Source organism: Hordeum vulgare, chromosome 7H, assembly GCF_904849725.1.
Source record: "Hordeum vulgare subsp. vulgare chromosome 7H, MorexV3_pseudomolecules_assembly, whole genome shotgun sequence".
In the NCBI taxonomy this organism is placed as follows: domain Eukaryota; kingdom Viridiplantae; phylum Streptophyta; class Magnoliopsida; order Poales; family Poaceae; genus Hordeum; species Hordeum vulgare.
Window position 1 is genome coordinate 9,281,323 of NC_058524.1, and position 71,573 is coordinate 9,352,895.

General features: G+C 44.7%; 3 protein-coding genes and 3 non-coding genes across 6 annotated transcripts; 1 reads left to right on the forward strand and 5 right to left on the reverse strand.

Annotated features, from left to right (window-relative positions):
• Nucleotides 1-22,600: 22,600 nt before the first annotated feature.
• Nucleotides 22,601-27,587, reverse strand: LOC123413142 (ruBisCO large subunit-binding protein subunit beta, chloroplastic). The gene is made up of 15 exons (XM_045106095.1): nt 27,473-27,587; nt 26,449-26,664; nt 26,222-26,347; nt 25,844-25,981; nt 25,658-25,753; nt 25,259-25,501; nt 24,922-25,156; nt 24,674-24,843; nt 24,333-24,410; nt 24,162-24,233; nt 23,920-24,024; nt 23,695-23,787; nt 23,518-23,610; nt 22,941-23,064; nt 22,601-22,847 (listed from the first exon to the last, which is right to left on the reverse strand). The coding sequence occupies exons 2-15, from the start codon at nt 26,656-26,658 to the stop codon at nt 22,834-22,836; spliced, it is 1,797 nt and encodes a 598-aa protein (XP_044962030.1). The 5' UTR covers nt 26,659-26,664; nt 27,473-27,587; the 3' UTR covers nt 22,601-22,833.
• A 4,806-nt stretch (nt 27,588-32,393) lies between these two features.
• TRNAD-GUC lies at nt 32,394-32,465 on the reverse strand. Its single transcript has one exon. It is a non-coding gene; the product is annotated as a tRNA-Asp (tRNA).
• Nucleotides 32,466-32,761: 296 nt separating this feature from the next.
• TRNAD-GUC lies at nt 32,762-32,833 on the reverse strand. The gene has a single exon. It is a non-coding gene; the product is annotated as a tRNA-Asp (tRNA).
• Nucleotides 32,834-37,086: 4,253 nt separating this feature from the next.
• On the reverse strand, nt 37,087-37,158 carry TRNAD-GUC. The gene has a single exon. It is a non-coding gene; the product is annotated as a tRNA-Asp (tRNA).
• Nucleotides 37,159-39,724: 2,566 nt separating this feature from the next.
• Nucleotides 39,725-48,212, forward strand: LOC123413143. The gene is made up of 2 exons (XM_045106096.1): nt 39,725-40,109; nt 46,837-48,212. Exons 1-2 carry the CDS (start codon nt 39,986-39,988, stop codon nt 47,946-47,948), a joined length of 1,236 nt encoding a protein of 411 aa, XP_044962031.1. The 5' UTR covers nt 39,725-39,985; the 3' UTR covers nt 47,949-48,212.
• A 587-nt stretch (nt 48,213-48,799) lies between these two features.
• Nucleotides 48,800-51,297, reverse strand: LOC123413144. The gene is made up of 2 exons (XM_045106097.1): nt 51,203-51,297; nt 48,800-50,231 (listed from the first exon to the last, which is right to left on the reverse strand). Exons 1-2 carry the CDS (start codon nt 51,274-51,276, stop codon nt 48,986-48,988), a joined length of 1,320 nt encoding a protein of 439 aa, XP_044962032.1. The 5' UTR covers nt 51,277-51,297; the 3' UTR covers nt 48,800-48,985.
• Nucleotides 51,298-71,573: the final 20,276 nt, after the last annotated feature.

Genomic DNA, 71,573 nt, shown 5'->3' on the forward strand with positions numbered 1-71,573 from the left:
CTCTATGTTATACTTATCCAGTCTATTCAATTCTTCATATGCGTTCTACTTGAAACTTTGTTCAAAATCCTCACTGCATCCTTGTCAGCTGATGATTTTGTAACGAAAATCCTCAAATCTTCAAAAATTGTTTCTTTAAAGACACAGTAACTGAACCCCCACTTCCCACGATCGGATAACCACGATCTCCACTATCTCCACCGCATCGTATGGGAGCTACACGTGTCCTGCGGAGACATAGAGGCAGGGGCTATTTGGTCCGACATTCTCGCGCCAACAGTAACTTTTGGCTATAAATATGTTCTTACCCCCCTCGGCATCCTCTTCTTCGCCTCATCGCTCTCCTGCCACAGCACACTCCACCGAACCCTAGCGCCACCGCTGGTAGTCTCGTCGCCGGAGAGAAAGAGCTTCACTGCCTCGACTTCTTCATCGCCAGAACCACGCCGGAGTCGGACCATCTTTGTCCGCCGCCGCCGTAGACGTCCTCTGTCGCCGAGTTAGGGTGCATTGGACACTCGAACGAAGAGCCTCTCCACACACAACTTTCTGTGTTCTTTGTGCGCACCTTCCAGGGTAAATACATCCCATTTTTACAGCAAGTTAGATCTAAAATTTTACATCCTCTATGTGAAATCTGTTTCTCCTCAAGATACGATGCGCACTTGATTCCTCAAACACTACCTATCACCACAATCATTGATGAACTATACTAAGCATCTAAGATCATCACGAGATTCCTCAATTGTGCGAATTTTCGGATCTGTACAACTCTGGAACCCAAGAACAGTATGCTTAGGCAAATTCCTCAATCACTGGTTATATTCGTCAAACTGTCAAACTTTTCCATTTTCTTCAAATCTGAGAACGCATATGACCTCTCCAAATTCCTCGCAACCATACTCTGTTCACAGGTACACACATGTCAGCTGATGAATCTCTCGGTTCTCATCACATTAACTCATTTGCAGCGTTTCTGGAAGAAACTCTTCAAGGCTCATCAGAATCCTCAAGAGTTCAAAATCATCAGCAAAATTCTCAACTGGAGAAAATGGAGGAAGACAGAAAACAGAAGGGAGGAAAGAAACTTGAGCAAAACACAGTTGCTGATATCCCTGAGGACATTTACTTGGACTATTGCACACCTGATGAAAATGAGGCAATGGCCAAGAGAAAGATACGGCTGCAGAAGATTGAACGCCGATGGGCGAAGGAATGGAAAGAGTACAGGTTCGTGACTCCCAAATATGCGAAGAAATTCGCTTTGAAGCCTCCTGGCAGAAGGGCCCCACTTGAGGATCATCAAGTAGCACATCCCTCAAGCCTCAAGACCATTGATGACTATCCAGATGAAAAGGAAAAGCATCTGGCTAAGCTCAAGAAGCAGGCAGCAGCTGCAGTGAGGAAATTTAATGAATCCTCAGCTGCTGCCTCAGGTGCTGATAATTCCTCAGCTGCAGAAACCTCGGGCTCAGAAATTTCTCAAATGCAGTATGTGCCATCAAAGCCAAGGGCTACAAAGCCTCAAGAGAAGTCTGCTCAGGCGTCTGTCACAAAACCCTCATTACCAAAACCCTCAACACCAAAACCATCAGCGCCAAAACCCTGAGTTACAATCTCCTCAGCACCAAAATCCTCAGCTCCACCTCCAAAGCCTCAAGAGAGACCAGTACAGAAGCAAGTCGTCAAGCCTACGACCGCCAGCTCCAACTCCTCACTCCGAGCTGCAACTAGCTCAGAGACAAAGTCTTCAACACCTCCTGCGAAGACTTTGGCAACTGCTGAACGTGCACCTCTGCCCAGCCCCAGCAAAATCATCACAGTCCCGTCTCCATCAGAGGGAAGTGATGAATATGATGATGAAACCCTGCAAGCCATCATCAGAAACAAGCAAGAAAGAGTAGCTCAAGCATCAGGCAGTACTATTCCTCTGGCCATGGACCCCAAAGTCCTCCTTGACTACATCAATATCTGGTATGAGGACCCAAACACTCCTATTGATGACTTGAAGCTTCCGCCTGGCATCAGTCACATGGTGACCACTTTCATCAATGAAGCCAAGTGGAAAGAACAGCAGGCCAGGCAGGCCAAAGTTGCAAAGATCAAAAAGGAGAAATTCCTCAGGCAGAATCTCCTCAAACTGACTCTTGATGCACTGGTGACTACACAGGCCGAGCTACAAAAATTGACTGACAAGTACACCAAGCTGTCAGATCGCAAAAACCTCAAGAGCAATTTCATCAAGCTGGCCACTGGTGTTGTTGATGACTACAACAAGAGAACCGCACCCCCAGCACCAACTCCTCAGCCCTTGATCAAGGAGCCAGCAGATGAATCTCCTCATGAGGACAAAACTCCTCAAGCTGAGGAAGAACACCAAGAGCACCGTGTTGATGAACCGTCCATTGAAGAAATCATCATGGAAACTCCAACTGATGAACTTGCTGCCACTAACGAGACTGCTGCTGTTCCAGCTGCTTCATCAAAGCAGGCTGATGACTCTGTTCCAGCTGGTTCCTCAATACCAGCTGAAGAAACTGTAGAGAGAACACCTTCACCAAAAGCTTCAATGGTGAAGAAGATAATTCCGTCTATATCAGACGTGAAGAAAACAAAGGCTGCTGAAAAGGAAGCCAAGAAGAGAAAAGCCTCCTCAGCAGTAGAAGAAACCGAGGCAAAGCGCCTCAAAGAAATTGAAGAAACTGCTCCTCTGGACCCGGTACCTCTCAATGTCGCCCCTTCCTATGAGATGGTCGTCATTGATGACCCAGCTACAAAGGCAGATGAGGAAATGAAGGATGTCGCCCCTGAGGAACACACTGACGAGGAAATTCAGATAGACGACAGTCCTCAACCTCTCATTCCTCAGATAGAAAATGTTCAAGCATCAGCTGCACCAGCTGATGAAACTGCCTCTGCCACAAAGCCAGCTGAGGAAAAACAAGCCGAAAATCCTCATACTGACGAAATTCAACACTCTGAGCAGACTCCTCAAGATGAGGAACAGACTGATCCAACTCCTTCAACTGAGAAAGAAGCAGAAATTCCTCAGCATGAAGCTCAGCCAGAGCAAGCATCATCTCCTCAGTCTGAAGTACCAGCTGCTGAAATTCCTCACCCTGAGGAAAATGCTGAAGAAAATGCACCCACCCAAGACAATGCATTCGTTGTGCTCAACCCAGAGACTGCTATTGTTGTCTCCCCCCCTATTCCTCAGCAAAATCTTCAGTCAGTTCAACGTCAGCCTTTCTCCAAGTGTCCAAAGTTTCAGAAAGAAAATTTCTTTGAAGAACGCATGTACTTCATCGGAGAGAACCCTTATGACAAGCCTCAAATGAGGCACCTGAAGTTTTGGACAAGGACTTGGATGAACTACTACGCCTCTGTGATCTGTGGATGAAACAAGATATTCCGGCACAAGCATATTCCTCATGTTGAACTTGAAGCAATACCATGCCTGGAGCCAGTCCTCAGTGTACTCAACGATGCAGGTTTGCTCCCAATGTGCTCAGACATATCAGATTGGAACAGCGAGCTTATTCTTCAGTTCTATGCCACTCTTCAAATATCTGGCAACCCTGAAGACATCAACACTTGGGTGTTTGACTGGACGTCACAAAACACTCACTACAAGGCTCCTGCTTGTGAACTCCTCAGAGAACTGCCCGTACCAATTCCCTCAGATGGGGTTGTGAAGCTTTATGGTGAGCGTGAACTGCCAAATGGAATGATGGAAGTCCTCATGAAGCCTTTGGTTGAAGGCAAATCTTCAAGAACAACCTTCCTCGTCCACGAGCTCAAGTACACACCCCGGTCTGTCTACAGAATCCTCTGCAGTGTGCTCGCACCGATCAAAGGCCATGACGATGAAGAAGACGTTGTAGGCCTCATGAAGAATATACTCTTCAACATCATTCACGGTATTTCTATCAATATCCATGATTTCTTCTTGAGGACTTTGGCCGACAATGCCATGTGCCCCTTTGATCACAAGATATATGCCCCGTGCATCATGAGATTTTTCAGGACAAGGACAAGCATCAACTTCCACGCTGATTTTTCCAAAACCACATGGGTTATATGCCTCCTATCCGGGTCAACAAGAAGACTTTCGAGCCCATTGAAGGAAAAGGAAAATCTGTGATTGAAGAAGACAGCAGGCCCCTTGATGGCCAGTTCAAAGAGCCAGAAGCTTATTCTTCATGGGACGATACTGAGACTCGTCCAGCAAGCCCCATTCCTCCTCGCGTGCTGAATACCAGAGAGCTCCTCCTCAGTCTTCACTAGAAGGTGGATCGCAACCACAAATCGGTCAAACGCCAGTTTGGTGCCATTGTGAAAACCCTCACTGAAACACATAACTCTGTGAAGATTAACCATCACTATCTGCATGAGGTTTTTGATCGCACCTGGGCTACTCTTGCACATCTGAAGACTCAGACTGAGCTTGAAGAAATGGACTTTGAGCGAGACTTTGACTGGTCGTAGCCTCCCAAGAAGAAGTTCAAGCCCATTCCAGTGCCAGACCTTGAAGACAGCTCCTTTTCTTCATTCTGCACTACTGAATCTGATGAAGAACAGCTCGATACTGCAGCCGGCCCAAGGAAGAAGACTACTCCCAAGAAGCATCATGGCTCTTCCTCAACCGCCAAGAAATGAAGTCTTCACGGGCGTTAGTCCTCAGTTTGTCCCTTTTTGTCACTTGATGACAAAGGGGGAGAAACTCGAGAGTTAGTCTTCAAGCGGGATATTTTTGGGGCTTATAAACTATATTTAAGTTACAAACTCTTGGCTCTTCTGAAGTTTTTATGTAATGAGTTGTAACTTAAGCCCGATGGTACTCTCACGCTTTTGAACGTTTTTCTTCGCATGCTTATTCCTCAAGTTTTAATGCACGCATGCTGGAATTCGTCAGATACCATTTGTCATCATGCATCTTCATTTTCTTCATATGATATGTTATATGTATGCATGATTTACAAGACTCAGGGGGAGATCTCCATGATATAAATCATCAATGTGCGTTTGCTGTGAAAAGCAAAATTCTCAAGATATGCACATCTTCAGGGGGAGTCTCTCTGAATCTTGTTTTCAAATTCCTCAAATGAGTATTTACACTTCATATTTTTAATCCCTGTTGAAGACTTAACCTAATTGTCATCAACCACCAAAAAGGGGGAGATTGTAAGTGCATCTAGTGCCCCTTAGTGATTTTGGTGGTTTGAAGACTTATAGGTTAAGTATCTAATGTGTTTGTGAGTGTACACAGGATCTATAAGTCATTGAGGAGTTTGAGATATTTGAAGAATATCGACCCCTAAAAATATATGTCTTCAGTTGAAGAAATTGGTCTGAAGCTGAAGAAATGAATCGCGAGGAATCTGCGATGAAATTGATATTCCTCATGAAGATACTAATATTGAGAAGTCCGGTGGTTCCTGAAGAAAATCATTTTGAAGAATTTGAAGCATGAAGATTTCCTCATGATGCTCAACCCAAGCCTAATCCTATCAAAAGCCTCAAGTGAGGAATATGAGTGACATGAGGACTCTCACAGTTGAGGGTTCCGACCGTTTCGATAACACGCCAAGTCACTAGTCTTATCCACTCCAACGGTCATATTATTCAAGGGCATTAGTGTCAAATCATGTCGGGGTTCTCCCAGGCTATAAATAGTCACCCCCCACAACCACTAGCTGGTTAGCTGCTCCGTTAGAAACTGACACTTGTCATAAGAGCAACCCAAATTCCTCAGAGCCTTCGAGAGTAAATCATCAGTGAGGAAATACACCACCCACCGAAACCACAAACCAAACCTAGTGATTGAGCATCACTGAAGAAGTTGTTCCTGTGTGGGACTGAAGCCTTTTACTTTTGAGGATTGTGCATCCTCCAGACGGTTAGGCGTCATGGTCTACAGCTTTCCAGCAGTCAATTGTGGATCGCCGGGTGACCTAGTTTGTGAGGGTTTGGAAGTCTGCCCTGAAGACTTACCACAAGTGTTGGGCGAGGACTGTGTGTCCTTAGCTCAAGGAGAGTACGGTAGGGACTGTGTGTCCCGGGACTGGGTGTCCTTTGATTTCGATACCAAACCGCTCCAAACCAGATGTACGACTGTCACAGCAATTGGAACTGGGTCATCAACGACTGTCTTCACTGAGAAACGGGTTCTAATTCCTCAACTCTTTACTTTCCCGTATTATGTGTTGATGACTTTCACTGTGACTGTTTGAAGAATTTGCTGAAGACTTTCTCCGAATTTCCTCAACCCCAAATTCTTCACGTTAGTCATTTCTCATCTGTATTCTGCGTGCCTGCTCACTGTGCAATCTGTTTTCACATTCTTCACTCTGAAAAACTGCTGTTGTGAAACTTTGCACTTCTGATCCTTTACTGCTTCCGCTGTAAGTTAGTCATCAGTGAGGAATTTCCTCAAAAGGAATTTCCTCAGTGATGAAATTCTAAAAATCTCCTATTCACCCCCCCCCCCTCTAGTCGATATAACGCACTTCACATTCCGCGGCAATGAAACTCGAAGAATGTTGTTGATGGCCCACCAGCGCGTGGTTTAGCAGCAGTTTTCGAGGGTAGAGTATTCGAGCCAATTTATAGGTTTGCACGTCACGAGGTGAGAGTATACTCTCAAGTATCAGCAGCTGAATTTGTCAGATTCAACCACAATTGAAAGATTAGTATCTGCAAGCACAGTAGTAACAACAAAGTAACGAGTAACGACAGTGTAACGAGCAATAGCAGCGGCAAGGAACAGCAGTAGTGACAGCAGTAGCAAGTAGCAACCGTAGCAAGCGACAGTAGTAGCAACAGTAGCAGCAAAGCAAGACAAGTAACGGCAGTAGCAACAGTAGTAGCAACAGCAAAGCAAGACAAGTAACAGCAATAGCAATAGTAGTAGCAGCAGCAGACCAAAACAAGTAACAACAGTAGTAGCAACAGTAGGACAAACTCGTAGGCAATGGGTCGGTGATTTGTTTGGTGCAACAGTAGGACAAACTCGTAGGCAATGGGTCGGTGATTTGTTTGGTGCAACAGTAGGACAAACTCGTAGTCAATGGGTCGGTGATTTGTTTGGATGATATTCATCATGCAACAGCTATAACACGGAGAGATAAGTGGTTAGCTCCCGTTCGTCGATGTGATGTAGGCATGCAGTCCTTGTGTTGTCATACGTGCTTAGGGAAAATAACTTGCATGACATCTATTGTCCATCCCTCCCGTGGCAGCGGGGTCCAAAAGGAAACTACGGGATATTAAGGTTCTCCTTTTAATAAAGAACCGGACCAACGCATTAGCACTTGGTGAACACATGAACTCCTCAAATTATGGTCATCACCGGGAGTGGTTCCGGTTATTGTCACTCCGGGGTTGCCGAATCATAACACATAGTAGGTAACTACAACTTGCAAGATCGGATCGAAAACACACATATATTGGTGACAACATAATAATTTCATATCTGAAATCATAGCACTCGGGCCCTAGTGACAAGCATTAAGCATGGCAAAGTACTAGCAACATCAAATCTCAGAACATAGTGGATACTAGGGATCAATCCCATCAAAACTAACTCGGTTACATGATAGATCTCATCCTACTCATCACCGCCCAGCGAGCCTATGAATAGATTACTCACGAACGGCGAATCACTTCATGGAATTGGAGAGGGAAGAAGGTTGATGATGACGATGGTGATGATTTCCCCTCTCCGGAGCCCAAGACAGACTCCAGATCTGCGCTCCAGATGAAGAACAGGTGGTGGCGGCGCCTCCGTATCGAAAATGCGATGAAAACTTCTCTTTTTATTTTTTTGGGACGAAAGACAACTTATAGAGCTGGAGTTGGGGCGGCAGGTGCCTGTGGGGCCCACAAGCCTGCCCACCGCCACCAGGGGGTGGTGGCGGAGCAGGGGCTTGTGGCCCACTGGCCCACCCCCTCAGGTGGATCCCGACGCAGGTATTTTTGATATTTTCCAAAACTGCTCCCCGTAAATTTTCAGGATGTTTGGAGAACTTTGATTTCTGCACAAAAATAACACCAAGGCAATTCTGCTGAAAACAACATCAGTCCAAGTTAGTTCCATTCAAATCATGCAAATTATAGTCCAAAACAAGGGCAAAAGAGTTTGGAAAAGTAGATACGATGGAGACGTATCAACTCCCCAAAGCTTAAAACCTTGCTTGTCCTCAAGCAACTCAGTTGACAAACTGAGAGAGAAAGAAAAACTTTAACAAACTCTGTTTGATCTTGTTGTTGCAACTATGTCTAACTCATAATCAGAATTTCAGCAAGATCACAAGTTAACCACATAAGCAAATGACACAAATGTCTCACGGTAAACTAATATCAATGGCATAATCAGCTAACGAGCAAGTAATAATGAGTTTCAAATACCAACACTTCAATCAAAGCAAGCATGAAGCAATATGAATAGGTGGTATCTCGCTAGCTCTTTCTGAGACCGCAAAACATAAATGCACAACACTTTCAAATATCAAGGGCTGACTAAACATTGTAATTCATAGCAATGAAGATCCAATCATAGTCATACTCAATATCAATCAAAAGCAAAGCATAAAAATGACAGAGGTGCTCTCTAATTGGTGCTTGTATAAGAGGAGGATGACTCGACAGGAAAATAAATAGACAGCCCCTTCGTAGAGGGAAGCATTGATTTGTAGAGGTGCTAGAGCTCAAGCTTTGAAAACAGAGATAATAATTTTGGGTGGCATGCTTTCATTGTCAACGCAATGACCAAGAGTTCTCACTATCTTCCATGCTACTCATGCTATAGGCGGTTCCCAAACAGAAAAGTAAAGTTTTAACTCCCCACCACCAATCAATCACACTCCACGGCTAGCCGAATCCTCGGGTACCGTCCATACTAACATCAATCCGGGGGGAGTCTTGTTTTACAGTTCTGTTTTCGATTTAAGCATGGAACTGGGCATCCCAAATACCGGCCCCTTTCTCGTGAAGGACTGTGAATAAACACATGTCGAGCATAAGACTCCTAGCATGGAAGATACCAATAGCCCTCTGTCACCACATGAGCGGTTCGGGCATGCAAAACAGATTATTTCTTGAAGGTTTAGAGAATGGCACATGCAAATTTACTTGGAACGGCAGGTAGATACCGCAAATAGGTAGGTATGGTGGACTTTCATGGAAGAACTTTTGGGTTTATGGAAGTGGATGCACAAGCAGTATTCCCGCTTAGTACAAGTGAAGGCTAGCAAAAGACTGGGAAGCAACCAACTAGAGAGCGACAACAGTCATCAAGATGCAATGAGTTTGACTAACATTGAATGCAAGCATCAACAGGATATAAATCACCATGAACACGAACATCATAGAGGCTATGTTGATTTTGTTTCAACTACGTGCATGAACATGCGCCAAGTCAAGCCACTTGAAACATTCAAAGGAGAATACCATCCTATCATACTACATCACAGTCATCTCAAAATCTATGTTGGCAATCAAGACAAACCATTATAAGCTCTCAGCTAAATAAGCATGGCATCAGCAACTATGATTTCTAAGTTGTTATTGCAAACATGGTTCTCTCACAACAAAGCTAAATCTAGGTCGACAAGCTAGTCATATTTACAAAAACAAAATAGATAGAGTTCATATCAGCTTTTCAGTCTTAGTCACTTCATCATATACCATCATTGTTGCCTTTCATTTGCACGATCGAACGATGAAAACGATAATAAGCGCATTGGACTAAACTGAATCTGCAGGCAAACACAAAGGAGAAGACAAAATAATATGGCTCTTTGAAAGCTAAACAGGTAAGCAAGTAAGAACCACTAAGCATTGTAACCAATATCTTCTACCTTGACACAAAGAAAAAGAAAGCTATTCACACGGGAAAGCTCCCAACAAGCAAAAGAAGAAAGAAAATTCTTTTTGGGTTTTCTCAAAAGGACACAAAACAAGAAAACAAGAAAACGAAAAGAAACTAGCATGGATAATACAGTGGCAAAGTGTAAACACCGGCTAACAAAGTGAAAGCATAAGCATGAATAAATAGTCGGTGAGAACACGTACTCCCCCAACCTTAGGCTTTTGGCCTAGCTTGGTCTACTCCCATGGATGATCCTGGCGAAACCCAATGTCATAATGGGTGTTATACGGGAGTGCTGCAGCCACTGCCTGAATAGCTGTCTCGCGAAGTCGAGCAGCCGTCGCCTCCCTCTCATACTCCTCTGCCTCTCCTATGGTTATGTAGTATCTTCGTTTAACCTGACAGTCAAAGAAAGCAGGAGCAGGAAGGGTAATATGGAAAACACGCTGTCGGTTAAATATCAAGCGGTATAGAAGAGATCCATGATCTCTCTCAAGGAACTGGTAGCGTGTTAGAGTGACACGATCAAGGTAGGCTGTACGGAGAGGAGGGTCTTTTGGACGGATGGATACCCCAAGAAAATTTTCTAAGCGTGTAGCATAAACTCCACCAAAGAAATCCCCCTCACTAGCATTTTTATTCAACCTCCTTGCTATAATGGCTCCCATATTGAAGCTCCTGTCACCTGTTACTGCGCTCTTAAGGATACTAAGGTCGGAAGCGCATAGGTGACAATATGCACCCTTGCCGTTAATGCACCTACCTATGAAGAGGGCAAGGTAGTGCAAGGCAGGGAAATGGATGCTTCCTATGGTGGCTTGCGTGATATCTCTGGTTTCTCCAACAGTTATACTGGAGACAAAGTCTCTGACCGAAGACTTAGGAGGATCTATAACACTACCTCCATCGGGTATCTTGCAAATCCTACTGAAATCCTCCACACCCACGGTATAGGATTTATCGTACAGATCAAACAGTATGGATGACTCATGGCCAGCTAAAAATTTAAATCTACGCACGAAAGAGGCAGTGAGCATAGCATACTGTTCACATTTATCTGAGAGGAATTCTTCTATCCCGGCATTGCGGACAAGTGCATCAAACTCATCCTTGAAGCCTGCTTCGATCATGAACTCATCGGAAGGCCATTCACATGGTTGCACCGGTGCGTCCCTTAGTTGAAAAGGTTCGGGCTCCCGAAAGGAGAGACGAGGACCCTTCTTACTTGAGGAACCACCATGAAACTTCCTCGTGAACATAATTTCCTTTTGCTGAAATTTTTGGAAGTTCAAGAGAAAAGTGAATGAGGACCAACCATGCCTTGTAGCAACTACTCATACTAGTGCCTAGAGACCGTATCACGCGCTAAAACTACTTGGGACCAGTTAAAACCAACTTTTATAGCTCAAGAACAGGGTCACCAAGGTAGCAAGAATTCGCGAAGGATAAAGCACTAGAGAAAAAACTAATTGGACCAATAGAGGAGTCACTTACCAAGGAGCAATTTCCCCAAAACAGTTTGGAGAATGGTGCTTTGAGCAAGGAGATCGAAAATCACAGCCAAATGAGCAAGAACACGGGTTTGAGCTGCGAAACAATTTTTTCTCGAGGTGGAAGAAGAGGCTGGGAGCTGGAATGAGTGGAGGGGATGCCTGTGGGCCCCACAAGCTTGCACCCCGCCACCGGGGGGTAGGTGGCGGTGGGGGGCTTGTGGCCCACTGGTTAGGCCCCCTGACCAGCTCTTAGGCCCAGAATTTTTCAAAAATTCCAGAAAAAATCATACTAAATTTCCAGGACCATGAGAGAACTTTTATTTTCGAGGTATTTTTCTCCGGGACGCTAAAACAGAAAACAGGAAAAGCTAAACTAATTCTATCATTTTTCTTCTAAGCAAAAGAAAAGGAAAACTCAAAACAGAGGTATGTGGCTCTTTGATTCATCCGTTGCATGGTCATCGGAAGAAATCCGTCAATGGGGTTGATCAAGTCCTTATGACAAAACCTTCTCGAATCGCAAGAGAGAACGGAGAATTTTTGAATAGCCACTAAGTCACCTCAATGGGGATATGAGTCTCCCCAACAAGCAAATCATACTTCATGTTGACACGAGGAATAGGGCATTCAAAGCTCCCAATGAGAATCGGTGAAGCCTTTTCAATAGCATTGATGCAATGTACTGGATATCGTTTCTTAGGAAAGTGCACTGTGTGCTCATTACTGTTGACGTGGAAGGTGACATTGCCTTTGTTGCAATCTATAACAGCCCCTGCAGTGTTTAAAAGGGTCTTCCAAGGATGATAGGCATGGCATCGTCCTCGGGAATATCCAAGATAACAAAGTCTGTTAAGATAGTGGTATTAGCAACCACAACAGGCACATCCTCGCAAATGCCGATAGGGAAAGCAGTTGATTTGTCGGCCATTTGCAGAGAAATTTCAGTGGTGTCAACTTATCCAACTCAAGTCTACGATAAAGAGAGAGCAGCATAACACTAACACCGGCTCCAAGGTCACATAAGGTAGTTCTTACGTAGTTTCCTTTAATGGAGCAAGGTATAGTGGGCACTCCGGGATCACCAAGTTTCTTAGGAGTTCCACCTTTGAAAGTGTAATTGGCGAGCATGGTGGAGATCTCAAGATCTGATATCTTCCGTTTATTAGTCACGATATCTTTCATGTACTTGGCATACGGAGACAGCTTGAGCATATCAGTTAACCGCATCTGCAAAAAGACGGGTCTTATCATCTCAACGAACCGCTCAAAATCCTCATCATCCTTTTTCTTGGATGGCTTAGGAGGAAAGGGCATAGGTCTCTGAACCCATGGTTTTCTTTCTTTACCATGCTTCCTAGCAATGAAGTCATTCTTGTCGTATCTCTTAGGTTGTGGATTATCAGGATTAACCGTCGGTTCAATCTCCACATCCTCATCATTGCTAGGTTGAGCATTATTATGAACATCAGTGTCCATATTGTCACCAGGTTTATGTTCATCACCTGATTGTGTTTCTGCATGAGACGCAGAAATATCATTAGGTTCTTCAGGTGTGATAGTATTTGGTGAACTGGCGTGCAGATTCCTATCGTCCTTCTTCTTCTCCTTAGGATGACTAGGTGTATCAGCATTGACTCCTTGAGAATCTTGATCAATTCTCTTAGGATGACCTTCAGGATACAAAGGTTCATCAGTCATTTTCCCTCCTCTAGTAATGACTCTGACAGAGTTGTCATTTAATTCATTGAGAAGGTCATTCTGAGCTTTAAGTACTTGTTCTACTTGAGTAGTAATCATAGAGGCATGTTTACTCAAAAGCTTCAGAGCATTGACATTTCTGTCTACACAAGCACTTAGATGGCTGAGCATACGAGCACTTTGTTCCAAATGTCTGCTAACATAATCATTGAAACTCTGTTGTTTGGCAACAAAGTTGTCAAATTCATCAAAGCATAGGCTAGCAGGTTTATCAAAAGGAATATCACTCTCGTCAAACCTACGCAGAGAATTCACTTCTACTACCTGTATCGGGTTATCGAGACCTTGGATCTCTTCGATAGGTGGTAGCTTCTTGACATCTTCAGATCTATTGCCTTTCTTTTGCATGGATTTATTAGCTTCTTGCATATCTTCGGGACTGAGGAATAGAATACCTATTTTCTTAGGAGTTGGCATAGGAGGTGGTTCGGGAATAGTCCAAGCATTATCGTTGATCAGGAGGTTATTCGGTAAGGTCTCAGCTTGTTCTACAGTTCGTTCCCTAAAAACACAACCGACACAACTATCTAGGTGGTCTCTAGAGGCATCGGTAAGTCCGTTATAGAGGATATCAAGTATCTCGTTCTTCTTAAGAGGGTGATCAGGCAAAGCATTCTGTAGCTGGAAGAGCCTCCCCCAAACTTGTGGAAGACTCTCTTCTTGGAGTTGAGCAAAGTTGTATATTTCCTGCAAGGCAGCTTGCTTCTTATGGGCAGGGAAATATTTCTCGCAGAAGTAATAGACCATCTCCTGGGGACTACGCACACATCCAGGAGCAAGAGAGGTGAACCAGGCTTTAGCATCATCCTTTAGAGAGAAAGGAAACAGCTTAAGGATATATTAGTGGCGGATCTTCTCCTCATTAGTGAAAAGGTTGGCTATTTCGGATAGTTTGGCAAGATGGGCTATGACCGTCTCAGACTCATAACCGTGAAAAGGATCAGATTCGACTAGAGAGATTATCTCAGGGTCGACAGAGAATTCATAATCCTTATCGGTGACAAAGATAGGCGAAGTGGCAAACTTCGGATCATTTTTCATCCTAACTTCCCGAGATTTTTCCTTCCACTTGAGAACTAATTTATCAGCGTCATAGGCATCCTTACATGCAAGAAAATCCTCAGCTATCTCTCCCTCCATAATGTAACCCTCAGGTATATCAGGTAATTCATATCTAGGAGAGCTAGATCTAGCAGGAGCAAACGCAGGTTCTATCTCAATAGCATCGGCAGTTTCAGAAGCATCACGAGCATTGGCAGTAACTCTAGCAATATGAGCATCAAGGAACGCTCCCAGTGGAACATCAGGCAAAGGAGTATCTCTAGCAGTATCAAGCATAGCATCATCAGGAATAGTAGCATCTCTAGCATCATCGGGCAAAGTAGTATCAAGCATAGCATCTCTAGCAGTATCAAGCATATCATCTCTAGCAGTAGTGTCAAGCATAGCATCATCAGGCATAGTATCAAGCATAGCATCATCAGGCACAGTATCAAGCATAGCATCTCTAGTAGTAGTATCACAAGCATCATCAAGCACAGGCGACATATCAAGATTTCTAGTAGGAGGTGATGTCGCAAACTTACTCATAACTGAAGGTGAATCAAGTGCAGAGCTAGATGGCAATTCCTTACCTCCCCTCATAGTTGAGGGCAAGACTTTGGTCTTCGGATCCTTCAGATTCTTCATAGTGATCAGCAGATACAAATCCCAAGTAACTCAGAGAATATAGCAATACCTCCCCGGCAACGGCGCCAGAAAAATGATGACGTCAGCTGTGCTTCCGTAGCAGTGTCTCCAGAAAAGTGTTGATCCTGCAATCTCTAGTGTTAGCTAGACGAATGCTTATAACAACTAACCTTCTCCTGCAACGGCACCAGAAGAATGCTGATAGCACTCCCCGGCAATGAAACAGGAAGAATGTTGTTGATGGCCCACCAACGCGTGGGTTCGCAGCATTTTTCGAGGGTAGAGTATTCGACCCAATTTGTAGGTTTGCACGTCAGGAGGTGAGAGTATACTCTCAAGTATTAGCAGCTGAATTTGTCATATTCAACCACACCTGAAAGATTAGTATCTGCAAGCACAGTAGTAACAGCAAAGTAACGAGTAACGGCAGTGTAACGAGCAATAGCAGTGGCAAGGAACAACAGTAGTGACAGCAGTAGCAAGTAGCAACAATAGCAAGCGACAGTAGTAGCAACAGTAGCAGCAGAGCAAGACAAGTAACGGCAGTAGCAACAGTAGTAGCATCAACAAAGCAAGATAAGTAACAGCAGTAGCAACAATAGTAGCAGCAGCAGAGCAAAACAAGTAACAGCAGTAGTAGCAACAATAGGACAAACTCGTAGGCAATGGGTCGGTGATTTGTTTGGTGCAACAGTAGGACAAACTCGTAGGCAATGGGTCGGTGATTTGTTTGGTGCAACAGTAGGACAAACTCGTAGGCAATGGGTCGGTGATTTGTTTGGATGATATTCATCATGCAACAGCTATAACACGCAGAGATAAGTGGCTAGCTCCCGTTCGTCAATGTGATGTAGGCATGCATTTCATGTGTCAGTCATACGTGCTTAGGGAAAAGAACTTGCATGCCATTTATTGTCCATCCCTCCCGTGGTAGCGGGGTCCAAAAGGAAACTACGGGATATTAAGGTTCTCCTTTTAATAAAGAACCGGACCAACGCATTAGCACTTGGTGAACACATGAACTCCTCAAACTATGGTCATCACCGGGAGTGGTTCCGCTTATTGTCACTCCAGGGTTGCGGATCATAACACATAGTAGGTAACTACAACTTGCAAGGTCGAATCTAAAACACACATATATTGGTGACAACATAATAATTTCAGATCTGAAATCATGGCACTCGGGCCCTAGTGACAAGCATTAAGCATGGCAAAGTGGTAGCAACATCAAATCTCAGAACATAGTGGATACTAGGGATCAATCCCCATCAAAACTAACTCGATTACATGATAGATCTCATCCTACTCATCACCGCCCAGCGAGCCTACGAATAGATTACTCACGAACGACGAAGAGCTTCATGGAATTGGAGAGGGAAGAAGGTTGATGATGACGATGGCGACGATTTCCCCTCTCCGGAGCCCAAGACGGACTCCAGATCTGCCCTCCAGATGAAGAACAGGTGGTGGCGGCGCCTCCGTATCGAAAACGCGACGAAAACTTCTCTTTTTATTTTTTCTGGGACGAAAGACAACTTATAGAGCTGGAGTTGGTGGCGGCAGGTGCCTGTGGGCCCCACAAGCCTGCCCACCGCCACCAGGGGGGTGGTGGCGGAGCAGGGGCTTGTGGCCCACTGGCCCACCCCTGAGGTAGATCCTGGCGCAGGTATTTTTGATATTTTCCAAAACTGCTCCCCGTAAATTTTGAGGACGTTTGGAGAACTTTGATTTCTGCACAAAAATAACACCAAGGCAATTCTGCTGAAAACATCGTTAGTCCAGGTTAGTTCCATTCAAATCATGCAAATTATAGTCCAAAACAAGGGCAAAAGAGTTTGGAAAAGTAGATACGATGGAGACGTATCAATGGCAGTCTGTCTCATCACTACAAGTGGGCCCCGCATCATGCTCGCATGTTCTAGTCAGCAACACATACGCATTTATACGTGATTCCAACTGTATTTGAACAATACTGTCAAGTTTTAAAACCCGATTGGTGTATTTTTCAAGTTCAAGCACCAAAATAAACATCGATGGCAAGTTAAAGCAACATTGTTGCTATTACCTCTATAAGAAACATAACATTTCACCCTCCTACCTCACCCAGCCATCTGATCGGCATCCAACGATGATTTACTACTTCGCCGAGGAGCTACACCTCACCGCTATCGCATGTCATCAATCCAACAGCTCGCTTCCCTTGGATGATATTGCATCCATTCTTTGTAGACGATGTAACCGTTATATTTGCAATTAATAAAGCTGGTTATTTTTTGAAGAAGCCATGGGTATGAGAAGAGAGACCATTATCTCATACTATAGAGAGTACATGAGTAAAACCCCTAAACGTCATTATATTATCTAGAATTCGCCTTGAATCTCTCACAATTGTCCTTCAAATTTGAATTTTTTTTCAAAAGTACTACCTATTTTCTACCAAATTCGAAAAGCATATGTCGAAATTGAAAAAAACCAAACATAGCACCCCGTCGGCCTCTGGTGGCCCGAAGGGAGTCCTGTCAGCCCGCGGGAGGCTGAAGAGGGCTCATCGGCCCGCGGGTGGCCGAAGAGCGTGTTGTCGGCCCACGGCTGGCCGAAGAGGACCCGTCGGCCTCCACGAGGTCGAAGAGCCCCTGATAAGGTCGACCGAGCCCTTCTTCCTCCTCAGTCGCTGGCTCCTCGTCTCTCTCTTGTTTTTCTACCCTCATTTTGCCCCCCCCCCCTCCGATCTCCTCCATCCTCCACCCATTTTCCTATTCAATCTGCTGAAACAATAGATCATACCCATCTCCACCAGCCTACGGTCTCATTTTGTGCCATGGTGGTGGGGTGGTGGAGGTGTGGATGGTGAGGAGGTGGTGTGGTGGAGAGTAAGAAGAAGGTGGAGAGGAGTGAAGAAGGGGACACGCGTGGTGGTGGTGGTGCTGGTGGTTGATGCGTGGGTAAAGGTGGTGGTCGTTCATCGTTCGTCGGTCGTCGGTCGTCGTTTCTTCGCACGCTTCAAGGGTAAAATTCAACACTTGTTCCCGTATGCTCGGGTAGATTTGGATATACTTAGGTGACTCAATTAAGTAGTTTAAATATTTTTAGGTTCGTAGATTTGGATATTTAAATATTTTTAGGTTGTCCGGTAGATTTGGATATATTTAGGTCTGCTAATTAAATAGTTTAAATATTTTTAGGTTGTCTCATAGATTTGGATATATTTAGGTATACCAATTAATTTGTTCAAATATTTTTAGGTTGTCCAATAGATTTGGATATATTTAGGTCTGCCAATTAATTAGTTTAAATATATTTTAGGTTCTTCAGTAGATTTTGATAGATTTAGTTCTGCCAATTAATTAATTTAAATATATTTCGATTCCTCCGGTAGATGTATATATATTTAAGTCTGACATTTAACTTGTTTAAATATTTTTAGGTTCTCCGGTAAATTTAGTTCTTCCAATTAATCTGACATGGTTTCTTGGAGCGAGGGATCAAGCTCTTCTTGGGATGACGAGAGTGTGACCAACCACGTACGTTAATTTCGGGATCCCATCATTTACGGTTAGGTTTAGGGTTCTTCATTTCGGAATTTCATAACACTTCAGTGTTTTCTGTTTTTAGTTTCCTAGGACTATCCCATGCTATGAATGGAGTGGCATTGCTCATGAACTATCTTCTCGTTGTATGCATCTAGAGCCTTGATATGTCTCCGTCGTATCTACTTTTCCAAACTCTTTTGCCCTTGTTTTGGACTCTAAATTGCATGATTTGAATGGAACTAACCCGGACTAACGTTGTTTTCAACATAATTGTCATGGTGTTGTTTTTGCGCAGAAATAAAAGTTCTCAGAATGACCTGGAAACTTACGAGGATTTTTTGTGGAATATATAAAAATTACTGGCGCAAGAATCAACCGGAGAAGTGGAGCGTGGAGCCCACAAGCCCACCAGGCGCCCCCCCCCCTCCCCCCCCCCCCCCCCGCAGCGCCTAGCAGGCTTGTGGGGCCCACGGAGCTCCACCACCTCCAATTCCAGCTCTATTTAGTCCCTTTCGTACGGAAAAAAAATCAAGGAGAAGAGTTCATCCCGTTTTACGATATGGAGGCGCCGCCACCACCTGTTCTTCCTCTGGAGGGCAGATCTGGAGTCCGTTTTGGGCTCCGGAGAGGGGAGATCGTCGCCATCGTCATCACCTACCTTCCTTCATCGCCAATGCTCTTCAGCGTTCGTGAGTAATCTCATCGTAGGCTTGCTGGACGGTGATGTGTTGGATGAGGTCTATCATGTAATCGAGTTAGTTTTGATGGGGATTGATCCCTAGTATCCACTATGTTTTGAGATTGACGATGCTACTACTTTGCCATGCTTAATGCTTGTCACTAGGGCCCGAGTGCCATGATTTCAGATCTGAACATATTATGTTGTCATCAATATATGTGTGTTCTTGATCCTATCTTGCAAGTTGTAGTCACCTACTACGTGTTATGACCTGGCAACCCCGGAGTGACAATAGCTGGAACCACTCCCGGAGATGACCATAGTATGAGGAGTTCATGTATTCACTAAGTGCTAATGTTTTTTTCCGGTTCTCTATTAAAAGGAGAACCTTAATATCTCGTAGTTTCCATTAGGACCCCGCTGCCACGGGAGGGATGGACAATATATGTCATGCAAGTTATTTTCCATAAGCACGTATGACTATATACGGAATACATGCCTACACTACATTGACGAACTTGAGCTAGTTACATATCTCTCCGTGTTATAACTGTTGCATGATGAATATCATCCGGCATAATTATCCATCACCGATCCAATGCCTATGAGTCTTTTCCTACTAGTCCTTGCTACGTTACTCTATCGCTACTGATGTCATTGCTGCTATTGTTACTCTGTCGCTACTATTGTCACTGCTGCTACTGTTACTCTGTTGCTACTGCTGTCACTGCTGCTACTATCACCGTTGCTACTGTTGCTATCACACCACTTTGTTACTGATACTTTGCTGCAGATACTAAGTCTTTCAGGTGTGCTTGAATTGACAACTCAACTGCTAATACTCGAGAATATTCTTTGGCTTCCCCTTGTGTCGAATCAACAAATTTGGGTTAAATACTCTACCCTCGAAAACTGTTGTGATCCCCTATACTTGTGGGTTATCAAGCCTTGCCTCAGGCAAGTTGCATGTCAATCTACTGACACTGGTCGGCGTTTTCTTGCTTGTGCAAAGGAGAAGGTATGTTGCACTGTAATGAGTTAATCTTAGTTAATTTCTGCTCCACTCAATTTCATGTATGTTGATCACTGGAATTGTTTTGAATTTTAGGCAGAATAGAAGTGATGCTATCTGGAGTGGATAGACCTTGAGTGGTCAGTTGCTATGCAGTTTTGCATAGGTCAATTGTGGAGCATGCATGACAAAGAAAACGAGGACAAAATCAAAGAAAATCTGAAGCTGGGTGAAGAGAATTTCAAAATAATTGGAGAAAAGAGGGAGATGGGGGAAGAGCTTAGACATTTCAAACTTGATTTTGCAAAAATGATGGTTGACAAGGAGGATGCTATTAATCAGCTTGGCAGTGCTAGGTTGGCTATCAGTGATCTGAAAGATGAGATTGAGAAGAAGAAGTCGGCAGACCATTCTTGCACCAATCTACATCAGGTACTTAGGGCGAAGGCAGAGAAGGAGAGGGACCAGCTTGTGCTAGAGAGAGACCAAATGAAGGAAGAGAAGAAAAAGCTGGAGTACATCATTTCTGATATGATGAAACAGAACCATGGCTATAAGGACAGGGTCAAGAAGTTGAAGGAGATCTGTGATGAATTTTAAGTATGTAATGATTGAATTTGTATTCAACTATCCAGTAGTAGAACTGTCCAGTAGTTGAACTATCCAGTACTTGAATTTCTATTGAATTATGCAGCAGAATTGTCTAGTAGTATCAGTAATCATGTTTTTTAACTAAGCTCATGTTCGAAAATTGTTCTCAAATTTGCATATTACAAATATAAACATAGTCCGACATAATACACATTAAAACATAATGCAGACATATTACAAATTAAAACGCAGGTCCACACATTATGTAGCTTCTGAGTTATTTATTCCTCGTCCACCCCTTCGGCCTCAACTGCCACGTCCAGCATGAGTGCCACGACTACCTCCTGCTACTGTTGTAACAGTCGTCGATGTAGAAGCACTCATCGAGGTGGAAGCACCGTCTTTTGTTTGGTCGGGGCAATATTTCATCCTATGTCCATAAGCCGCACAAAGCAAAAATTGTCTGGTTGCTCTATCGTTTCGGATGCGTTTTACCTTACGTGTGCCCCTGCTAGTTCGCGGAAGTCCAGAATCCAGGATGTATACTCTCTCGCTATCGTTTACCTTGTTGAAATTGTCGATGATTCTAAACCCTGTCATCTCACCTGTCCATACATTGAGCACTGCCTTTTTTGAATAGTACGGAGACACGAAGGAGATAGCATTTAACTCAATCTGGCCACACGCAGCCAACACATGTGAGCAAGGCAGGTGCAACAACTAAGGTTTGTTACATGTACACTCACAAGTTGGATAAAATTTCGTTTCAATTTTAACCCCATGCATCTTCACCTCACATGTTGGCTCCTATATATTGGCATCAACTCTCACTTGACATTTTTACAGGATTTGGTCTACAATGCATGAATACTGACGGAACAGACTTCAAGATCCAGCCCAAAACTAGTAGTCAACCAGTGCTTCAACTGCCTAATGTCCAGTCTGTCCGGGTCTGAAAGTGTCATGACGCCTTTTTTAAACTCGTTAAGATACCCCCAACTCATTATATCGAACATTACCAGGGCCATAATAAACAGCGAAATTTACGGATTCAGACATTTTCACCTGTCAGACATTGCCAGCTTGTCATTATTCGCAACGAACAAATTTATACAAAAAACACCTACGTACACTAAATAAATCAACACTAAAAAGAACCTACAGTAAAAAAAATCGATATACCTTCGACGCGTGTGTCCCCTTCTTCTTCTTCTCCACCTTCTTCTTCCTCTCCACCATACCACCTGCTCACCATCCACACCTCCACCACCCCATCATGGCTCCTCCAAACGAACAAAAAACTACCCCATGACACAAAATGAGACCGTAGGTAGGCCGGTGGAGATGGATATGATCTATTGTTTCAGCGGATTGAATAGGAAAATTGATGGAGGATGGAGGAGATCGGAAGGGGGGGGCAAAATAAGGGAAGAAAACGAGAGAGAGAGAGAAGAGGAGCCAACGACCGAGGAGGAAGAAGGGCTCGGTTGGCCTTATCCAGGGGCTCTTCGGCCAGCCGTGGGCCGACAGCAGGCTCTTCGGCCACCCGCGGGCCGACAGGCCCTCTTCGGCCTCCCGCCAGGACCCACTTCGGCCCACTAGAGGCCGACGGGGTGCTATTTTTGACTTTTTTCAATTCCGACAAATGATTTTCGGATTTGGTAGAAAATAGGTAGTACTTTTGAAAAAAAAACTACAAATTTAGTTGTTCTTGACATTTTGTTCGCCATATTCCGCCCGATTCAGTTTGGGAGGAATAGCAATTGGTTTGGCGATAGAGAAGGTTTGAAGAATGGGGACGACAAAGGAAGGCGAGACTCCACGGCAGAGGGAGCTCCCGGGTTATCCAAGTTCCCAGCAACACAGATAGTAAACCGTTGTATGGACTGTCTGTTTCTCTGATGAAAATCAGCCAGAGCGTTTAGTACAACGCTAACATAGTAGCAATAGCAACTCTGAAACAAAAAACAGGACCTGAGACGTGAAATGGCATACATTCCTGCGCGTAAAACGAGAGCCGTAAGCTGTTCCAATTACATCAAGAAATTTCCGCTAAATGTTTCTCTGCTTATTTCGCCGTTCTGGCAGGCACATCACATTGCATTTTTCTTATCTCAAAACTACATCATCATCATCATCAATCTCTCAAAACTTGGTTCATGCTACCAAAAATTAAACCACATCCTCTGGAGAGACTCCACCGTCGCTCATCAGTATCCGAAGCCTGATTCATCATCAAAGCAAGCACAGATCAGCAACATGCTCCATTCGGGGACTGCAACGTTTGCTCACCGGCTAAAAGGGGTTTGAAGCTTACCGGAGTTGTCCATGGGGTTGACGAGGGGCGCGGGCTCAGGCTCCTTGATCTCGACGACCACCACGTCCGACGTCAGGAAGGTCTTGGCCACCGACGCGGCATGCTCCAGGCAACATCTCACCACCTGCATCATCAGGAACATAAAATGAGGATCATCTTCCATCTTTAGTTTTTTATTTTTCAGCAGACAATATGGGGGAAGAGAGAACTAGATAGTATCATCATGGTCTTTATTTCGACCATAGCTGCTTCCTTTTTCCCTTTCCCTTTAATCCTTTCACAGTTCCCCATGTTCTTTTGGCTTTATTATGTTTGCAATTGCAATTATACTAAATTAAAGCTAATGTAGATTAGCTTTCATTATCCAAATCGTTTCCTTTGTCTTTCTTGGACTAGACTCTACAAGCTTAGATCTGGACACTTTATTCCAAAGTAGCAACACTAAATCTCCCAAAAGAAAAAGGGTGGTTTAGCCTAGTTAAAAAAGCGAGAAGCAACCCAACTATCAAGTCTGCACTCTATCCATTTTCAGAATGGTGCAAAGGATGACTGCAGGGGCGGCCATAGGGCTACAGACCTTAGTGGGGTCGATGATACCAGCAGCCATCAAGTCCTCGTACTGCCCAGTGGCTGCGTTGTAGCCGAACTTGAAGTTGTCGTTAGAAAGAACCTGGTACAGCAGCATTTTTCATGTTACTCAGATACAGGCAGGGAAATAAGAAATTTTGTTCTTGTTGTGAAAACTAGCTCTAACCTTCTCGGTAACAACACTGCCATTGACACCAGCATTCTTGGCGATCAACTTGAGTGGGTAGCACAGCGCCCTCCTCACTATCTCAGCTCCGACCTAGAAAAGTTGGTATTACAGCATGTCAAACATGAATGATCAATGATTTGATATGATTGATTGTGACCCACATCCAGCGGACCGCATTGTATGCAAGTATTAGAAGCCTTGGGGAATTTCATTTTTTTTTACCTTCTGCTCGTCGTTCTCCAGGGTGTCCTTGATGGCATCAACCTTAGCAGCCAGCCTCAAAAGAGTGCACCCTCCACCAACAACAATACCTTCCTCAACGGCAGCCTGCAAAAGAAAGAATCGATTTATAGAATGTTTAAGGAAGTAATAACAAAACCAATGGGCTTAACTCTGCTTCTTTGACAAGCAGATACGAAGCTGACAGCTAAAACTATTTAATGACACAACATTGTTTGACTTACCTTGGTTGCGTTTAGAGCATCCTCAACTCGCAACTTCTTCTCCTTAAGTTCAGTTTCTGTTTGTGCTCCCACCTACCAAGTCACAAGCCATGAGTTACTACAGTTACCATTCCAGCAGGGAATGAAGCAAAAGAGCAGCATGCCAAAAATAACAGTGTCCTCCATTAATACCTGAATAACAGCAACACCACCGGCGAGCTTTGCAATCCTCTCATTGAGTTTTTCCTTCTCGTAGTCTTGCTCTGCTACCTGTGAATCAGCAACAACAACTTAGAATCAGACTTAAAGACTGATGCTTCTTAAGTCTTGGATAAACAGAACAACCACACACAGAGCTCAAACAAAGAAAATTATAATATACACCCAGGATGAAGCATGTAAACCAACCAAACTACATTCTACATAATACTAAGAAATTTCCAATCTGCACCCAGTACCAGGCATGATGAAATGGAGCCTTCTAGAACTGGATACCGAGTCAATTCAGGGGTAGAGAAAAGAAAATGGCATACCTCAATGAGATTTTTGATCTGTGCAACCCTCTTAGTCACTTCTTCCTGGGTGCTGCCATCACCAACTATTGTTGTCGACTCTTTTGTAAGGACAACCTTTGCAGCCGTTCCTAGAACTGTGTTATCTGCCTTGTCAAGTGTGAGTCCAACCTCGTCTCTGATAACAGTTCCTGCAAAAAAATGTGCGTCACGAACAAGAAGCATAGCTGATCATGGAAACATTCATCTGAGATGTATTTTCGCCTCACCTCCGGTGAGGATGGCAATGTCGTCCAGGTACTGGGTCTTGCGCTCTCCAAAACCAGGGGCTTTGATAGCACAGATTTTCAAAGAACCTCTTAGCTTGTTGACAACAAGGGTTGCAAGAGCCTCCTGCTCAATATCCTCAGCAATGATCAGGATTGGGTATTGACCCCTAATGGCTTCCTCCAGAACATTGATAAGATCCCGTGCGTTGGTGATTTTCTTGTCAACCAAAAGCAGCTGAAGAAAAAAGATCAGAACACATCAATAATCTGAATCTGAACCGTAAAGACAGTAAGCAGCAGCAAAAACAAACTGATAGATGCTCAGATTCCAGCTTACCTTGCAGTTCTCGTACTCGGTGGTCATTTTCTCGCTGTCGGTAACGAAATAAGGAGAGATATAACCACGCTCAAACTGCATTCCCTCCACAACATAAAGATTGTTCTCGGAACTCCTCCCCTCTTCAAGGGTAACCACTCCCTTCCGGCCAACCTTGCTCATAGCCTCTGCTATCATGTTACCGATTTCGTAGTTGTTGCCAGCACTGACCGCAGCAACATCGGCAAGCTCACTGTCTTCAACCTACAGAGAGAACATGCCTTCGTAAATAGAACTAATAAGCAAGTTACATATAGCAGCCATCTCACTCAAGTTGGGCATTAGTTAAATACTATTAAGGGCCAGACTGCCAAAACTAGGGACACTTCGACAGCATAATAGGCTAATGATTAATTTTACCTCCTTTGACATCTTCTTAAGTTCAAGGACTAGTGCTTTCGCTGTTTTCTCAATACCACGAGTAATTTGAACAGGGTTGGCACCAGCTGCAATAACCTGAATAATAACAGACCCGTTTTTAGATTTACCAAACAGTAACACCACACTCAAATCACAAGTAACAATAAATCTCTTCTAGTGGCATACCTTAACACCCTCAGCAATGAGCCCCTGAGCAAGGACGACAGAAGTAGTTGTTCCATCTCCAGCTAAATCGTTGGTCTTCGCTGCAGCTTGCCTAACCAACTTAGCTCCAATATTTTCAACAGGATCCTCCAGCTCAACCTGCAGTACAACAATTGTTATTGAATATTCTGCTGGGGCTTTAAACTAAAATCATGATCATGCTCGTATTGCCAGAAAGTAATTACACTCGATACATGTATATACGGATACAACATGCAACCTCGTGTGCTTTGAATGATAAAAAATATGTGCGTGATTACTAAAAGCAATCTTCTCAGTACTAGAAATGTAGCAGAAAAACTTGCTGATTGCCTCGTCACGTGGCAATATGCAATGTACCTCTCTTGCAACTGTAACACCATCATTGACAATCTTAGGGGAGCCGTACTTGCTCTCCAAAACAACATTCCTTCCCTTTGGTCCCAATGTAACTCCAACAAGATCTGCCAGCTTGTTGACTCCAACCTAAAATATACAAACAGCTCATCAGCGTCTGTCCAATGCTCACCAGGCACTATCATATAGTGAGAATTCAAAACAGGATATGCACAAAGTGTGAATCTCACCTGGAGCTTCTTGGTGGCTGAGCCATCCTTGTTGAAGTAGAGCTCCTTAGCTGCTTTAACTCTGAAGTTGCATTTCCTCTGAAGGCGCACATGGCGTGGCCTGTCGGCAAGGGAGATAGATGACAATGAAAATGGCTTCTTGTCTGATACAAGGCCAGTTGGAGCTGCCATGAGCCCAACGGTAGAAGTGGCGCCAAATGGTGAAGCCATGTTTTCCTGTGCAGCAATGATAATATCAGAATGACAGACCAATTTAGAGAAACATGTATAAAGCCCAAAATACAGAGATCTTGTAAGCACAAGAGGACACAATGAAGGTTCACTCCAGATAATGGAAGTGGAGGCAACCACATGTAACCAAGGCACTAAATCAGAGTAGACGCTTTAACTTTTTGTTGTCCTACAAATGTACATCAAAACAAGTAGATACAAATAAGCAGGGTGTTCCATGCATAAGTTGGAAACAGAGTTTTGTGTCTGTCCTCCAATTTTGCAGAAACAGCAGTTGACCACTCTACTACCCTAGTTTGTGTTCTAGGAACAACAAGTAGGGCCAACCAATACAGTGCACTGACTTCAAATTTACGCGCTATACGGCGCCCAAGCAGTGTCAGGGATTTAAGATTAGCTATAATCACCGTAACACCGTTCCCCACCAATGTACCCACCACAGCAGGGCACTACGCACGACGCCGGAGACCAGGCCAGCCTCCCGAGCGCCGACAGCCCGTGGCATCTGGGCGGAACGGCTCCAATCCCACTACTACAGTAGCAACTATAGCAAAGCACACACCAACCCAGACCCAGAACCGCGCGCCCGTCGAATTCGCCGGCAGAACCTACTGGAAATTCCTCCCCGCGTCGAGGCCTGTACCAAAACACGGCGCGTCCTGCCCATCTAATCCTCGGAATACCCCGCCCGAATGCGACGGCCCGGCGGCCGAATTCAGCGGGCGAGGGCCGCGCGGCGCCCGGAGGCGGGAGGGGAAGAGGGAGGGGATGGGGGGTAGAGGTTGTAGCTTACCTTGGCGGAGCGGAGGAGGAGCGCGGAGGCGGGGCGGAGAGGATAAGGCTGCGGCCTCGGGAGGGCGGGTGCGGGTGAGGGGTTTGCTTTGGGTGGGTTGGGGGAGGAGGAGGAAGGGGATGAGGTCGCTCTTAAATACACGCCAGGGTTTTACAAAGGGGATTGGTTCTTGGTTGGTGGCATCTTTCCGATCCCACCCTTGGAAAAGTGCGTATTTCCGATAGCACTAATAATAAGATTTGTACAAGGACCCATTATGTTATTACCATGATATATACCACCGGCCTCCCAAGACGGACCGGGCAGACGGCCGGGGCAGTGCTCGATCATAAAAACTGACCTAGCTCGACCCCTCAAACTGGCCACCCCACACCACTCATAGCTCCGTGCCGCTGCTCCTCAGGGGCTTTCGGTGGGTGCTTCTGCCCGTGTCGTTGGCGCCGCAGACGCGGACGCCCAAATTGGAGGTGTGCGTCGCCCGCCGCGAGAGGCAACGTGCTAAGAAGAGGTCGGCGGCGGCTGCATAGTCTTCGCGTTGTCGACGCGGATCGCTGACGGCTCCTGGTAAGGCCGAACAACTCCTCACGGATGTCTACCCCCGCTCGCTGAAGACGGCAAAGACGGACGACCGTCGGGCCTGTCGGAAGAACACCAAGGCGCTTTGGCTTGGTATCGAGCAATCAAACTCGCGAAGTGGCAGAGAAGGCGCCTGCGAAAGGAATAGCGATGAAGCACAAGAGGCAACAAAATCATGGTTGGAAATATGCCCTAGAGGCAATAATAAATTAGTTATTATCATATTTTCTTGTTTATGATAATCGTTTATTATCCATGCTATATAATTGTATTGATTGTAAACTCAAATATATGTGTGCATACATAGACAACAAAGTGTTCCTAGTATGCCTTTACTGGACTAGCCCGTTGGTCAAAGATGGCTAAGGTTTACTAGCCATAGATATGAGTTATCATTTGATAATGGGATCACATCATTAGGAGAATGATGTGATGGACAAGACCCAAACCGTCAGCATAACATTTGATCGTATCAAGTTTACTGCTATTGCTTTCTACGTGTTAATGAATGTGTTCCTATTACCATGAGATCATGTAGCTCACTGACACCAGAGGAATTCCTTGTGTGTATCAAACGTCACAATGTAACTGGGTGACTATAAAGATGCTCTACAGGTGTCTCTGAGGGTGTTTGTGGAGTTGGCATGGATCAAGACTAGGATTTGTCACTTCGTATGACGAAGAGGTATCTCGGGGGCCAGTCGATAATGTAACATCACAATAAGCTTGCAAGCAATGTGGCTAAGGAGTTCGTCACAGTATCTTGTATTACGGAACGAGTAAAGAGACTTGCCAGTAGTGAGATTGAACTAGGTATGAAGATATCGACGATCGAATCGCGGGCAAGTAACATACCGCTGGACAAAGGGAACTGGATACGGGATTGACTACATCCCTGACATCGTGGTTCTACCGACAATGATCTTCGTGAAATATGTGGGAACCAATGTGGGGATTCAGGTCCCGCTATTAGTTATTTACCAGAGAGGTGTCTCGGTCATGTCCACATGATTCTCGAACCCGTAGGGTCCACAAGCTTAACGCTCGATTGACGCTAGAGTAGTATTGGGATATGTATGTTGGTGATCGAATGTTGTTCGGAGTACCTGATGAGATCTCAGACGTCACGAGGAGTTTCAGAATGGTCCGAAGGTAAATATTTTACATATGGGAAGTTCTATTTTGCTACCGATAAAGTTTCAAACATTATCGGTAGTATATCGGGGTGCCGAAAGGGTTACGGGGGTCCACCTACCTCGTGGGGCCACATGGGTTGTAGGGGTGGCATCCTAGCCACCCTAGGCGAGGGCACACGCCCCTTGAGGCGGAATTGGCTTGGGTCAAGAGTCCCAAAGGGACAAGGTACCCCAGAGGTGCCTTGGAGGAGGGAGACTCCTCCCTTCCTTGTGGAGGGAGGACTCCACCCTAGCCACCAGCCTTCCTTGGAGGAGGGGCCAAGGGTTGAGACCTAAATCTTCCCCTTGCCTCCTATATATAGTAGAGGAGAGGGGGAGGGTTGTACACAACAATTCCCACGGCCTGCGACCTCCCCCTCTCCCGTTCTTCCTCGTTTGCAATTCTGAAGGCGCTTGGCACAACCCTGCTGGGATTGCTCCACCACCATCTCCACCACGCCGTCATGCTGGTTGAGATCCCATCTACTTCTTGCTGGATCAAGGAGGAGGAGACATCATCGAGCCGCACGTCTGCTGAACGCGAATGTGTCGTCCGTTCGATGCTAGATCAGATCGGGTCGCGATTGGATCATGAAAAGTACGACTACATCAACCGCGTTATATACGCTTCGGCTTAGCGATCTACAAGGGTATGTAGATACACTCCCCCTCTCGTAGTTGTTGATCTTCATAGATAGATCTTGATGAGTGTAGCAATTTTTCCCCATTCGACTTTCCTCAACAACCATGCCATTCGGAGGATGACCAGCTACATTGACTCCTCATCCCACATCACTGACGGCTCCGACAACCCCCCCCCCCCCCCCCCACACACACACACAATCGCAGACGCCTACACGGAGTTCTACAAGCGCTCTGGTGACCGGAGGAGCAAATGACCGACAAGGAAGTGGTGAAGATGCTTAGCCCTCTCTGTTTTTCTTTCCTTCTTTTTTTTGCAATTTTAGTTTACAAACTATGTCTGTGAGTTGAACCATGATGCTTTTTTGATCCAGGTGACATGGATATGCAGTTCGTTCTATGTTAGTTTGATGTATGTTCTTTTATTTCGTTGGTCATCTATATAGTTTCTTTCACGTTGCATGCATGATATTAATTTAGGATACTGGATATAAGGTACACATATATATATGTCGGTGAATTGATATTTGTCTTGTCATTGTCCGCGAACCTGTAGGGTGCCGGATTTGATATATCTGGCTACTGATCGAAAATGCCTATTGGAGCTCGGGCTTCATGATATCCTTTGTGTTTTTTAAAATTCAAAATTCAAAATTTTTGTTTTAAAAAAATCTGAAAAAATATGCAAGTATACAAGAATGAAATGTATATGTGTACAAAAATTCAGAATGAAATACCTTAAGATTTGATCTGTGTAAAAAAAAACAAATTCATGTATTTTTAAGATGAATAGTATCATGTGTTAAAAAGCCACAAATTTGTTTTTTTTGCACAGACCCTGTTTCAACATATTTTGTTCTAAAAATTTACACACATGTGTGTGTTATGCCTCCGTGTATATCTATATTTTTTCAGATTTTTTTGAAATGTAAAAATATGAATTTTGGGATTTTTAAAAATCCAAAACGCCCCCACTCGCTATTGATGCTCTAACAAATAACACAACTACCTTGAGTGCGTAATAAGCAAATGAAAATGGATGGCACATTCAAGATAAGAAAAATCAGTTTGCGACACATCCTTTGTTTGTATATGGCCAACAGCGAGAGGAGCGATTGCCGGCAAAATACCGAGGCACGGTGTTGTGGTTGTCTTTGTGCCTTTGACTATCTCCTTGGTGCGTGACGAGGAGATGGCGTGTATAATTTCGACAACAACCATGGATACTAGGGTGATGAAACTGATAGTTAAGATGTTGGACTGCGGCCCATCCAGACAGGAGAATGTAAGTACATTAACAATATGCATGAGCATAGATGGGGATAAATGATTCTAGTGAAGACGGGGATAAATGATTCTAGTGAAGACGAGTCTAATTTAAACTATATTTCTATTCTATTTATGCAACTCGAAGGACAAAGTAAACAAAAACGTATTCCACCTGATTGGGGTTTAGGAATCATCTTGACACATATATTCATGAGAAAAAAGGAGATGGCTAGAGGGCGGCCGATAAAAAAGGATTTGGTGGATCGAATTTTCTGAACCATCTGACGTGCAGCCAACGACTGGATGGCCTTCTTCCACCTCTTATCCTCCCAACTTCATCTTATTCCGCAAACCATCCACGATCACCGGCCGAACCGCTTGCCTCCGCTCCCCCCTCCCCCCGACCATCGTGCTGGCGTCACCCCCCATCTCTCTAAACTGGTGAACCAACCACCAGAATTTCTCGATGAGCTCGTACCCCGAACCCTTAACCTTCGAACTCACCTCGGACGGCTACGACGTGTTCCTGACCAAGGCCTTGCCAGTGTCTTGCCCCGACGCAACCGAAGGCGGCCTCCGTGCTCTGTCACGCTCCCTTCTTCCTTTCCAACTAAATCGACTGATCCAAATTCAAAAATCAGACAACTTCTTCTGGCCAAATTGGAGAAAGTATGGGCTTTAACGCATAACATGTAACACTAACTCATTTGGTCTACAAATACAACGCTGGTGTGTTTTTATTTGACCTATCGAATATAGCTGCAAACACAAACAAACCAAGGGTAACACACACAAACTAAAAAGCTAGTGTTGCTTTTATCGAAACCGGTGGTATTCTGGCACAATGACTAGAATCGATTCCCTCCGTTTTGAATATATGTTTTTTATAGTTTTTAATATGGACCATGCATTAAAAAAAGGTAAACTCAATATGTCTACATTTATATGTAGTCCTTGATGAAATCTTTAAGTAGACTTAGTAAGCACGCGCATGATTTGCCATTGCAAAAAACAAATCTGTAGCGCGACAGCAAATAAATGTCTTAGCAGGGCTGTAGAGCGAGCACGATGCTTTTACAGGGTGCATAGGGTAAATTGGCCAGGCGAGCACCAGCAGGCAGCAGCCATCGGACGCAGTGGATCGGCCTCGACGGCTGTGGAAACCTCTCGAAGCGTGCAGGCCAGGAGCGGGGCTCTCCGCAGGCCGAAAAGAAACGGCCTGCCTTGTCATGGGCCGGCGAAATGACAGAAAAAAAACGCGCCGTTGCCGGGGATCGAACCCGGGTCACCCGCGTGACAGGCGGGAATACTTACCACTATACTACAACGACTTGATTGATTTTAGATGCTCAAAATGGTTTACTTAAAAGTGCTGAGTACCAACAAAACGTTCTTCATTGATGTGGATCTGTTCTCGTGCTGGTTGCATATTCCGAAGTAAATCGTCTCTCTTAAGCCCAATGAGTGAGAGGAACAGTCCTGAGATGTGACTTGCTCAGGAAAGAGGAGACACTCACACAATTTCGATCAACACAAGGAAAAGCAATGGTTCTAGAAACAAGTAGAGTAAGGACCTTCAACGCAGGCTGAAAAAGGGATGCAGCCATGGGAACGAAAGGAAAAAAGGCGCCGTTGCCGGGGATCGAACCCGGGTCACCCGCGTGACAGGCGGGAATACTTACCACTATACTACAACGACTTGATTGATTTTCTGGTGCTCAAAAATAACTTACTTGAAGCACCTCTGGTATGATAAAAGAATAGACCGCCCTTTCCTTTTGTATTTTTTTTTTCTGCACAGGACGTTGTGGAGGTTGATTTGAGAATTTATGTGCTCATTAGTTCCATTACTTCTTTTCTCACTAACCGTATTAGACAGTGGTGTATAAATGATGCACCTGACTCTATCTTTCAAGGATACACGAATGAAGTCATAGTACTTTCAAACTATGACTTGTCTTTGCTTGATGAGGAAAGTAAAAATGATAACCTACCAGACAGTAAAATTACATGGCTGATCTCTGTTTTGTACATGTTAGGTGAGCATTATTAGATGTTCTACTTCTTTTAAGAGAGTGTATTTTCCTCTCATAAGTTGCTCACTTATATCCCTAGAAGAAACAAATCTTTTGTGTTGTAACCTGTTTTGAGTTTTGATACCTTACCGTCTGCCTTCTCATCTGCTTTATGTTGCTTCTCTAAATTATTTCTTTGGGTCACTACCATAACTTGCTTATTTAGTTTAGGTGTATAGGCCGGATTTTCCATGTTATCGTTTGAAACTACAACCATGTTGAATTGGCTTTTTTATTATTATAAAGAATCGACAGTCTGAGATGCAGTGCATTTTGATATCTTATGTTGCTGCCATAAAAGGTGTTGCATTCTTGAGCTATGATACATGTACATCTAAGTGGCTAATGAGGTAAATTAGGTAGGATTAGTCTGCACAGTTAGTCTATACATCTAACATGCACTTCAGACTTTTTTCTTCAAGTCATATTGTGGTTGTACCAGTGTATCTGCGTGTGTATGCAGGTGATTTTTTTTGGCATCATACACTCCCCTATGAAGTGCGTGTTTAATCACCATGCAAAGGGCATGTGGATTTGAGGTGCTGGAAATGGTTGATGCTACTGGGTTCCTCACATGTTCTGTTCTTGGAGCGTGTGTGCTATTACAAATTCAAACAAATGCATGCATGCTCGCTTGGCTCTGACCATATGCCATATACTAGCTTTAGTTTGGTTAAAAAAAGTCAACTCGATGTATGCAAACTACACATGTTCGTGATTTTTAAAAGGTTTCTTTTGTCTGTTTATAACTTATATAGTGGGATATGTATGTGTGTTGTTATTTCCAGTTTCAAGGTTGTAGCAAAGATGTATTGCTGACCATGGAGCACTGCAAGGCTTCAGGATATGTACCACAACTTAGAGACTGGACACGGTGCCGCTTGCTCCTACCACCATGCAAGTGGTTAATGGTTTAGTGTCGAACTATTGACTAGTCCCTCTTTTTTTCTTTAATCTATGTGATGGGGTCCTTTACCATAAGTTCTCTTGTTATATGGATTCAATAGAAATGATGTTCTAGGCGTGTTTGATAGTTACGAAACAAATGCCATAGACGATAGCTAATGCTATTATGGAGATGTTTTGAATTATTGTTTCATCTGCTATTAAATGTTTGATGATCCTTCATTATTTTTATACAGAATTTCTAAAGCTTCAATCATACACGTTTGCTCAAATCTAAAGCTCCTAAATAATGTTTTTTTAAAGCACTCATGATTTGAAAGGTATGTATATTTTTAAGCAAGAGCATATATATTTTTGGCTGAGATGCAAAGTCACTGAAAAATGCAAATGTTTTCAATGCGAACATGATTTCAAAAGGGTCTCTGCGAACATGGTAGCAAGTATTTTGTGCTATCAAATTAAAATGTGTATATACATCTCATTGTAGACAACAATCCATCCTGATTTTTTTTAACAAATGGGATTAAATCATGGATATTTTTTTCATCGTGCACATGCATGAATTTAGCGTGCCTCTGCGTCATTTGGTGCAACGGGTCCACTAGTTTGATCTAAAAATATAACGAGCCAGGGGAGCTCTCAGCAAGCCGCGAGGAGGAGCGGGCTCTCAGCAGACTGAAAAGGGATGGGGCCATTGGGAACTAACAGGCCCAAGTGTCATGGGCCGCAAAAGAAAAAAACCCGCCGTTGCCGGGGACCGAACCCGGGTGATAGATGGAATACTTACCACTGTACTACAACGACTTGCCTGCTTTTTCTGCTTAACTTATCTTTCTTTCCTGCTCGCAAAGCGTTCTCCATTGCTATGATTCAGTTTTCGTGCGTGCTCCTCATCATCATGGTGCTTGCATTTTCAGGTGTAAATCGATCGTCTCTCTTGATCCCAATGAGTGAGAGGGACAATCCTGAGGTGTGACTTGCTCAGGAAAGAGGAGACACTCACATAATTCTGCTCAACATATGGAAAGTCAATGGTTCTGGAAAACAAGCAGAGCGAGGATCTTCAGCCCCAGAAAAACAGCGCTAAGTGTGACCTCAAGGCTCAAGCTGACTGTTCGCTTCATGGTTCATGTTCTTGGATTTAGTAAATACTCCCTCCATTCTCAAATATATATATTTTTAGATATTTCATTATAGATTACATATGGATGTATATAGATATAATTTAGAGTGTGATTCATTCATTTTACTTCGTATGTAATTCGTAGTGAAATATCTAAAAAGACTTATACTCTCTCTGTTCGGAAATATTTATCGGAGAGATGTATGTATTTAGGCGTATTTTAGCTCTAGATACATCCATTTATATTCATTTCCGAGACAAATAATTTCGAACGGAGGGAGTATTTAGGAACGGAGGGAGTACAATTGAAAAACATTCAACCAGTTGGGTCAGTGGCAAGCGTCTTGCTTCGCATAATAACACAACGGTAAACGTTTACCATCCGCGCGCCGGCGGAAACCTTACGCCTGACGCACGCGCGCGGTTGGATAAGAAAACGCTTCGGCGTTTCCTGACCGCATATTATGGTGAGTCCACATGCAATTTTTCTTCTCGTTTCCCCATCTTCCCTCACCACTCCTTTTTTTCCGTTGTGTTCGTTGTGGCCGTCGATGAGGGCCGCCCCACCTCTCCCTTTCCCTCTCCCACAAGTAGATGGCAGCGAGGCTGCTGGCAGGAGTTTGCATCGCGGGCGAGGTTGCGAAGTCGAAGCTACAAGTTCATGCGTCAAAGCACAACCCCCCTGAAAAAGCTACAACCAGCATCACTTTTTTTTGCAACCGGCAACGAAAAAAGCTTCAAACAGGCGATAAAAAATGCTACAACCGGCATTATCGAAAGCTTCAACCAGAGACGAGGGGAATCAAGGGCCACCCACCACGCAAAACGCGAATGCTCCAACCGGTGATGAAAAAAGTTTCAACCGGCTAGAAAAAAGCTTCAATCGACTATATAAAAAGCTTCAACCGGCGACAGCGAAACACAAAAAAGCTGCAATCGTTGACACAAAAGCTTCAACCATATGTTTGAAAAGCTTCAACCACAGACCAACGAAGAAAGCCTGTCATTTTTGCTACGACCAGCAAAAAGCTTCAAGCGACTTATAAAAAGCTTCAACCGTTGATGGAAAAAGCTTCAACTCGTGAAAATAGCTTCAACCACCGTGAATAAAACTTCAAGCGACATGAGAAAAATCTTCAACCGATACAACATACCGACGATGATGGGAGCGGTGACACCGGGGAGCTGCTGACCGACGGCATGGCGGTGCTACATCTCAGAGGTGGAAAAGCTTCAAGCGACACACGGAGTTGCAACCCGGGGGGCGCAACTATTGCATGGGGGTAGGGCTGGGGATGAGGGGCGGCGGCCGACGATGCGGACGGCCAACGAGGGTGCCGACCGGCGCGGAGGACATCTGCCGAGGGCGCCGACCGACGACAAGGGCGCTGCGGTCGTGCTTCAAGCGCGGGCAGGGGTGTCGACGGCGATCGGGGCGTTGACTCGCGAGGGAGGACGAAACAGTAAACAAATCTGACGGTCTTTAATCGTTTTATCAAACGGTTGGGGTCAGACCGACAAAAGCTAGCGCCGGTCCGCCGGCGCCTAGCACTGCCCTAACACAACGGTAATGCAGTGCAACAAAATACCTTTTTTTTTTTGCATTACCGCAACAAAATTCCTGTAGCACGTATCTACAAAAATGTATATTCTTGTAGCAGGACGGCAAACATCTTGGCAGGGCTGTAGAGCGAACAGGACACTTTTGCAGGGGTGCAGAAGGTAAATTGGAACCGTTTAAAGCGTGCAAGCACAGGACTCGGCTCTTAGCAGGCCGAAAAGAAATGGGTCCAGCGAAACTAACAGGCCAAATCCGTCTTGGGCCGGTAAAAACGAAAGGAAAAAAGGCGCCGTTGCCGGGGATCGAACCCGGGTCACCCGCGTGACAGGCGGGAATACTTACCACTATACTACAACGACTTGCTTGCTTAAATTCTTACAAAGTGTTCTCCATTGCTGTGGTTCAGTTTACCTACTTACCAAAACGTTCTCCGTTGCTGTGGATATGGTTTCGTGCGTGCTCCACATCATTGTCGTTGCAAATCGTCTCTCCTGGGCCCAATGAGTAAAAGGGAAAGAAGAGAAGCAATGATTCTAGGGAAATTCAATTTGGCTATCGGAAGCATTTGCTCCTACTCATGAAAAATAATTTTTGAAATGTCAAAAAGATTTCAACAAAGATTGTTTGCATTTATAGTCACATTCCAATGCTACCTACAAATTTTTAGGCAAAAAGGCTAAATATTTTGGCCTGTGCAAAAATAACAATTTTGAACATGAAATGTTACCCCGAAATGTCATTCCAAATTTGTTATTTTTACTGACAAAACATTCCTGCTCCGTTCTGTATGAAAATTATCAAGCATTCTTGTCACACTAACACATATACCCACAATAAAATTCAGATTTTTTTGAAAACATTTTAACATCTTTTTTGCGAAAGTGTTCATCCGAGAGCATATGCTCCCGGGAGCCAAAACACCCCTCAATGGTTCTGGATCTTCGGTCCAAGAAAAACAACGCTCGGTGTGGCATCACGGCTCAAGTTGACTGTTGCATACTTTGACGACAATATTCTAGTTTCACGTCTAGGTCTCGTGTTCCTGGGGTTAAGTTCTAGCTCGACGTCCCGCTTTGTCCCGCAAAATTCGTCATGTCGGAGGAGGACGAGAACGTCTTAGATGAGCATGATTCGGTATCTCTCAGTGAACCCGACACTATTATACCGCTGGAAAACAAACCTTTGGATAAGTTTTGTTATTTCCAGATGATAATTCAGATAGACTTGTTACCGACGAAGCCCAATGAGTATTTGGAACCCATGAAAGATGTGATGTTGCGGATATTGATTCTACTCCCACACAACTTTGATCCACCCACTCCATATTTTTTGACGATATTTGTGCCCCTCTGTATACCTTTGAAAAAACCAGATGTACATCATTGCTCATGTGTTCTTACGTGTTTTTTTATCATTTAGTTGATAACACTATTATTCTCTTCCACTGGAAAATTTGTGATTCTCTCATGAGTGTTTGCTTATTGGGCTTGGCCTGCCTAGTTGAATGAGAGTGTCGTCCCCAAATGAAACTATGGTAAATATTTAAGTATTTTAGCATGACCACAAATAATCTACAGGTGATTTAAATGAGTTTTATTGTGGTATGGATGCCCGCATAATAATCTACAGGTAATCTCTCCCTAGATTTCAAGGTGTGCCCTCGCTAATCTCCTATTAAGCCTCCTGGTAATCTACCTGCGCCAGAGTTTCATGATGGGAGCTACCTAATTTCCTATTAAGCCTTCACTTAATCTCTTCTCCCTCTGGATTTCAGGGTGGCCATTCCCTAATTTTTTCTTAAGCCTCCACCTAATATTCTAACTGGGGCCTGCATCGGCCGGCGGATCTTTTCTGCCTCACGAGCGATTCTTTGACGCAAGCTGTCAGTTCATCTTCTCTAGTTTTCTGTAATAATACTTCTGTTGTGAAACCTCCTATACCCTAATTTTCTAAAGCAATTCCTTTGTTGCGAAATCCCCTCTTCTCTAATTTCCCGCAACAAGTCCCTTGTTGTAAAACCTTTTTTTTTTCTATTTTTCTGCAACAAGACCCTTCTTGCAAAAATTGCAAACACATCTCCCTCGTCTTATTTTCTTTGACATGACCCTTGTTGCAAAAATTGCAACAACATCTCCGGCCACATCGTGCACTAACACAATCGACTTTTGCTGCCGATGTTCTGCAACAACATTGTTGTTGCAGAAACTTGAAGCGGACATTGACGTACAACATGGTAATGTGGCAGCTACTAGCACCGGTGGTGCCAGAATGGGGGTGAGGTTGATGGTGCTTCACACCCGCGTGATGAATTTTGCTGGATCCGGTCACTCGGAGGCGTTTGGCGGGGGAGATCCTACATGGACATGTTCGCGACGACGACCTATAGGCATGGGCACTCGGCTTGGCTGCTCGTCGTGAGTGCTCGCTCGGCAACAAACCATTTGTTTTGGTTAAGTCAACTGAAACAAGGGGTGAGTTGCAAGAACTGTACCAGGATAGAGATTGCTTTTGAGTTGTTCGATTCGAATCAAATCCGACGGCTACGAAGGAGGTGGACGCGTGCACAAACATTCGCCGGTTGAGCGATAGCGTTTTCCGTATTCTAATGGGGACAAGGAGTCAGAGGGGCTCCGCCCTTCCCCAAACGGGAAAATACAACTTGTAAAAAACTGAGTGCCCGACTCAAGGTATGCAAGCATGCACGATCTAGCTTCCCTTTTTTTAGTAATAGAGTTGGTTCATCTTGTATGAGTAAATTATAAGTTGCCAAAAGCAACAAAAATTACTTTGAAGTTTGACAAGATTCCCTTTGATACTTTCAGTAAAGCTTTTCTATAATGAACAAACCCACACGCCACTCTCTCTCACTACTCTCCCTCCCTCCCTCCTCCCTCTCTCTCCCTCTCTCCCTCTCCCTCTCCCTCTCTCTCTCCCTCTCCCTCTCTCTCTCTCTCTCTCTCTCTCTCTCTCTCTCTCTCCACATACGTTTCCCTTCCCCTCCACATCCACGCCGACTGCACTAGAACCGCCCATGATTGAGCGGTAAATGATGCGTTGAGGCAACCGTGTGGGCAACTACTCTGTTTTCATCCAGATCTAGAGGCATAGGTCTGGACGACCATCCGCATCCAGATCTGGATCCACCGCAGTCCAAGACGTCAACTTTTGCCCAGATCTGGAGCCAACATGATGATTAGCGATGGAGGAAAGCAGCATAGTGTCTCCAATGGCCACGGCTCACCGCTATTGGCATCGGAGAAGGTAGATGTTGCCTCCACCACTCCGCCCTCCGTTGTCAGCATCGGAGAAGGTAAGAGAAGAACTTGCCTTGTTTTCTTTTTCCAAGTTAAATTAAGGTAAAAATTAGTTGATCTTCCAGTTGTGTTTATTTTATTCTATTGAGGGGAAAACACTAGATTTATATATTACTAGTAGACTAATTGTAATCATTAGACATGAGGAGATTATGGATTGATGGTACACCAACCAACATCACAAAGCCACCCTGGAGATTGGGACTCATATTCCACATCATTACCAGAAATAGCACCATTGGCGTTACCCTCAACGTATTTATAACAACGTATTTATAAAATTATCCAGTTATGTAGCTAGTGAGCGAATAGCACCCCTCTAGCCAAAGACCTTAAACTTCTCTGGACCTTAGCTCTCCAAATCACATCCCAAATACTCCCATTATGTGTCGTGCTTGAAGAGCTAGAAGCAGGGAAATCGTACCTGAGTTTGAGTTGGGTGGCAAGTTTATAAGCACTTTTTACAAAGAACAGACCAGACGTGTCATAATGCCAAGCAATGTAGTCATCCGTCACGTTGAAGGGATAACTATGCAAAAGATCACCTATGGATCAAACTCAGAAAATAGCCTATGGCCAAGGTCAATATTACATTTATTTTTTATCGAATCATTCAACTAGTTAACCCACCTCAACCTTGAGTTTCTTGCGAACTTGGCCACTTGAGGCTATACTGTCTTAGAATGCAGTTGTCTCTCTGAATCGGAATTTTTCGTCCATTCTCTATACGCCAGATGATGCCTTCCTTGAGTAACTCGAGGCCACATTCAATGCATCGAGGCCCGTGATGCATTTGAGTCAAAGACCGTGTCCAGAATATCCACATGAGGATAATATTTTCATTTCAAGACTCTGGAACATACCATCTAGCTAGCTTGTAAATCAGTCGCCACCCTTGCCTCGCAAAGAGACATGGTTAAATAGATGCATATCCCAGAATCCTAGAACAACACATCTCTTTTATTTAATCATTTGGCCCCAAGAGAGCCAATAGACTTGTGATATCCTTGCTCATCGCTCCACCAAAAGTCCCCGATAAGGTTTTCATGCTTGTGATATCCTCACGTGTGGCTCCCTCAAGTATAAACGTGGACCGAAAGTGGGCTATAATTTAATTGCATCACCTGGTCTTGAACTCAAGACCTCTTGGCTTCGATACCATGTAGAAGTGCATGCTCTAGCCAATGCAACCAAAAGACCGATCTGATGAAAGAGAATAGGCAATGCACTTATACATCAACAATCACGACCTGTTTAGCTGCACGAACCATATACTTTTCAATCCAGGCCTTGCATATTTTTGTGAATATTTCCGAGATCAACTGAAATTCGAGTCCAACATCCTACTGATGTTGATAAACCCAAAAGTTTACTCTCAAGAGTGTAATCACATCACAAAAGGGTGACCATTGTCTCTCACTAGACACAGGGCGAGAAGTGTTCACTAAATAATAAAGAGCATTTAGCAAGGCTAAGAAGCTGTCATGTACACCTTTAAAATAAATCTAGAGCATCATTCACTAGCCCCTCTCTTCTTGTGGCCTTGAGGAACAGAATAATGTCATGAGCAAACATTAGTTTAGAGACACCGAGCCCCCCCATCCCCCCCCCCTCCCGGCGGCCAATTCTGATGGACATTAACCTCCCTCCCAAGACCTCCTTTCTTAAGATGCTTGGCAGATCTCCCGCAACCAATAAGAACAAATATGAGCTAAGCGGACCCCCTTGCACCAACCATCTCAATGGTTTACATGGGTCTAGAAGTTTTCCACCCCGTTTAACCGAGCGCTAGACTGATTTCACGCAACTCGTAATGCACCTGCTTGAAGCAAAATATAGCCAACGCTCCTTTTGACTAGTTGAACCTGTCATAGCCGTTGTGAAGGTCAAGTATACACAGAGTGGGGTTGATTCTCTTTTTGTTCTCTTTCATTTTGTGGAAGAACTCGAATGGAATGATTGCGTTGTATGTTATCCTCCTCATCGGCACAAAAGTACTCCGGGTCTTCGAAACAATATTATCTAGGAATAGTCGTAGACGATTAACTAAGAAAATTTTGTATACCGCATTGCAAAGACTGATAGGTCTACAATCTTTAAAAGACTGGGCATCTTTACATTTTGGAATTAAAATGATGAACGTGTCATTTACTCCTTCCAGCATCACTCCGACAAATAACTCCCTAACGACATTGATCATATCCACCTTGAAGGGTAACCAATTTATTTTTAAAAAAGGATTGAGAAACCATCCGAGCCCAAAGCCTTGAGTGGACCTATATGAAATAAAACATCATTTATCTCCTTTTCTATGAATTGTCTTTCAAAAATTTCATTCATGCCTTGTGTGACCCTTTCAGGTACATGAGAACCACTCTATCTTTAGCCAAAAGTTATTTAAAGGGTTCCCTAGCCATAACTTGCATTTCTTCTTTGCACTCAGCTCAACTCCCATCTTGCTTTCTAAGTTTGCCGAGTGTGTTATTTTTTCCTCCATGTAGCCTTGTGGTAGAAGTACTTGTATTCTTATCTCCCTCTTTTAACCAAGTAGTTCTAGATTGTTGCTTCCGTACGAGTTCACCCGTCAATAGAATCTCATCGTTCAGCCGATGCTTTTCAAAGTTAGTTTTTTCTGTGATCATATGGTGGTGCATTCAGTATGTGACTGTAATATTCCTTCTCAACCGGTTAGTACTCCTTGTCATGGGCCAAAAATCTTCCTTGTCCAGGACCAGACATCATGTTGCTGAAAGGATCGATATGGTAGACTAGAGGGGGGGGGGGGTGAATAGGCAACGACCACTTTTTAATTAATCTTAGCAAGTTAGGGTAAACAACATACGGGTTCACAAATATTACAACAATGGGGTGAACCTTAATGAAGCTAACAACGAGAGTTACTAAGACAAGTAAGAGATAGACAACAACATAAGCATACACAAAGTAAAGGTTAGAGATAACCACAAGTGGAATCAATGGAGACGAGGATGTGTTACCGAAGTTCCTTCCCTTTGACAGGAAGTACGTCTCCGTTGGAGCGGTGTGGAGGCACAATGCTCCCCAATAAGCCACTAAGGCCACCGTATTCTCCTCACGCCCTCGCACGATGCAAGGTACCGTGATTCCACTATAGGTGCCCTTGAAGGCGGCGACCGAACCTTTACAAACGAGGTTGGGGCAAACTCCACACAAAGCTTGGGGGCTCCCAACAAGACCACGAAGCTTCACCACAATGGAATGTGGCTTCGAGGTGACCTCAACCGTCTAGGATGCTCAAGCATCCAAGAGTAACAAGATCCGCAAGGGATTGGTGGGGGAATCAACTTTTCTCTTGGTGGAAGTGTGGATCTAGGCTTTCTCAACCAATCCCTAAAGAATCAACAAGTTTGATTGGCTAGGGAGAGAGATCGGGCACTTTTGAGCTTAGGGAGCAACAATGGAGCTTGGGAGGGTAAGAGATAGGGTTTCACAGCTAGAAGAACCCTTTATATAGTGGGGGGGGGGGAATCCAACCGTTTTCCCACTCATAGCCCGTGCCTAGCGGTACTACCGCTAGCACTCCAGCGGTACTACCGCTGGGCCCCTGGTAGTGCATAAGCACTACCACCGCCAAGAAAGTCTTCGCAAAAAGGTCCGTCCACGTACAACCGCTAGGCAGGCGGTACTAAGCTCCTGGAGCGGTACTACCGCTGGCTGCAGCGGTACTACCGCTAGGGCTAGCGGTACTACCGCTAGGCCCAACGGTACTACCGCTGGGGGACCATTTGCAAAGAAGAAAGAAACACCAAGGCGGGAGCCACTCCAAAGTTGCCGGCAAGGGGGAAAATAGGTGAAGTGTGCGCGTGCAAGATTGATTCCACTCAAACCTTTCCACTACGGTTCCCCTCTTAATAGTACGGCTTTCCTATGACTCAAATAAAGAGAATCGTAGAGAGCACCGTGCTTCGTTCCACAAAAGAGGGGGGCGAGTCGTCTTGTGCCGTTGACGTGTGTTATCTGAAATCTTAACACACACGGTTAGTCCTTTGTGGTACTGTCATCAATCACCAAAATTACTTAGGCATAAACTATGCCCCAACAGTTGCAACATTCCCAACTTAGTGCACACACCGGCGAGGGACTTGGGACAATGATCATTGCCTCAAGTTCCTTCAATGGTACCCTCCAACGACTGTACTCTTTCCCATATCTATTTATGGAAGGCTTTCTTGTTGCTGTGCACCTTGGACTGTCTCCTGTATTGCAGGCATAGAGGGAAGTAGTCGGAGCATATGTGTGTACCACTGTTCACTCTAAATAAATCACATCAACCTCGCGATGTAACTGCCCTATCAACCCCACGGTCACATTGCTCTTTTTCCATACTGTTTATTATCATATGTCCAGGCTGGCCCCTTACAGCCCCAATCATGAAGATCACACTAGAACAAGATATCTCTGAAATTTGGCATTTTTCTCTCGGATCTCCAAGCTACTGAGAAATTCTCATGCCGCCACATCGTCTCATTAAAATCACCTATATCAACCGATGTTTATTAACATTTGGCTTTATTCTTTTGAGTAAACCCCACATGTGATGTATGTCCTGACTCCTAGGTTCACCATGTAGGCCGACACTTCGGGCAATGGGGGTCATCACAAATTAAGACATCGACGTACCTCAAATCATACAGAGTCTTTTTTATTAATTCTTTCATCTCACAACAATGCAATGCCAACACCCTTTCCCTTACCATCACCCGCAATGCAATGGCCCAGCCTCCACCTAACATTGTTGACACTCTACTCGCATTATTGAGTTTCAGGAAGTAACACGATCATCAAGCGGTATGTGCGCATGAGGCACATTAGCACGTCAACTATCGAGAGTTGTCTGATGCCCTAGTAGTTTTAGCTCCAGAGACTCATTTCTCCTGACAGGCGCCTTCCTTAGCACCTATCAGTTCATGCCACCTCCATCACCCTCACCTCGTGCCTTCTTGTTCTGACAAGGACCTTTGTAACAATGCAACTAGGTGTCACTACAAACTCACTACCAGACTCACTGTCACGTCCCATGCATTTACCAACACCGAGGCGGCGCTCACCAGGGATTGATCAACTTCCTTCAGCGGCTTACCCTTGAAGCTATTCTTATATTTATGGTGCTTGGCCATCATGTTACCCACTCCAGGGGTAGGGGAGGACCCTTGTTGAAGTTGAGCTCCCCCACTTCATTTCCCTTGCTGGCTGCCGGAGTCATGGAGGAGGCCAAGCATTGAATCACTTGCATGTCCGCTGTGGTGGTTCCGCCTCTTGAACGGCAAAGCACAAATGTCCACCTTGAACTCGGCCTTCTTGAGATCTTCTAGAAGCCCACAATCATTCTCACCATGACCTCTACACCCTAAAAATATACAGAAAGTGTCGGACACGCTCATACTTGACTTCATCATCTACAAAATCTCTAGAGTGTATCTCACGCTTTAAGGGTTCAACAAAAGGATACTCTACTTTTACACGAATGAACTCAAACCAAACTTCTCCCTTTCTATCTACGGTAACCTCAACCACCTTACCGAGTTTCTTGCCTAGCTTCCATGCATCATGTTTTTGCCTCCATCATGGTACCATTAATGTCATAGATTTGTGCCCACAGCGGAATACTCGACCTAGCACGGTCATCATTTGGGATGACCCAGAAGGCCAAAACACATCATTACGATGGATCCAAGGTCCGTTGTTGAGGATCAAACCAAGGTCTCCTTCCCATTCAAACTCTAACAAGAAATGTTTGTGCCTGAGCTACTGGTTGTCAATGTCATTGTGCAAGCCCCATTTGCTTTTAAGCTCCTTAAACAACACATCAGTGATGGATGGCAATAAGGAATGGAAGTATCCCACCGTCGCCCATCTTGTTTTCATGGCTGCATGCGCCCAGAGAGGTCGACCTGGACAATACTATCGGGCCCCGGGAATGGAACCACGATATTCTCATCCCATGCCCAAATTAGACCCACGAGATGGGCCGACATTCCATTTGCAGACAAGTGCCACAGTCCGCGGTGAGGCAGAGTCTCCACCGACCATTGCGCGAGGAGCTTCCCATGATCATCTTACTTAGCCTGCAGTAAACTCTATTGGAGGCAACCTACTCTGATGCACTCATCACAGTTTTCTTCTTCTTGTTAGTCTGACTTTGCCATGGATGATTTTGGGATTTGAGTGTATATGTTGTTTGTGGATGTGCGATCCAGTTGTGTTTATACTACATAAAAGAATATGAAATAGTTCAAGGGTTTACTACTATCAGCGTAAAACAATCTTAGAATTTTAATATTGCTTGTGTTTTTTTATATATTTGAAATATTGATGAAATTTATCGGGTACTTGCTGGCCTTAGGATCGAGGTAGAGAGAAGAGACAAAATTGTTGTGCAACACAGGGAAACAACGCTTGGTGGCAAGAAAAATGCAGCACTTGCCTTTTCTTTATTTCAAAATATTGATGAAATTTAACATGATCGATTTTTCTTGAGTCACATCGTATTTGGATGGCAATATTATTTTTGGCTTTACTCTATTGTGTACTATGTTTATTGTTTCTACAAACATTTTTACTGAGTTAGTATAATTATTATGGTTAGTAGTACTAAGTGAACTAAAACAGTGTAGCACTTTATATTATATAGTTAACTAAAATCCATTGCTAAATTTGTTCTTTAATTCATGACTCCTAATGCAGGATTTGAAGCTGATACCATGCAAAACATCAACCAGAGCTCCAACGCCACCCTCTCGGTGTACCGTGTCATGTTTGGACCCCAAGGCTGGGCGGATCTACCACATGGGTTATTGCACTCCATCATTGTTCTACTGGGTTCAACTCGTGACCTTCTTGCGTTCATCGCCACCTGCCCTAGTTGGTATGCCGCATTCATGTCAATCAAATCTACCTTAGACATGCTCTTCCCGCCTGTTATTTTCAAGAATTGTCCCGACCAGACAAGCTCAGCTGGCTCGAACATTGGAAACACATGGGAGCTCATTGATCCAGCATATCCTAGTACTCCGTTGCGTCGCTTCAGCGGCCCTCCAAGTATTTTGGATAAGATGGCAGACGTCAAATGTTCTTATGGTCATGCCATCTTCTCCTACGGCAGATCCCTTGTCATTATGGACGTGCTCACTGGCACTACGGTTGCCGCTCCACCTTTTCCATTGAATCAACTATGCTATAGAACCTTAATATCTCCAGAAGCGTCACCGGATTCATATCTATTTGTCAGCAGCACGCATTGCCTGTACGCTTGGCGAGTTGGGAGCCCCTCTTGGTTGCATTGTGATTTTCTGAATGCACATTTGATCAAGGAGATGGTATCCTTCAAAGGCCGGGTCATTACGGGGATACGTCAAAAGCTCTACACCGTGCATTTGGCACCTCAGTTCCGTGTCGAGGTACTAAGAGTTGCTTGCAGAGATTATATGGACCCGTACGTGCTTTCCGGAAATTTGGTGACCTGTGAAGATACACTTCTCCTACTTGGTGGTAATGGGGAAGCCTTCTCTATCGACTTTTCGACTGAACCTGCAAAGTATGTGAGCGTGGAGGATGGACGATTGAAAAAGTGGGCGTTCTTCTTTGGCAAGAAGCGTATTGGCCAGCCACGACACTTAGTGAACCCAGAGAGGATGGGGTTAAAAGGTGGTGTTGTCTACCAGTTGGATGAAAACGCTCGGGTATTTTCATACCCAGTAGATGGCAACCAAAATGAGGAGTTGGAGCCAGAACCTTGTTTTGCGACGATCAATGCTTATCTTGCTCGCAATCCTACATCCTTTGCAGCTTGGGTATGAGATCGTGTCATTGTACCTTGCAGTTGTCCTGTTGTCGTTGGCTATGTTCCTTCTAGTTTCAGCTCCTCTGATGGAGTACATCAAGATATGTAATAATCTATATTTGCTACCCAGTGTACTTTCCTGGAGGCAAAAACTTGTGCTACATGTTGTTATTTCGCTGAACCTTGTTAATTACTCCCATTTTGCATGCAAGAGATGGGGGTTTGCATCCTGAAACAATGTTAGCTTCTTGCCGTTCTTGGGTCTTTATATCACTCTTCAGCATTTTTTTGTGTACCAGGTGAGATGTGTCTGTGATTTTATTTTAGTTATGTAATTTGTTTGGTCCATACATCTATGTGTAGCTTGATCTCCTTTTTTGCAGGTAATCAATTGCACACAGATCTGTTTGCTGAAGCTACGTGCAAATTGAGAGCTATTTGGTCGTTGAATACTCTGTATACCTAGTTTTATTGGTGCGAATTCTAAACTTTGTGATGAATGCTGCTTATAAATTCTACATGCAACTTGGAGTGTATTTTCACCTGCTGGCTATGGACTTCCATTCTCGCTCCGATTCTTGGTTACGTTGCAACATTCAGTTAAATATTGTAGCTCTCAAAGTATGTTCTGCATCACATTTCTATCCAACGAGAAGAAGTCTGCTATATGCTCAAGCACAGCACAAGAACAATCAACAACACCTTAGCTATCTTTTTTTTTTTTTTGAGAATCAACACCTTAGCTATCTTTTTTTTTTGAGAATCAACACCTTAGGTATCTAGTATGAAAGGGAAGTTGCAGACCTAGCCCATGTTATCAACTGGACCAAGTACAAGAGAACTCCACAAAATCTGTAAAAGATGAGAAATAAAACACATGGGTCCCTTGTAACCGCTGCAGAAAAAAAAGGAGAGTACATATAATCTGATAACTTAGTCTAAACATCTGTTTGTACTGCAAGTTTCGAAACATGTCAAAAACATTCAGTGAACTACTCATCCTGCAACTGCAACATGGTAGAATCCTCCCACCAAAGCTGTATCATAAGCTAATCATGCACCAACCGCACCCATGTCCGTAAGAACATCACTGGCCGGAACGAGGAAACGCGGCGGGAAGACCCAGGTTGACTCCAATTTCAGGTACCGCCTTCCAGTGTTGAAGAGCTGCAAACATGACGAACGGTAATAACATATTTGCCATAGTTGGACTGCAGACCAAGGTTGTTCAGACTGATAACTTGGGTAGTATATGTGGTTGCTCCTCCCTCCCCATCCCTCCGGGTTCATGCACGACAACGCCTCGCACCGCTCGTCAACGCTGATAAAGATGGCCCAGTTATCAAACCTGCTCACCTTCACCCACCTTGCCTTCTTGGTCATGGTGTCCAATGACTCAAGCTTGAAAGCCATGAACTGGAAGGCCTCCGAGCGCATCCTTCTTCCCACCTCCACAAGTTTGATCAAGAGAAGCGCGTCACCACACACCACTAGCCATGCCTTTTCATTTGCCGAATAGAGATCTTCGGTTTTACTATCTTCCTCAAACACAACTTTAAACTTCTGAATAATGAGACCGGGTGACAAGTTAATGATGTAGAGCCACCCCAAAGACCCTAGGGCATATGTCTTGCCCTTGAAGGCCACATTTTGTTCAATCGAAAAATGACCAATTTCAGGACTGTGTTTTGTCCAAGAGTCGCTCCCGATGCGCCACAGGAACAGACATTCTCCAGCGCCGATAAGGAGATGCGAATCAGCGGATGCAACAGGGGCAGTTAAGGTGACATAGCTGATGCAATTGAAGCCAACTGACCGGAGGGAAGGAGGACCAACCTTAGCACCACTGAATGGATTAACAATATGGAACCCATTGTTGTCGTAGAAGATGAGCTGACTGTAGGAGCAGCGCAGAAAGGTCATGCTTCTGAGGTCAGTCAAGGAAAGAGAACTGCGAGAGGATGAGATGGCAGCAGCAGCAGGGTCAGCCAATCTCCATGTGCATTTGTGGAATGAGGTCCAGCAGTTATGCGAGAGAGACTGTCCACCGTCGGTACGGAGATTGGGGTGGAGGAGCAGAGGCTGGACAGAGGACCTGTGGGCTGAGAAGAAATCACACCAATGACGGCAAGTGGTACCGAAGGCGAGGAGGTCGCGTAACGAGCGTAGTTGAGCGACAACGGGTCGGAGCAGGTCGCCCGGGAGCTCCGCCCATCCTTGCGGCCGAGATGAAGCAAAGATTGAGGAGACAGAAGCAGAACATGTCCTGTTGGCCATTATTTGCACGATGGCGCTCTCCCTGTTCGACACAGCAAATTAAAGAAAAGAGTTAGGCATGCTAAACAAGGTATAACTGTATAAAAAGAAGAGGAATTGCCAAGATTCTTCAAAACATGACTGGTGCGTGTCGTTGTTAGGACATCAACGCCACCCTAAGCTACGTTCCCATCATACAGTGAACTGAACAAAGGTACTAATCGCCTTGAGTTGTGGCTCCCGAGAAGCTCAGAATAAGATCAACAATGATGAAGTTTTTGTGCCTACAGATTACACACCACAATCGCGTAGTATTTCTCAAACAAATACTGTATCTGGCAAGTGACGATACTGAACAAAGATACTGATGATATTCAGTTTTGGCTCCTGAGAATCTCAGAATAAGATTAACAGCGACGCGGGCACTCGATTTCAGTTCTGTGTAGAAGTTATGGGCAGTAGATATACTAGTTTCTGAAGTTTCATATAAATCTTTGAGCATACTGAACTACGTACGTACCTACGACAGTCGCCGGATTCTCAGACTAAATAAATAGAACCTAGCTGTCAAACTGAATCAGACGAAAAAAACGACAGGCAAAGCAGATATGATTTCTCCTGCTATGTTCTCATCTGCAATGTTGGAGTAGTATATTGACACAGGCATATGGCAAATCATTGACACCCTCTGTTCTTCTTATCTGCAATGTTGGAGATTTAAAGCATGCAATGTCTCAATCTGGATTGTTTTCTTCTTCGGGAATAAGCAGAAGCAATCTTAATGTTTGCCTTAATTATAATCTACTCAATCTAGTTCCATATCGAGGCATGATTAGTCCTACAGATGTAGGTGGATCTGATGCAAGATTCACACGTGAAAGGAAAAGGGATGGAACGCAGAAAGAACTCTGAAATCTTTCTACTCTTTCCACGAACGAAATTTCAGAAGAGAGAGAGACGGAGGAGGGAAGGGGTGAGGAGAGGGCGGGACGAGGTAGGGCTGGGGGGTATTACGTCGGCGACGAGGACGAGTCCGCCGACGCAGAGGAAGGAGGACGCGCTTCGATCTCCCGCGGCTCCGCCTCCATGCGCGCCGCCGTTTCTTCCAGCTCTCCGATGGACACTTTGACTAAGGGCCCGTTTTTATAACCCCTCTTCATTGTTTCGTGGGATTTCTTCCTCTCTCTTTTTTTATTGGTGGTAGGCTTTGAACTCACGAACACCTGGCTGATCTGTTCTGCGGATTTGCTGATGCATCGCTTCATGTACTCCCTCCGTCCGGGTACACAGGGCATGCGCGTAGTTTTAGGTCGTTAATTTAACTATTTAAATATGTATTATATATAATAAATAATATATCATTAAATTTATGTGGGATGTGCTTTCTGAATATGTAATTTTTATCGCATATAATATATACTAGCAAAAGGGCCCAAGCGTTGCAACGGGAGAAAGAAATACCACACGCTCTTAATTTACAAAAAATGGTCTATAATCTGAGAATTGTAGTTACGACACAAATAAAGATCGTCTTATCCTACAAAAATGTATTTCAAAATTTCACAGGTCTTCTATTTTAACACGGCTTGCATGTAGATTTAATACGTACAAAGAATCAGTCAAGTGACCTTCAGTTTCATTTCTAATCCTGATTTTGTTGACGTGTTCATCCCCAACCCGGATGAGTACCGGTATGAAAGAAAGACGAATAATGACTTATTTATTAAGATTGCACCCTAGATAATATTTTTATTAAACGTTTAACAGATAAACTAATATCATATTTAAATTCTACATATTTTTCTAATTAAATTTCATATATAATATGTTAAATTTGAAGTTACGGTTTAAAAGATATGAGTATTTTAAAAAACATTTAATATATACTACGATTTAATGTCATAAACAGTAAGGGCTTTTTTGTAAAATCACCTCGGTGGGTTTTCCGACGGAAGCGATAGCCTTTTTATTATTAGGTAAAGATTTAGCTACTTAAACTGACAATCTACGCGCATGCCCTATACACTTGAGCGGAGGTAGTATGGATTTTCTTGAACGATGAAACAATAATGAGGTCGACCCGGCCTTAATATCAGGATGCGGGATTTTGCAGCTCGCCCGTTGTAGACGTTGTCCAGGTATGTTCCGTTTTCCAACTTGGAGCGCAGAACGGTTGCATAAAGTAAATTGTTTGGGACACCTAAGTGTCTAGATGGGGAACGGTGAGGACAAAAAAAAAAAACTCTCCCCGAGGCCTCTCGCGTCGCCCTCCCCGAGCGAGGCGACCGGGGCGGCTCCTCACTCCTTCCCCTCCCCGCGAGCTGCCGCCGCCCTTCCCCCTTGCCGCTGCCGCCGGCGGACGCAGACGGGCGTTGCCCGCGCGGCGCCCTGCAGTCCGGCGGTGGTGGCCCCCCTTCTTCCCCCGTCGCTGGATCCCGACTCGGGCATGTCCTGGCGGCGGAGCCCTTTGGCCGGTGGCGCTCCGGCGCGGATCTGGATGACGGCGGTGCGGAGGCGTTGCCCCTTGGCGACGGTGATGGCCCATGGCCTACGGCGGCCAGCGGTGCCCGACTGGCTCAGATCTAGGTCCTAGGGGCCCGATCTGGGTCGGGGCGGGCCTGCTGGGGGGCTGCGGTGGGTTGTTCTCGAGTGGCTGTGGCGAGCTCCTCGCGACACGGACGACGGCTGCTATGCCGCGACTGCTATGCCGCGACTGCTGCAACTTGGTGGCGGAGCTTCACGGGCCCGTTTTCGGCTCGGCTGGACATTTGGTCTGGTGTGCCTCTACTGCTATGTCCGGTCTGCTACCACCTAAGCCGCTGGAGGTTGTTCCCTCCCTCGTGGCTGCGGTGTTGTCGGTCCTTGTTTACGGGTGTCTCGTTTGGATCCAACCGACCTCGCTTCGTTGGCCATGGTGAGACGACGACGGTGTCCTTGTGACTGTGTTGGCGCATGTTGGTGGGCGGCGGGTGTGGTGTAGCCGAAGGTTGGTCCTGGGTGGCGGGTGCGAGGGGTCGGGAGAAATCCCTGTCGGGTCTTGCCGGCACCAACGCGGTGACACCTGCGGGCGCCGCCATCCTTCTCGAAGGGCGTCGGGTAACCCTCTCACCCCACCACCCTCCATGTACCGGGAGAAATCCTAGGATTCGTCCGGGCAGCAGCGTCGACATCGTCACATTCCTTCTTGAAGGTGGTGCTTGGTACACGACAACTCGGTGGCTTTGGAGCATGGTGGTTATCTTTGGTGGGCACATCGGTCGCGGGGAGCTGTTGTTTTCGTTGATCCGACGTTATTGGCATATTTTCTCTTATTTTCTCTTGTATTTTCTTTTGGACGTGCTTGTGCTGTGCGCCCCAGTGTTGATCGGGATGTTGTATCTGATGATTGCTATATCCATATAACGGGGCGAAAGCCTATTTCGAACCTAGGTGTCTAGGTCAGTTATGGCAATTCATATTAATTAATGCATGACATCCAATCAACAAAATAATGACTTCTCATGTTTTGTTTGCATATACTAATATATTAAATGGTCAATTTTTGTTTTCCAAAAAAATAAATAGTCTGAACACTCATACATGGATATGTATATGCATACATGTATCTGACATTCTCACGTAGACCATGATACGTGTTAGTGGGTACTATACCAAACAAAAATATGTATTTGTCGATGTTATACCCAAGGAAATCATACACATAAATGTCATACCTTTTAATAAATATATTTTGTTGTTATATCCAATGAAAATATACATAGAAATATGCATACCTCGATGTGAATGCACACATAAATATACACATGAATATACATACCTCAATGTGAATATATACAAATGAATATGCATGTATTGGTGCTATATCCAATAAAATATACACATAAATACAAATACTCATTTCTCACATTTTGACCATAGCTGCATTACAATATAACCAAGGGTATGTATACACCTAATGATGCAAAATGATATGTATATACCCTCTAATTTTTTAAGGTATCCGATACGGTCAAATAATGCGAAACATCGTCTCAAGGTTTGTATGTATAATTATGACGTTCTCACGTATTTTAGTGATGTTTTAGTTTTCATGGTATCTGGTATTTTTCTAAAATAATTTCAAGACACTTTTTAACGACTAATATTTCTATAGAAACCAAGGTGACCAAATAATATATAATATAATCCTACTTACATTTTACTGTTATGATGTACGCATGCATGTTAATACCCGCATACTTTTTTTCTTCACATTTTGACCATAGCCACATATCAAGATACCCAATGGTATATAGATACCTAATAGAAAAATGGTATGTATATACTCTCTGATTTTTAAGGTATTAGATACGATCAAAAAATATGAAACAACGTCCAAAGGTTTGTATGCATAATTATGATAATCTTTTGTATTTTCTTAATATTTTATTTTTCAAGGTCTCTAGTATTTTTAGAAAAATAAGGCTGGCTCACACTTTTTAGCGACTAATTTTCCTAGAAAAAATAGCTGAATAGGATACGCAACAATGGGTATAAAAATCAATTAGATGTGAGTCTCTCACGCAAGAGACAATTAATGACATACATCAATTACTATATTTGACCCTTTCCATAGCACCAGGCACACACCAATCTTTAGAAGGTCCATAATTAACACATATCAATTTCTTTGGAATGCCATCAATGTATGAACGTGGATATACAAAGTATGGAAAGTTTCGTTGTTGCCCTTTGAGGTATGCATGCAACCATCACAACAACAAATCAACATAAGATCCAACGGTATGTAGGCAAGGTGCCCCAAACGAACTGATGGCCGTTTGGAGCTGATGTAGATCTTCGAGCTGATTTATAACACAATTCATAGGAGCTGATGTAGATCTTCGAGCCGGCTCTTGCGGATCTGGCGGGTCATAAGCTTCTCGATTCCTAGGAGAGATCCCTTCAAGAACACAATTCCACCGTACGCTACCCTCGCGGTGAGCGCCAACTGTGGTGGTTTGTCACGACAAGATGTCCTCGTGAGTGAACTTAGGTGTGAGGCCATCACAACTATGTGGCAGCTTGAGAGGGGATAGTCGGAATCGAGAGACGCGAGTTACCCAGGTTTGGCCCCTCCGATAGAGGTAAAAGCCTACGTCCTGCTTTGTATGTATTGATGACGAGGATGATCTCGATTACAAGGTGTAGTTTTGCTACCTCTAGTCTCGAGAGCCTTTAATATGTCTATCTCTAATGACTTGACCCTCTTGGGACGCCTTACCCCTCCTTATATAAGTTGAAGGGACGGCTTACATATAGTGTTCTACTCAGATTAGGACTAATCTTTCTTGACTCCTAATCCGGGTCTCGCTTCCCTTGTGAGGGAATCTTTCCTCTTCCGGCTTCTTATCACGGCGGCTTACCAAGGGCTTCTTATCGAGGGGGGTTTGCCGCGGGCTTCTTACCGAGGGCTTCTCATCTTCGGGACTCATGTTCAGGACTCATCTCCGGGGGCCTTCTTATCTTTGGGCGACTTAAGCCCAGAGATGACTTAACGTCAGGGTGGCTTAAGTCCAGACATGACTTTACGTCAAGGCAACTTAAGCCCAGAGATGACTTAACATCAAGGCGGCTTAAGTCCAGACATGATTTAACGTCAGGGAAACTTAAGCCAAGAGAGGACTTAACATCAGGGCGACTTAAGCCTAGAGATGACTTAATGTCAGGGCGACTTAAGCCTAGAGATGACTTAACATGAGGGTGCTTAAGCCCAGAGATGACTTAATGTCAGGGCAGCTTAAATCCAGAGATGACTTAACGCATGGCGGCTTAAGCCCACAGAGGACTTAACGTCATGGCAGCTTAAGTCCAGAGATGACTTAACGTCTGGGCGGCTTGAGTCCATAGATGACTCAACGTCTCGGTGGCTTAAGCCCAGAGAGTACTTAACGTCAGGGCAGCTTAATTCGAGAGATGATTTAACGTCTGGGCGGCTTGAGTCCATAGATGACTTAACGTCTCGGCGGCTTAAGCCTAGAGAGTACTGAACGTCAGGGCAGCTTAAGTCCAGAGATGACTTAACGTCTGGGCGGCTAAATCCTAGAGAGTACTTAACGTCAGGGGCCTGAGGGCGGCTTAAGTCTAGAGATGACTTAATGTTTGGGCGGATTGAGTCGTGAGATGACTTAACCTCATGAGCCGGGTCTTGGTCGTGGGGAATATCACCAACAAAGAGGATTGTTATTTCAAATCCATCTTTCCACTTCCTTCACTTGTAAGATGCATACAATCTCAACAAGAAAACAAAACATTTGATTATATGAAAAAACATTAAGCGATACACAGAAAAACACATTTCAGGTTCCAAGGCTGACAACACCAAACATGCATGCTATTGCCTCGAAGGGGCTTAGTAAATAGTTCAAATGGCCACAATTGTTCAGACGATAATGTAACTAGCTTTCGTTCCAATATAGCACTAAAATAGAAGTGCTAACTAACTTCTAACAAAGTCCTCCAGATTGTACCCAAACATCAACATCTTGCCCGCTAGAAGAAGATCCCGGTTCCACATCAACATATCCACCATTTTCCATAGAAGATTGTCCTACCTTAGTGTTGGAATTATGCCCTAGAGGCAATAATAAATGTATAGTTATTATTATAATTCCTGTATCAAGATAATAGTTTATTATCCATGCTATAATTGTATTGAATGAAGACTCATTTACATGTGTGGATACATAGACAAAACACCGTCCCTAGCATGCCTCTAGTTGGCTAGCCAGTTGATCGATGATAGTCAGTGTCTTCTGATTATGAACAAGGTGTTGTTGCTTGATAACTGGATCACGTCATTGGGAGAATCACGTGATGGACTAGACCCAAACTAATAGACGTAGCATGTTGATCGTGTCATTTTGTTGCTACTGTTTTCTGCGTGTCAAGTATTTATTCCTATGACCATGAGATCATATAACTCACTGACACCGGAGGAATGCTTTGTGTGTATCAAACGTCGCAACGTAACTGGGTGACTATAAATATGCTCTACAGGTATCTCCGAAGGTGTTAGTTGAGTTAGTATGGATCAAGACTGGGATTTGTCACTCCGTGTGACGGAGAGGTATCTCGGGGCCCACTCGGTAATACAACATCACACATAAGCCTTGCAAGCAATGTAACTTAGTGTAAGTTGCGGGATCTTGTATTACGGAACGAGTAAAGAGACTTGCCGGTAAACGAGATTGAAATAGGTATGCGGATACCGACGATCGAATCTCGGGCAAGTAACATACCGAAGGACAAAGGGAATGATATACGGGATTATACGAATCCTTGGCACTGAGGTTCAAACGATAAGATCTTCATAGAATATGTAGGATCCAATATGGGCATCCAGGTCCCGCTATTGGATATTGACCGAGGAGTCTCTCGGGTCATGTCTACATAGTTCTCGAACCCGCAGGGTCTGCACACTTAAGGTTCGACGTTGTTTTATGCGTATTTGAGTTATATGGTTGGTTACCGAATGTTGTTTGGAGTCCCGGATGAGATCACGGACGTCACGAGGGTTTCCGGAATGGTCCGGAAACGAAGATTGATATATAGGATGACCTCATTTGATTACCGGAAGGTTTTCGGAGTTACCGGGAATGTACCGGGAATGACGAATGGGTTCCGGGAGTTCACCGGGGGGGGGGGGGGCAACCCACCCCGGGGAAGCCCATAGGCTTTGGGGAGACACACCAACCCTTAGTGGGCTGGTGGGACAGCCCCAAGGGGGCCTATGCGCCAAGAAAAAGAAATCAAAGGAAAAGAAAAAAAAGAGGGAGGAAGTGGGAAGGGAGGGGGACTCCTCCCACCAAACCAAGTCCAACTTGGTTTGGGGGGGGGAGTCCTCCCCCCCTTGGCTCGGCCGACCCCTTGAGGGTCCCTTGGACCCCAAGGCAAGGTCCCCCTCCCTCCTCCTATATATATGGAGCTTTTAGGGCAGATTTGAGACGACTTTCTCACGGCTGCCCGACCACATACCTCCATAGTTTTTCCTCTAGATCGCGTTTCTGCGGAGCTCGGGCGGAGCCCTGCTGAGACAAGATCATCACCAACCTCCAGAGCGCCGTCACGCTGCCGGAGAACTCTTCTACCTCTCCGTCTCTCTTGCTGGATCAAGAAGGCCGAGATCATCGTCGAGCTGTACGTGTGCTGAACGCGGAGGTGCCGTCCGTTCGGTACTAGATCGTGGGACTGATCGCGGGATTGTTCGCGGGGCGGATCGAGGGACGTGAGGACATTCCACTACATCAACCGCGTTCTCTAACGCTTGTGCTGTACGATCTATAAGGGTACGTAGATCACTCATCCCCTCTCGTAGATGGACATCACCATGATAGGTCTTCGTGCGCGTAGGAAAATTTTTGTTTCCCATGCGACGTTCCCCAACAGTGGCATCATGAGCTAGGTTCATGCGTAGATGTCTTCTCGAGTAGAACACAAAAGTTTTTGTGGGCGGTGATGTGCGTTTTGCTGCCCTCCTTAGTCTTTTCTTGATTCCGCGGTATTGTTGGATTGAAGCGGCTTGGACCGACATTACTCGTACGCTTACGAGAGACTGGTTTCATCGTTACGAGTAACCCCCTTTGCTCAAAGATGACTGGCAAGTGACGGTTTCTCCAACTTTAGTTGAATCGGATTTTACCGAGGAGGTCCTTGGATGAGGTTAAATAGCAACTCATATATCTCCGTTGTGGTGTTTGCGTAAGTAAGATGCGATCCTACTAGATACCCTTGGTCACCACGTAAAACATGCAACAACAAAATTAGAGGACGTCTAACTTGTTTTTGCAGGGTATGATTGTGATGTGATATGGCCAACGATGTGATGTGATATATTGGATGTATGAGATGATCATGTTGTAATAGAAATATCGACTTGCACGTCGATGGTACGGCAACCGGCAGGAGCCATAGGGTTGTCTTTATACTAACATATGTGCTTGCAGATGCGTTTACTATTTTGCTAGGATGTAGCTTTAGTAGTAATAGCATAAGTAGCACGACAACCCCGATGGCAACACGTTGATGGATGATCATGGTGTGGCGCCGGTGACAAGAAGATCGTGCCGGTGCTTTGGTGATGGAGATCAAGAAGCACGTGATGATGGCCATATCATGTCACTTATGAATTGCATGTGATGTTAATCCTTTTATGCACCTTATTTTGCTTAGAACGACGGTAGCATTATGAGGTGATCTCTCACTAAAATTTCAAGTCGAAATTGTGTTCTCCCCGACTGTGCACCGTTGCTACAGTTCGTCGTTTCGAGACACCACGTGATGATCGGGTGTGATAGACTCAACGTTCACATACAACGGGTGCAAAACAGTTGCGCACGCAGAACACTCGGGTTTAGCTTGACGAGCCTAGCATGTGCAGACATGGCCTCGGAACACATGAGACCGAAAGGTCGATCATGAATCATATAGTTGATATGATTAGCATAGGGATGCTTACCACTGAAACTATACTCAACTCACGTGATGATCGGACTTGGGATAGTGTAAGTGGATCATGAACCACTCAAATGACTAGAGAGATGTACTTTTTGAGTGGGAGTTTAGCATATACTTTGATTAAGTTAAACTCTAATTATCTTGAACATAGTCTAAGTCCACTTTGAATATATTTGTGTTGTAGATCATGGCTCACGCAAGTGTCATCCTGAATTTTAATACGTTCCTAGAGAAAGCTAAGTTGAAAGATGATGGAAGCAACTTTGTAGACTGGGCTCGTAATCTTAAGCTAATCTTACAAGCTGGGAAGAAGGATTATGTCCTTAATGCTGCGCTAGGAGATGAACCACCCGCTACGGCTGATCAGGATGTTAAGAACGCTTGGTTAGCGCGTAAGGAGGACTACTCAATAGTTCAATGTGCAGTCTTGTATGGCTTAGAACCGGGACTTCAACGTCGCTTTGAGCGTCATGGAGCATTTGAGATGTTCCAGGAGTTGAAGTTTATCTTTCAGAAGAACGCCCGGATCGAGAGGTATGAGACCTCCGATAAATTCTATGCTTGCAAGATGGAGGAAAACTCGTCTGTCAGTGAACATGTGCTCAAAATGTCTGGGTACTCAAACCGTCTAGCTGAACTGGGGATTGAACTCCCGCAAGAAGCTATCACAGACAGAATCCTTCAATCACTGCCGCCAAGCTATAAAGGCTTTGTGTTGAACTACAACATGCAAGGGATGAACAAGTCTCCCGGCGAGTTGTTTGCGATGCTGAAAGTCGCAGAGTCTGAACTCCGTAAAGAGCATCAAGTGTTGATGGTGAGCAAGACCACTAGTTTCAAGAGAAACGGCAAAGGCAAGAAGGGCAATTCGAAGAAGAGCGGCAAGCCTGTTGCCAATCCGCCGAAGAAACCCAAGGCTGGACCTAAGCCTGAAACAGAGTGCTTCTATTGCAAGGGTATGGGTCACTGGAAGCGCAATTGCCCCAAGTATCTGGCAGATAAGAAGGCGGGCAAAGAAAAATCAGGTATATTTGATATACATGTTATTGATGTGTACTTAACCGGCTCTCGTAGTAGTGCCTGGGTATTTGATACCGGTTCTGTTGCTCACATTTGCAACTCGAAACAGGAACTGCGGAATAGACGAAGGCTGGCGAAAGACGAAGTGACGATGCGCGTAGGAAATGGTTCCAAGGTTGATGCAATCGCCGTCGGCACAGTGTCACTTCAGCTACCATCGGGATTAGTGATGAACTTAAATCATTGTTATTTAGTGCCTGCGTTGAGCATGAACATTATATCTGGATCTTGTTTATTGCGAGACGGTTACTCTTTTAAGTCTGAGAATAATGGTTGTTCTATTTCTATGAGTAACATCTTTTATGGTCATGCACCGAATGTGAGAGGATTGTTCATATTGAATCTTGATAGCGATACGCATATACATAACATTGAGACCAAAAGAGTTAGAGTAAACAATGATAGCGCCATATTTTTGTGGCACTGCCGCTTGGGTCATATTGGTGTAAAGCGCATGAAGAAACTCCATACTGATGGACTTTTGGAGTCACTTGACTTTGATTCACTTGACACGTGCGAACCATGCCTCATGGGCAAGATGACTAAAACTCCGTTCTCCGGAACAATGGAGCGTGCAAGTGACTTGTTGGAAATCATACATACCGATGTGTGTGGTCCAATGAGCGTAGAGGCACGCGGCGGATATCGTTATTTCCTCACCTTCACTGACGATTTAAGTAGATATGGTTATGTCTACTTGATGAAGCACAAGTCTGAGACATTTGAAAAGTTCAAGCAATTTCAGAGTGAAGTGGAAAATCATCGTAACAAGAAGATCAAGTTCCTACGGTCCGATCGTGGGGGTGAATATCTGAGTTTCGAGTTTGGTACTCACTTAAGACAATGTGGAATTGTTTCGCAGTTAACACCGCCTGGAACACCACAGCGTAATGGTGTGTCCGAACGTCGTAATCGTACTTTGTTAGAGATGGTGCGATCTATGATGTCTCTTACTGATTTGCCGTTATCGTTTTGGGGTTATGCATTAGAAACAGCTGCGTTCACTTTAAATAGGGCACCATCGAAATCCGTTGAGACGACATCATACGAACTGTGGTATGGCAAAAGGCCAAAGTTGCCGTTTCTTAAAGTTTGGGGATGTGATGCTTATGTCAAAAAGCTTCAGCCTGAAAAGCTGGAACCCAAAGCGGAAAAGTGCGTCTTCATAGGTTACCCAAAAGAGACAGTTGGGTACACCTTCTATCTCAAATCCGAGGGCAAAGTGTTTGTTGCTAAGAACGGAACTTTTCTCGAGAAGGAGTTTCTCTCGAGAGAATTGAGTGGGAGGAAGATAGAACTTGACGAGGTTGTCGAACCTCTCATCCCTCTGGATGGTGGCGCAGGGCAAGGGGAAACCTCTGTCATTGCGACGCCGGTTGAGGAGGAAGTTAATGATGATGATCATGAAACTGCAGTTCAAGTTTCTGTTGAACCACGCAGGTCGACGAGATCACGCGCTGCTCCAGAGTGGTACGGTAATCCCGTCTTATCAATCATGTTGTTAGACAACAATGAACCTGCAAATTATGAAGAAGCAATGGTGGGCCCAGATTCCAACAAATGGCTAGAAGCCATGAAATCCGAGATAGGATCCATGTATGAGAACAAAGTGTGGACTTTGGAGATACTGCCTGAGGGCCGCAAGGCTATTCAGAACAAATGGATCTTTAAGAAGAAGACGGACGCTGACGGTAATGTGACCGTTTATAAAGCTCGACTTGTGGCAAAGGGTTTTTGACAAGTTCCAGGAGTTGACTACGATGAGACCTTCTCACCCGTAGCGATGCTTAAGTCTCGAACCTTAAGTGTGCAGACCCTGCGGGTTCGAGAACTATGTAGACATGACCCGAGAGACTCCTCGGTCAATATCCAATAGCGGGACCTGGATGCCCATATTGGATCCTACATATTCCATGAAGATCTTATCGTTTGAACCTCAGTGCCAAGGATTCGTATAATCCCGTATGTCATTCCCTTTGTCCTTCGGTATGTTACTTGCCCGAGATTCGATCGTCGGTATCCGCATACCTATTTCAATCTCGTTTACCGGCAAGTCTCTTTACTCGTTTCGTAATACAAGATCCCGCAACTTACACTAAGTTACATTGCTTGCAAGGCTTATGTGTGATGTTGTATTACCGAGTGGGCCCCGAGATACCTCTCCGTCACACGGAGTGACAAATCCCAGTCTTGATCCATACTAACTCAACTAACACCTTCGGAGATACCTGTAGAGCATATTTATATTCACCCAGTTACGTTGCGACGTTTGATACACACAAAGCATTCCTCCGGTGTCAGTGAGTTATATGATCTCATGGTCATAGGAATAAATACTTGACACGCAGAAAACAGTAGCAACAAAATGACACGATCAACATGCTACGTCTATTAGTTTGGGTCTAGTCCATCACGTGATTCTCCCAATGACGTGATCCAGTTATCAAGCAACAACACCTTGTTCATAATCAGAAGACACTGACTATCATCGATCAACTGGCTAGCCAACTAGAGGCATGCTAGGGACGGTGTTTTGTCTATGTATCCACACATGTAAATGAGTCTTCATTCAATACAATTATAGCATGGATAATAAACTATTATCTTGATACAGGAATTATAATAATAACTATACATTTATTATTGCCTCTAGGGCATAATTCCAACAGTCTCCCACTTGCACTAGAGTCAATAATCTAGGCCTCACATCACCATGTGAATTACATTGTAATAAATCTAACACCCATACAGTTCTGGTGTCAATCATGTTTTGGCCGTGGAAGAGGTTTAGTCAGCGGGTCTGCTACATTCAGATCCGTGTGCACCTTGCATATATTTACGTCCTCTTCCTCGACGTAGTCGCGGATGAGGTTGAAGCGTCGTTTGATGTGTCTGGTCTTCTTGTGAAACCGTGGTTCCTTTGCTAAGGCAATGGCACCAGTGTTGTCACAGAACAAGGTTATTGGATCCAGTGCACTTGGCACCACTCCAAGATCCGTCATGAACTGCTTCATCCAGACACCCTCCTTAGCCGCCTCCGAGGCAGCCATGTACTCTGCTTCACATGTAGAATCTGCTACGACGCTTTGCTTGGAACTGCACCAGCTTACTGCACCCCCATTAAGAATAAATACGTATCCGGTTTGCGACTTAGAGTCGTCCGGATCTGTGTCAAAGCTTGCATCGACGTAACCTTTTACGGCGAGCTCTTCGTCACCTCCATACACGAGAAACATCTCATTAGTCCTTTTCAGGTACTTCAGGATATTCTTGACCGTTGTCCAGTGATCCACTCCTGGATTACTCTGGAACCTACCTGCCATACTTATGGCCAGGCTTACATCCGGTCTAGTGCACAGCATTGCATACATGATAGAACCTATGGCTGAAGCATAGGGGACAGAGCGCATATGCTCTCTATCTTCATCAGTTGCTGGGCACTGAGTCTTACTCAATCTCGTACCTTGTAACACTGGCAAGAACCCTTTCTTGGACTGTTCCATTTTGAACCTCTTCAAAACTTTATCAAGGTATGTGCTTTGTGGAAGTCCTATCAGGCGTTTTGATCTATCCCTATAGATCTTATTCAAGTAACTTTTATTCAAGGAGGAAGAAGGAGGAAGAAGAAGGAGAAGGAGGAGCTCCTTCTCCTTCTTCTCCTTCTTCTTATCCTCCTCCCTCTCCTTCTTCTTCTTCTCCTCTTCTTCTTCTTCCTTCCTTTCATTTTTACTCTTTCTTCTCGTCTTGTCCCCTTCATCGGGCTAAATTGGCTAAGAATGCCTTTTTGGAGCTAATTATGTCATTTCAAGGACAATTAGCTAAGTATAGGTCAATTTTTATTAAATAGGTCATTTTGGAGCTAACTAAGCTAATTATGTCATTTAGATGGATAATTAGCCAATTTAGCCTTTCTTGGATGAGTCTAAGCTACGTAGAAGAAGATAAAGAGAAGAAGAAGTAAAAGAAGGAGGAGGAGGAGGAGGAGGAGGAGAAGGAGAAGGAAGAGGAGAAGAAGAAGAAAAAAAGAAGGAGAAGGAGAAGGAGGAATAAGGAGGAAGAAGAAGGAGAAGGAGAAGAAGGAGAAGGAGGAGCTCCTTCTCCTTCTTCTCCTCCTTCTTCTCCTTCTTCTTATCCTCCTCCCTATCCTTCTTCTTCTTCTCCTCTTCTTCTTCTTCCTTCCTTTCATTTTTCCTCTTTCTTCTCGTCTTGTCCCCTTCTTCTTGCTAAATTGGCTAAGAATGCCTTTTTGGAGCTAATTATGTCATTTCGAGGATAATTAGCTAAGTATAGGTCATTTTTTATTAAATAGGTCATTTTGGAGCTAACTAAGCTAATTATGTCATTTAGATGGATAATTAGCCAATTTAGCCATTCTTGGATGAGTCTAAGCTACGTAGAAGAATAGAAAGAGAAGAAGAAGTAAAAGAAGGAGGAGGAGGAGGAGAAGGAGAGGAGAAGAAGAAGAAAAGAAGAAGGAGAAGGAGAAGGAGGAAGAAGGAAGAAGAAGGAGAAGGAGGAGCTCCTTCTCCTTCTTCTCCTTCTTCTTATCCTCCTCCCTCTCCTTCTTCTTCTTCTCCTCTTCTTATTCTTCCTTCCTTTCATTTTTCCTCTTTCTTCTCCTCTTGTCCCCTTCTTCGGGCTAAATTGGCTAAGAATGCCTTTTTGGAGCTAATTATGTCATTTCGAGGATAATTAGCTAAGTATAGGTCATTTTTTATTAAATAGGTCATTTTGGAGCTAACTAAGCTAATCATGTCATTTAGATGGATAATTAGCCAATTTAGTCTTTCTTGGATGAGTCTAAGCTACGTAGAAGAAGAGAAAGAGAAGAAGAAGTAAAAGAAGGAGGAGGAGGAGGAGGAGAAGGAGAAGGAGAGGAGAAGAAGAAGAAAGGAAGAAGGAGAAGGAGAAGGAGGAAGAAGGAGGAAGAAGAAGGAGAAGGAGGAGCTCCTTCTCCTTCTTCTCCTCCTTCTCCTTCTTCTTATCCTCCTCCCTCTCCTTCTTCTTCTTCTCTTCTTCTTCTTCTTCCTTCCTTTCATTTTTCCTCTTTCTTCTCCTCTTGTCCCCTTCTTCGGGCTAAATTGGCTAAGAATGCCTTTTTGGAGCTAATTATGTCATTTCGAGGATAATTAGCTTAGTATAGGTCATTTTTTATTAAATAGGTCATTTTGGAGCTAACTAAGCTAATTCTGTCATTTAGATGGATAATTAGCCAATTTAGCCTTTCTTGGATGAGTCTAAGCTACGTAGAAGAAGAGAAAGAGAAGAAGAAGTAAAAGAAGGAGGAGGAGGAGGAGGAGGGGGAGAAGGAGAAGGAGAGGACAAGAAGAAGAAAAGAAGAAGGAGAAGGAGAAGGAGAAGGAGGATCCTCCTCCCTCTCCTTCTTCTTCTTCTCCTCTTCTTCTTCTTCCTTCCTTTCATTTTTCCTCTTTCTTCTCCTCTTATCCTCTTCTTCGGGCTAAATTGGCTAAGAATGCCTTTTTGGAGCTAATTATGTCATTTCAAGGATAATTAGCTAAGTATAGGTCATTTTTTTATTAAATAGGTCATTTTGGAGCTAACTAAGCTAATTATGTCATTTAGATGGATAATTAGCCAATTTAGCCTTTCTTGGATGAGTCTAAGCTACGTAGAAGAAGAGAAAGAGAAGAAGAAGTAAAAGAAGGAGGAGGAGGAGGAGGAGAAGGAGAAGGAAGAGGAGAAGAAGAAGAAAAGAAGGAGAAGGAGAAGGAGGAAGAAGAAGGAGAAGGAGGAAGAAGAAGGAGAAGGATGAGCTCCTTCTCCTTCTTCTCCTCCTTCTTCTCCTTCTTCTTATCCTCCTCCCTCTCCTTCTTCTTCTCTCCTCTTCTTCTTCTTCCTTCCCTTCTTCGGGCTAAATTGGCTAAGCTAATTATGTCATTTAGATGGAAGTCTAGCTATCTTTTATTAAAACACTAGAAATAACATACCTAAGTTAGGGTGAAGCACGGTGGCTCTGGCTTGTTTCACCTGGAGAAGGCTGCCCTGGAGAAGGCTCGACTGTAGAAGCGTCGTGCGATGCGTTTCGGGAGATATTCTGCACCAAACATCATTTGCAATGTGTAATTAGCATGAGGACACTCTTAAGATCACTGCACTGAAATGAAACTCACCGTCCCCGCCACGTTAATGACTGGCATCGGCGGAGGGACTTGGCCGCTCTTCTCGCACATAGACTGTACATTTGGTTTCGACAAGTCAAACTTTTTATTTATTAATGAAACGGACATTCAAATGCAAGATTTGAAATAACATGAAGAAGAAACTTACCACGAAGAGCTCGTATATGGCCCTGTTAGACGCATCATTCCGTGCCCTCTCCGCCTCCATCAATGCAGTCGTCCTCTCCTCCAGCTCCCTAATCTCCTTATCCTTCTCCGCTATAGCCGCCTGCATTGCCTCTCTCTCTTTCTGAATAGCAGCCTGCAACACAACTCATTGTTAGCAATGTAATCATATTGGTTCCAACGCACAACATAAAGCGGAAAGATAGTTGAGTCCATTAAACTAACCTCGATGGCGAGCTCGACTGGCCGTGGACGACATGTTATCTCCGGACAAGAGCTCGTTTGGCGTGCCTTTATCTGCCAGAGAGTGCTAGGACAACATATAAGGCCGTCTCCAATGGCGATCGAGCCATGGGGCCTCTTGTTGCCAGCTATCATCACCAGCTCTGGATAAATAGGCCCCTCGCTCGGGTTAAAGTCCTCCCCTTTCCTCGCCTTCCCGTGATCTCTGTACTTCACGAGCTTGTCGTGGGAGGAGATATTGGTGAAGTTTTCTGGATGCTCGAGGTCAGACTCACAGAATGCCTTGACCTTCTTGTACGAGGCAGTATGGGCCATCGCATACAGGTCGTACATCTGTGGCGCCTCCGTCTTATTGTGACGCGCCTAAAAGAGAGAGAGGAAAATTGTATTGGTAAAGGGCTCAAGATAGCATTACGAATGAATTGCATGAGGCATGAAGCAAACCACATACCCAGTTCTCGCCAAATTGGATTAAGTTGACGCTCCCTTGATGGTGTGGCACACCAACCATTTTGCCACGCCTCTCCTTGGCGTTGTTGTGGCTGGCCTCCCACGTTTCGGAGCACCACTGATCCACCAAGGCCTCCCAACAATCCATCTTATCCACACACCATCTCGGGGGCACCTAAGTTAATAAAGAGAAATTTGAGTGCGTAAGAACCAAATCAAGGAAACTAACTACAAAGCCTTAATAATATGTAATTACCTTCATGTAATGCTCCTTCTCCATCTTAGCATCATGGCACTTCGCCTTGTCAATCCTAATACGCTGCATGGCATAGTATGTGACAACCCAATGTCGACGTTCGAGAAGATTCCCCTTTCTTTCCGTTTTCGTCGTGTGGGTATTTTCATTTGTCGCATCATTCACATCATCTGCATTGCATCGACGTCTCCGTTGCCGCCTGTTTTCAAAAACCTGCATCCGTTAGTAGTTGCCGGTATCCGCCGTTGTCCGTTCTGGGCCCGACCGCACTCGCACGCGCCCGCGGCATCATTCGTAACCTTGTTTGCAAAAGTGTGCGTAAAACTTTCTCTGTTTGGGTTGAGATTTGACGTGCGGTGTTATTTTAATATAGGTAGGCCGCCTGTCAAGTTTCGTCGCAATCGGAGTCCGTCTGGTGCCCAAACGGTCGACCGTAGCGGCATCGTATTCGGTCTATCGTCGGACGTGTCCCGGTGTTTTAAATCGCGTTGTCGTGCTGCCCGTTTCCCCTCTCATCTCCGCCTAGCCCCTCTGCACAGTGCACCGACCCTACATGCAACCTAGTCCGAAACCTCCCGAAGCCCGAACCGGGTGCTCGTGACCGTTGGGTTTGGATCAACCCGGTTTTACTGCAAATCGTCATCGGTTTGTCCAGCAGACTCCTCAGCATATTTATTCTGCGACCGTTCAATTACGATCGGAGGGTCCTGAACTATTTTATTTTCCTATACTTTTGGACCAACCCTAGCCTAGGCAGACAACCCTCCTTATTTTCCTCCCCGCGTCGCCAACCGTGTATCCAATTTCGTGCCCGACCATTCCTCTCCACCTCTGGAACCCCTCCCAATCCAAATCCATCCAACAAGAGCCCCAGCCGACCACCGTAGCCAGCAGCCCGTTGGCCACCTTGCGCTGCTGTCCTTGGACGTGTCCGGTGACCAGTGCCCGCAGCTCCTTCTTCGCGTGCTCCTGGACACACCGCCCGTCATCGCCAGCAGGCCAGGACCCCACGTCGCCGGTGTCGAGCAGGAACCGACAGATCTTGAAGCCGCCAAGACCTGCCGTGGATGACCCTCCGGTGCCTCGGATCGGGAGCTCGAGCCGCCCTTGCCCGGATCCGCGCCACCGCCGGATGAGCAGAAAAACTGCCCCACCATGGTGCTCGTGAGGAGCTCGCGCCACCGCCAGGGACGCCTCGTCCGGCCAGCACCTCGCCGGAGGTCGGAACCGGCGGCCCCGCACCGCTAGGAGCCACTCAAGGCCGAGCCTCTCCCGTCCCCATCTCCTTCCTCCCCTTCCCCATTTCTTCTTCTGCTCTCCCTCTCTCTCATGCTCCCCCTTTCTCTGTTTCCCTGAACAGCAACTGCAGGAGCCCATGGCGGCCGTCTCGCCGCCGTGAACCTCACCGTCAGAGCCCTCCCAGCCGGATCCGCACCCGACCGTTCCCCCCTATCCATTCCTGGCCTCCGAGTCCGCCATCTTCGCTGGAGCATCGCGCCGTCGGCCTCTGCATCCCCATTATGAGCAGTCCTCCCGATCTGAATTCAGTCTCCTCTAGATCCGTTCTAGCAAGGACATGTTGTCTGTAGTGGGCACTGGTTCTGTCAACAAGTTGTTGGCTAGCTGAGTTGGCTAGCGCAGTCAACTGCTGTGATGGAGGTCTCTGGTTCGACTCCCCTGTGCCCCAGATTTTATGTTTCATTTCTTCTTTTGTTGCATGCTAGTAACAGAGTTTAGTGCAGTGGCTAGCAACCTTATTTTCAAATGAGAGTTCCAGGGATCAAATCCCCATCAGTGCATATTATATATTTTTTTAGGAATTTTGCCTCCAGCGCAACAGCTTCTGTCATACTTGTTGATGTGCTGTTTTGTCAATTTTGACACAACCACTTAATTAGTCTGGTGGTAGGGCTATTAATGTCCATCCAAGGGATCTGGGTTTAAATCCTAGCAATTCCATTTATTTTTTTAATTTTGGACAGGTTCAAATGCCCTTTTGTAAAATTCGTATAAATTTAACCGTGCATCGGATTAAAATGATTTCAACATGTAAGTTGCTTAGAATTTTCTGTAGTTTCACAATAACCATCTCCCATGCATATTTAAAACTGTTAGGTGTGCTGTTTTGCTTCGGTTTGCATGTCGACGTAATATAAACGGTTTAGGTCGTAACTATTTAACCGTATCTCTGTTGGAGATATGCCATATATGTAAATGGGCCAGTACGACGAGTAGAAACACGTGAACCACTTTGTTTTGCCATTTAACAAACCTAAAATGTGATTAGGACAAATCTGGACAGAATTAAGATTTAACACATGGGGTCATTTCGGAGATGCTATATGTCGTTTCCGGTCTCATTTAAAATGCCTAGATAGATAGATTAATTTGTGCTTCACCCCCTCGTCATGTTAACAACAATTTAATCTTGCCGGTAAATTAACGGGAGTGAACTAATAATTAAACATGGAGTTTCGTCGATATGCAACCCGTTGCATATCGAGCTTCATTTAATGTGTAGGGTTTGCGTGAGGTGTTTTGCCATGCCATCCCTTGCATTTTAACCTGTTCATGCATCATATTAGGGTATGCATCATGTCTTGCTTTGTGGTGGTGAATACTTGTGTTGATGTTTGTTTCCGGTTTGCCCGTCTCGATAGAGTTCCGCAAGCGTGTCGGAATGTGAGGACCCGTTCGACTACGTTGGTTTGCCGACTTCTCCGAGTTGTTCTTCTTCCAAGCGGGATCTCACGCAAGATGATCATTTCCCCAGATACCATTACTACCATTGCCATGCTAGTTTATCGCTTCTATCGATTATGTCTCGTTGCCTACCACTTGTTAAATATCAGCCTCTCAACAATGCCATGATTACCTTCAACCTGTTCGACCTAGCAAACCACTGATTGGCTATGTTACTGCTTGCTTGATCCTGTTGTGTAGCGTTCCTAGTTGCAGGTGCAGTTGCTTCCATGTGATAACATGGGTTCCTTGTCATATCACCATATTAATGCTATTTGATTTAAAGCACCTATATACTTGGTAAAAGGTGGAAGGCTCGGCCTTTCTAGCCTGGTGTTTTGTTCCACCTTTGCCCCCTTAGTTTTCGGCTACCGGTGTTATGTTCCATAAATGTGCGCTCCTAACACGATCGGGGTTGTTATGGGGACCCCCTTGATAATTCGTTTTAGATTAAAGCTAGTCTGGCAAGGCCCAACTTTGGTACTACATTTTCCTAAACACCTAATAAAATTGCATAGGGATCTTCCGGATCCCGAGGATAATTTAATCAACCCCCGGGCCAGTGCTCCTCATGAGTGTTGGCCCCACCCGAGCGATGTCCGGCGCCCCTCTGGTCACCCGGAGGTTTAGCGATCCCGACGTCTAGCTCATCCGCCGTGTCCTGAGAACGAGGTACGCGACTCCTATCGGGAGCGTCGACACGTCGGGCGGCCTTGCTGGATTAGTTTTACCTTTGACGAGATATCTTGTGCATCGGGATTCCGGTGATGCTTTGGGTAATCTCAGAGTTGAGGTTTTCCACTAGGGAATCCGA

What these genes read in the sequence shown, in the direction of transcription:
- LOC123413142 (XM_045106095.1), bottom strand. Translation starts at nt 26,658, where the DNA reads ATGGCTTCACCATTTGGCGCCACTTCTACCGTTGGGCTCATGGCAGCT. An exon ending in GTGTTACAGTTGCAAGAGAG is followed by an intron (nt 25,982 to 26,221) that starts GTACATTGCATA and finishes GTTGTACTGCAG; the next exon opens with GTTGAGCTGGAGGATCCTGT. An exon ending in TGGAGAACGACGAGCAGAAG is followed by an intron (nt 23,788 to 23,919) that starts GTAAAAAAAAAT and finishes CAACTTTTCTAG; the next exon opens with GTCGGAGCTGAGATAGTGAG.
- LOC123413143 (XM_045106096.1), top strand. Translation starts at nt 39,986, where the DNA reads ATGATGATTAGCGATGGAGGAAAGCAGCATAGTGTCTCCAATGGCCAC. An exon ending in CGTTGTCAGCATCGGAGAAG is followed by an intron (nt 40,110 to 46,836) that starts GTAAGAGAAGAA and finishes CTCCTAATGCAG; the next exon opens with GATTTGAAGCTGATACCATG.
- LOC123413144 (XM_045106097.1), bottom strand. Translation starts at nt 51,276, where the DNA reads ATGGAGGCGGAGCCGCGGGAGATCGAAGCGCGTCCTCCTTCCTCTGCG. An exon ending in GACTCGTCCTCGTCGCCGAC is followed by an intron (nt 50,232 to 51,202) that starts GTAATACCCCCC and finishes TGTGTCGAACAG; the next exon opens with GGAGAGCGCCATCGTGCAAA.